This window comes from Pelmatolapia mariae, linkage group LG15, assembly GCF_036321145.2.
Source record: "Pelmatolapia mariae isolate MD_Pm_ZW linkage group LG15, Pm_UMD_F_2, whole genome shotgun sequence".
NCBI lineage: Eukaryota > Metazoa > Chordata > Actinopteri > Cichliformes > Cichlidae > Pelmatolapia > Pelmatolapia mariae.
The window spans coordinates 6,696,709-6,768,797 of NC_086240.1; the positions used below are offsets into that span (position 1 = coordinate 6,696,709).

Genomic DNA, 72,089 nt, shown 5'->3' on the forward strand with positions numbered 1-72,089 from the left:
AAAAGTTATTTTCTTAAGAAATAGGAAGACTCTGATGTGAGGACTTGAGAGATTGAATGAATCAGGAGAGTCAAGATTAAGAACGAGTGGGATGTGGCTATTTCCGAGTGACAGGTGGGTTTCTTGTTAAACAATTGGTAGCCAAAGAATTTGATCTTGTTAATTTATAAATCAATGGGCACCATTAGACTGGCTAGATTTATTCTGTTTCGTAAAAATATAACTGGAGAGAGAAATCAGCCTTGCACAGAGATTCAGTTGGACAGGTTCAAGTAGAACAGACTCATGTTTGAAAGCCACCAAAGTCACTCTAAAGTTTCAAGGTGTAAGTTGACATCTAACAGGTGAGAAACTGTACATTCAGACATAAATGGAAAAAATAACAGGGGGCAACTTAAAAACAGCTTGTCACTAAAATAACAGCAAAATATGTACTTCAGTGCACTATTAGAACATCAGTTTGAAGATTCCCATCACTTTGCTGTTGTTTCTAAACAAATACCAGTCGAATTTACCTGTTTGAGTTGATGTGAAGTACATGTTTTCCATTATAAGTTTGAATAAGGATGTTTGAAGTGCTGCGACTACAATAACCAACTATAAGTGAAAGATTTGTAGCCTATAAGCCTATTTTATGTGGGACGCTGAGTCCTCTCTGCCATTAAATGAAAGACCTTAGTTACCATTATTGAATGCACAGTAATACAATAAAGGGAGTTAGTGTAGAGATTCATGCCCACATTGTCCTAGTGCTTCATGTACATCAGCTTTGAGGCGGTTATATTTGTAAACAGAGCCTTTTCTCTCTATTTCAATCCTTCCTCGGTTTCAGCTGAGGCAAAATAAAAATCGTGTGTGGGTGTGCTCGGGGTGTGAAGGGCCTGTGAATGGTAAATGTTATTTTCAAAAGATGAGATGTGCACAATTTAGCAGTGATGCTTGGAAAGCTGATAAAAATAGAAACATTGCTTTAAAAGGATTTTACATTCTTAAGAATCCTGATTCAAATGTTTTGCTTAATAATGGTGACTGGTTGCTTTTTGGATAATGGGTTTTGGTTTTGCAAGAGCAAATTGTGGTGATTCAACAGACAAAATTTTTGCTCCAAAATGTTTCTGGGAAAAACTGGGACTTTTTACTGCCAGGACACCATATATATGAGGTTTCAGTCATGCAGTGCAATAAAATTTTCTTCTGGGGAGCCTTTAGTGTTTGCATTAATGTTACTTAGGCAAGTACCATAAATCTAAATGGTGAAGCAGATCAAATATGACCCTGTAGGGCAATAGCATGTTTGACAACAGCAAGACCATGTAACCCGCTACTTTGCAAAAGGCTGCTGAGTAAAACTCGAGGAACATGAAACTAGAGCCCAGGGTGTTCATCCAGCCTCTAAACTCCTCAGATCAAAATCCCAGTGACCGTCAGAGGGATGCACTGGAACTCAGCAGCCTACAGTTGCCCAAACCCAGAGTTTCAATTGCAAATGCACTGGTGGCCTGGATGGAGGCAACCTGTCTCCAAATAATCGCAGACTGCCTCAGGCTGACTGCAATCACTCTCAGGTAGATTAGCAACATGCTGCAATCAATCCGAGTAAGTGTGGGACATTGAGTGCAACTCATCCGCATCTCCACTCAGCTGGTTTGCAACTGGTTGCCAAGCGCCTATGTCATTTTGCAGTTAAGTGACCATACTGCAGAAACTAAATCACAATTTGTGGAGGAATTTCTATTTTAGATCCATGAAGTTCAGGCTTCACTCTGAATGCAAATAGTTAATTCGGGAAGTTTTGTTTAAATTTTGTTTGTAGATGGCAACAATTTGCCTAAAGTTTGCACTAAAGTTGCTTTGAAGGTGGCAACTGACTGAGTGGTTCCAGACCCATCTTTGACTCATCTTCAAAGGCAACAAGACTTCAAAGACTGCAGTAATTTTGAACGTGCTGCGGTCTCCAACCACTGTGACTCTAGCATATACAATTATATCGAAGTAAAAAAGTCCCTTTAAAATGCTTGCCACTGTTAAAATAATTTTCTTACTGTAATCTTAATGTAGTAAAACACACACACACACACGTGCACCCAGACTGAAATAAGGAGACGGGGATGAGAGGATATTAGTTCTGAATCTCATATCCTGTTTTATTGTTCAAATATGGCAGAACAAGATATACAACACAGTACAAACAACACACCCACTCAGTCGGACATACACGTGGAAACATGGAAAGGCAAACAGAGAAGACATATTTGTATACTTGTTCACACACGCACGCACACACACACGCGAGTCTGAGTTTCCATGATTGATACAGACAAGAATTTCTCAGGGGAACCGCTGATCAAACGTCCCACAGACAAACACATCCACGCTTTCACAGACACATGAACAGGCCAACAGGACAACTTGTGTATTAAAGGGGATTTTAAGGAGATTAAGGACCCGGTGACAACAAAAAAAAGCGAAAAGAAAATGTTCAAAGTCCACCTTAAGACAGCTACCCCCCTCCTCCTCCTCCTCCCATCCGTCTGTGTTATTGACGTTTCAGTGAGCCCACAGTGACGGGCCTTAAGTAGGTGCCACAGAGATGAGAGTGCATTTTCCAGCTCACACTTGTTCTCACCGCAGGGAAATTAAACCTCAAACAACTGAAAATCAAAGTCACTTGCTTTTTTCTTACAACGGAAATAACACATTTTCTGTCTTATGGTGGACTTTTTAAATTTTTTTAAACATTTAACTCAAGAATCCAACCCTTTAGCCTCAGGCTGATGTTTAAGAGACTTTGGCAAATCCCCGAACCTACCCCACACACGGGGTAAAAAACATCCTTCAGGAAAATGAGAATCGCACGAGTTTGTTTTAGTGACTGAAGGCCACTTTGATCTGAACAGTATAAACCTGCTCTGTAAAATCCGAAACCAGTTTTTAAAAACATAAATTACAAAAATCTTGTGCTTTGTACACCTTCGAAATACAAACTAAAATCCAGCGTCTTCATTTTTTTTGTTTTTACATTAAATCGTGTAAATCAGCTGTAAGACAAAGCAGCTAAACAGATAAAATAATCACTGTTCTAGCTGTTTCCTGCAGTAATATCTAATTTAACACTGGTGCGTACGTATTTCTGAATAACAGTGGATGGATTTCATGAGCACAATGCTATAAGGGCCTTTGTCATTAAGCTTACATTAAAAAAAAAAAGATGGAAGACAGCGAAATTAGGAGCTGTGGGGTTCTCAGCTGTGAGGAGCTATTGTGTGACTCTCAATCACTGCTTGCCTTTAACAGCTCTTCCATGTACAGTACTACAGAATCAGATGCTTCTCAGCATCAGCATACTGATACACCCCAAAACAAAAACACTGAGAATCAAACAAACGGACTCCAGCCTGTGTCACAGACTTAATAATTGACCAACGTGCGGTGTGCTGCTCTTTAAAAATGCATTTCAAAGAGAATCAAACAAAAAAAGAAAAATCACACTGATGTATTAGAGAGGAAGGTGAGTTCTGAAATAAATACTTGAGTCTAACAGTAATAACAGCTTGTCAAGGATTTAATCATGAAGGTTTTGGCATTAATGGAGATACGTTCTTGGCAACTCATAGTGTAATGTTACGCTGAAGCACATCATTTTATTTTGTAGCATCCCCAATCCACCAAAGTTAGTGTTTTTATTTATTTTTAGTGGAGGTCGATTTATAGGATTTTGCTCAAAAGCATCATTTAAGTCTATCTCAACTCCATGATTGTCTCGGTGCTGCCTCGGTAGTACACACTCTGGTAATGCAACTGTAATATATGACACTTAAAGCAAAGCTGTGGGGTGGGGGCAGGTTATGTCAGTTTCTGTACCAGACGTGAAGAAGATAAAATAAAATGCTAGAAATTTAAATAAGATCTATTTAAGTGGACTGCCAAATGCAACAGAAGCTTGCACAGATTCAAGTCCAGCATACTGACGCGTGTCTCACACTTAAGTTTGAAGAATCCAGCCAGTCACACGGCCTCTTCAGCCACAAAGATGAACAAATGATTTTCTGTCTATGAAGGCAGAAGACGTTTAAAGGATGGTGAAAGACTCTTCACCTGAAACCGTTTGAGCAAAAGGCTTTTTTTTCATTATCAGAGGGAAATAAAGGACATTTCAAGTTCATTTTAAAAGGTTAACTAAACTATACACAAAACTTAATTTTTCTTATTCTAAAAGGGCAGTTTTGCAGTGACGGGTCACAGTGAAGCATTAAATACGGATGAGTGTCTCTACAGGAGTGCTTCACATCTGTGTTCTGGGTTTGACGTGCAAATATGTACCCCTCCCCCACAGATCAGTGCAGAAGGAGGGGCGAAACTCTCGCTGTTAGATGTAGGACAGCAGAGTTGGTCAACAGGCTAAACAGGCTGGCCTGTTAGGACGGTCACCTGGCGTTAATTTCAAGCTACATTATCTATTTAACTAGCACTGTGTCGAGCTAGGTCAGGTGGGCGGGTGGCTGGCTAGCTGGGTTAGCTGGTCAGCAAAGTGGGCTGACTGGTTGGCTGGTTCAAGCTTTGTGCCCAGGTCTTACTGACTCTTCTCATGTCTAGCCAAGCCTGGCTGATGGTGTCCGGACTGCTGGTTTTTCAGTCTCTGCGCCTGGGTCGAGTGAGGTCACTTCCTGTTCACTGTGATGGCGTTGGCTGTAGTGTTCGTCTTTGTAGCAGTTTCCTCTGTATTTCCAGGGGGCTTCACTGCGGCAGCATTAGGACCGCCCCCATTCTGAAGTGTTTCCTGTTTGTACTGTTGCAAGGCGCGGTTGACGGCGTCCTCGACCAGTCGCTTGCTGACCCTCAGCAGCTCCGCCTCGTCTGGCTCAGACCGGCGACGGCCACCTGGGTAGCAAAAGCACAAGTATATGAGCACGTCATGTCCATTAACAGCGAGTTGAAAAAAGTAATCAATCAACTTTGCCAATAAAAGAGTTTGTCAGCAAGATTGTGGGGAAACAAAAACAAAGAAAATCACATAATTAATCAAAATCAACAAATCTTAGAAGATCAGTGGAATTGTGCCAAAGGAGGAAGCCATCCAGCCCTGGGCCAGATTCAGATTACATACTTTAAAATTGTAAAAAGAAAAAGGGTACTGGACATAGCAAAACATTTTACATAAATACTGCCTCAAGGTCGAGAGTCTGGTCAGTAACGACCCCTCCTTCCCTTAGTTAGCTCCAGTTGCTAGGCAAAGTGTGTACCACTTGCAGTTGCCGAGTTGCTGCTGGAGTTGGTGGCAACAATGATGCAGCACATGGGGGGCGCTAGTGAGTAAAACTTGCTTCTTACCAGTGCAACCAATATGTTTCAACACGTTGACTTTAAGTTGAAAGTCAAACGTTGCCACGTTTCTGGCTTGCATATCAATTTTGCAAGTTTGACTACTGCTGAGTAAGTTGTTGGCGAGTATTTTCAGACAAGCTGGCATCTGCCATACAATCTATGATTCAGCACTAGGTGCAGCACACTCTTTGCTACCAATTACACCTGGCAACTCCAAGCAACCTCCAGCAACCACTTGCCAACTGGTTGCGGAACACGTACGTTTCCCTAGCAACTGGATGTTGCCATAGGGTCAATGACTGATCTGTAAGCCTGCGTGACTGAGGTCTAAATTCGTTTTAGCCCATATTACGCGTAGTTTTAAAATGTAATAAAGGCAAATTTTGTATAACTGGCACCTTCAATGTTAAAGGCGACCTATTATATTTTCACACACTGTTATAATGATGGGTGCTCCTATTAAACACAATAAATATAACATTTTTAAATTATGAAGCCAGTGCACAAACATCCGAATGATGTCAGTGGTAGGAGATTTCCACAGTATTGTCATCAACCTGAATAATGCAAAGCGACGCTACACATTCAAGAATAAAAACATGGGAGTGATAACAAGGATGCCAATGAAACTCTAAACCCGATTTATACCACCATCGTCAACTGTCAGAATATAAATGCCCCCTTGCGCCTGTAAAAGGGCATGTTAGAGCAACATCAGTACTCAACAAAAAAATATTCAAACCCATCATCAAACTGCTGATTGTTCTCTGTGTTTGTGGCTCCAGCTGAGCTTCCACTTCACCATATGTGTCAGGAATTAGTCAGTTTTTCAGCTATAGTAACATTTAACTCGACGGTAAATTTGATTGCAGCACTAAGCTGCTTCCTGTGGTGTCTGAGTGCCTTTCTGATGAAAGCACGGCCCGTTTCATTCTTTTTCTAATATGCTCAAAATGAAAACAGAAAATAACCATTAATCTGACAATAATTAATTGTGTGCATTCTCCACTCATCACAGACTGAACACGGCAACAACAGATTGATGTCCCAATAGGAAAGAAGTGATCGTTGCAGAGATGATAGTCACAGAAGATGTAAACAGCTGATATTAATTTCCTTTTTGGTTTGAACACCAAAGCAAATCGTTTAAGTTTAGTTCAGCTACAGACAAAATGGCAGACAGGAGACGGCGACGCCAGTCAGAAGAATCGCCGAGATGGTCAGTCAGTCAATAATTCATGTAGAAAGAGAGCAAAGCAGGCAGGCAGGCTGTAGGATGGACAGGCAGGAGCAAGCCATTCAGAAAGAGAGTAATAGAAAAATCACCCAGCCATCCAGTCTGTCTGACGCACGCAAACACACACACAGACACGTACGCACAAACACTATATAACCGCATTAGCTTTTGATTACCAAGGCCAAGCATAAGATTCGCACACTAACCCTCTTTACCACAGAATCCCACTGGGCCCATAGGTTTGTTTCATTTGAAATCAGCGTCGTGCTCTATCATTCATTATACAGCGAGACAGAGCATACAGCAGGAGACGACGATGATAATTTTGCTGAGGTCAGAACCAGCCGAGAGTATGATGCGTAATTTATTGTCATCTGTTGTTTTCATCCGACAGAGGTGTCTCAAACCAGCCATGTGTCACATTCTGTTCTTATGTTTTTTCCCCCCGTTTGTTTTGTTGTTTTTAAATATTAACCTACAAGATGGTGAAATTAAATTAAAGCAAGTTCTGATACTGTGTTAATTGTTCAGTCATCTGCTGTTAGACTGTTACATAAGTGACAATCCACACACACAATGAGTCATTTTATATGAAAATCCTTCTGTGCAGACTACTAAATTAGCATACCCATGAATAATAAATACAACAAGGTGCCACCGACCTTGCTGTGCCCTCTGTTAATATGCAAATATCAGTGAAGTGCATCTGCTGACCTCTGTGCAGAATATAATACAGTGGCGTCAGTCACCAAAGACCGACTGTCAGCTGAAATCTATTATCCAGACCACTGGAATAAGTCACTGTCGCGAGTATATCACCTCCGCCACGGTCTGATGACACGAGCACTGTGTGACTGTGGATTTATGCTGTTTATGCCAAGCGTCCAGCCTGCTAACAGCACGCCAAACAGAAAACAGGAGTCGTCAGAACAAGCCAGCAGTCGCTTCTCACTCATCCATTTAACTTCCCCATATGCTTGAATCAGCTTTTCTATCTATTGTTTTTGAACATGTTGTTCTGTTTTAGCAACTTGAGGTTTATCGAGTTGTGATTTCTACAAAACGCTGCTGCTGCTGTTGTACTGAGATGTTATTTGATTACCTGCCTGCTTGTCTTTTTGAGTGAGTCATACCTCTGATTGATGTTTGTTTTTCTATCTACCCCTTAGTTTTAGTGACTGAATTCACTGAATATGCCTTTCTCAGTAAAACTGCAGGCACATTTCTAAGTAGCGCAGAGTGGCGCTCCTAGCACTAATGATCGCAATCATTTAAATCATGTGACGGTCACCCTGTTTAGTCTTTGCTCCACTCTTAGAACTCCCTCACAGTCAGCGCCACAAACCGTCCGCTCATTACTGATGACCGTTTTCTGATTCATGAGATAAACAGCAACTGGGCCAATACTTATTTATTTATTTTTTAAGCAGGGAGCATATTCTGCACTTTACTTAGGCAACCTCCTAGTGGGCGACAGTCTGAAGTAAAACAAACATTAAGATGTTTGCAGTCCTCTCTGCTGTCAGAAACCGTTTAGTCAACATTTAAAATGTAGTAAAACTGCAGTAAATGTAGTTAAATTAAACTGTGCCTAACAACAGTAAAGCTGTAATTTGAATCAAACTAATCTCTGCTTTCTTTATTTAATTAAACTGTTTAACAACACACTATGTGAGGTCTCCCTGTTTTTGTCACATTCTTTTCAGCCAGGTTGCAACACCCTGTTCATCTGTAGACTACTTCTGTTTTTTCTTACTCATCCCAATTCAAGTGCATAATCTTAGCTATAGTAGTTATTACAGGACAAACAAAAGTTTGAGTCAGCCAAGAGAGACCGAAAACATTAGGTGTAGATTGTACCCCATATCAGACACACACGGCATGTTTCTACTACTGTTTGGACCCGATCTGTCTCAGAGTTTTTTCCCCATCTGTGCAAGACTGTCAGTCCACTGTTAACCTCAGCTGTCAATGCCGGGTGACGTCTACTTTTATTTACTCTGGAGGAGGCCGTAAACCTTTGTGAAAGCAGTCCAGTATGGGTGAGTGAGTCAGAGAATCCTACTTCACATTGATGGCAGCCAGGCTGAGGAGAATTGTTGAGGGTATGCTGAACTGTTGAGAGTAAGCGCAGCAGTTTTTGTTGCTCTTAGCGTTTGTTAACGTCTGTTAGCTGCTGTTTGTCAGCATTAATTAAACTTTCTTTGATATGGCCTAACACATTACTGGACTCTGAGGCAGCTGATTGATTACATTCTCACATTGTATGAGAGGGTATTCAAAGTGTTTATCAGACACTTGAGCCTAACATTAGCCTACATACATAATGTTCTCCTCCACCTTTGGAGTACTACATATTTGACTGGTCTCTAGCCACATGTGTAAAACACCAATAGTTGGAAGGGAGATGTCCTTCCCAGACTCTGTATTCAAATATGGTGGATGGTTTGTTGGAAGATGCACACTTAGACTGAGTACAATATGCAACCCAATATTGATGAGTGTATTTTTAAAAAGTGCTTCTTCAACATTCTTTTCAAAAATTATATTTTTTGCTTTGAGAGAAACTGACTTGCTGGGAAAAATGAGGAGCTTTAGAAAGCACATTGCTTTCGAATAACTTTAAATTGCCCGACCCCAATGGAGACTGCTGGCTCAAACTTAATTAAGTAATGATTAATATTTATAAAGGTTGCATATAGTGCTGGCTCCAAATTAACAGTAAAAGATGTCGTTGGCGTGGCTGGATTTTTTTTAAACATTCAACAAAGACATCCATGATAAACTCTGCAGCAGTTCACATATAAAAGCTGAAAACTGTACGTTAATTGTGTTTTGTTATTGATGTTTTGTTAAATTTTATGTTGGATATTTGAGGGTTTGTATAAGAATGCATTAGAGCTGGCATATTTCAATATGTTTGGTCTAATCATCATTTTATGAATTGAGAAATAGCCCAGTCAGTGATGGTTACAGCCAGAACAAACTGGGTGAAACCTAGCCTCTCATCCAAACAGAAGAATCATATCACGGTGGGAACTGTGTAATTTACTGCACAGGATAAGACGACTACAAGAGATATTCCTCAACAGGGAAGGTTCTATATGGAACATATTTGCCTTAATTAATTGAGGCCAATATGGCTTGGGCCTCAGTCCCGCAGGCCTAGCGACAAGTCTGCGCAACTTCCAGTAGCTATGGGTGTTCCCTGACTATTTGGCAAGTGGTTGCTGTAGGTTGCTGACAGTCGCACTGAAACCTCCTTGTGACTGTGTTGGTCAACAGCAGATCAGTAAGGTGCAACTTTTACTCCGTGAAGTCTCCAATTCCCCTTTGTGTTGCACTTTTTCCAAGTTTCATTACTACTTAGCAAGTACCAGCTGGTTGCAGAATGATTTGTAGGCCTACATCACTGGGATTAGGCAGGTTTTCATTCATTGGCTGGTTCTACAGTTGAATTGCAGTTTGTACACATGCTGAACCCATTACATGTCCACTAGTCTCTAAAGGTCTCAAACCAATTTAAGTAATTTATTTGCATATAGATTTCACATAAAACACATGAAGAAGGAATGTCTGTAATAAAATATGTGTAAGTAAATATCAAAGTAAGAAAAGTAAACCTAAAATGTAAACAAGGATTATGATTTAGAGTGCAGGATGAATTATTTTAATCAAATGAGGGGGATGCAACTGAAACAAATACATAAAACCCAGCAGCACGATTAATGGACAGCCTACTTAATCACTTCCTGCCCAGATGCTCTAAATAGGACAGAGGCTGCTTCTGCTTCCACCATTTACGCTAACTTAATAAAGAGGAATGAGATTGTATGTGATTGGATTACAACAATATTAGTAAAAATACTGAGAATGATCAGAGAGACGATTTGGATACAAAAAAGCAACGAGGTGGTATCATCTTTTGTAATCAATAAATTGGAGATTATTCCGAGGCTGGAAGTAATCACACCATTAATCAGCCTGAATTTGATTGTTGTGAAGGTATATGGGAAATGATGGCTTTAGGGTAATTGCAGTTGTAGCTTGTAATCAGATGCAGATCACATTTTGAATGAACCTTCCCAACTCTGATTGTACACATATGACGGGAGGAGGACACGTACTTGAGCGTTTAGCACGGACTGGAGCCTGAACCAAATCTGCAACACAAGCACAAACATCAAATATTAAGTAAGCACAAACAAACAAAGCAGACATATTCTGGCGTCTCAGGGATTGCACACACTCTCCAAACAGCACCGTTATAAGAGCCTCTTTGTGTGTTCCACAGGGGAGATACTTTCAGTGCTAGACAGCAGTGATTTTAAACATTAGGTTTGGACCCCGGGGCTAGATGAAGCCTAAAAAGGATGCAGAAATACTGTGAAGGCAAAACTGTTAACCAAAGCCACTGAGTCATACTACCAAAATACTGCATTAGGTTGGACAGAAGGATGGAGAAGGAAAGCAGGGCACAATACCGTGGGCAAGTTTTCTTCTTGTAAAAGTGGCTTTTAAAAGAAATCTGTTGCATACCAGAAGCTTTTATTTTGAGGCTGCACTTCAGAAAATAAAACAGTGGACAAGATACGATGACATAAGAGTGAACTAAAACCCTGACTTAGCGCTTCTTGAGTTCCTTCCGTTGCAACGAACACCCAGAAAATATCGCTTTCGATGCCAACCTTACGTAAGGCGGTTTCGTCTCACTTGTCAAAGGTCCCTTCTGTGTCTGTATCTGTTAATGTGACTGCGTGTTTCTACCTGCCTATTCAATCTTGACCTGTTGAAGTGACGGCCTTTATGATGGCAATAAAGCCATCCTCTGTACCTGTTTCTCACCCACACACACTAGCAGAGAAACAGATAAGCTTTTCAAACTGCGGATAAACTGACTCCACAGCAACGAGGCTGACAGACACATGAATCTCACTCGCTCAACTTATCTCTGTCTCTCTCTCCCTCACACACACACACACACACACTCTCAGAGTTCCCACAATTTCTCAAAGCGCCAGCCCTCCTCGTATCCTCTCCTCTCGCTGCCACTCTGCTTTTACCTTCTTTAACCTCGCTCTCTCTTTATTCAAACATTTGTTCCTCTTGCTCTCCCTCCCTTTACCTTTTTTTTGCTGGCTGTGTTGTCATGGTGACAGTGATGAGAACCAGACACACACTTTTAACAGCAAAAGGAGGTTGTACCGACTTTCCATCTGCTTTTGCTGTCAAGTTTAACTCTCTATAGCCTCTAAGTATCATCTTCTCCCAAACCAGTTCGTCTTTTCTTCCTCAGCTTCGTTGCCTCTTTCTTACGTTCTACTTTCTCACTTTTTAGCCTTTTTCAAGTCTCTAAAACAGGTTTTTTGGTCTTAGACTGAAAGAAAAAAAAAGTAGAGAAAAAAAGTTGCAAGCGCTCTGCACTGAGGTCTGATCATCAAGGAGTGACCCTAATCATACGCTAATGTAATTTTTGTTCTCGTTTCTAAAACAAAGGGTTTTCTACTTCGATCCATGTAACTAATGATGTAGACATCTTTTAGTGTAACTTTATTGACTTGACTTGATTTTACCCACATCCAAACTAGAATTATTATTACATTATAACCTTGCAGTTGTGTCCCTCCCGCAATCACTCAAGGTGTAGTGAAGACTTTAAAACTCATTTTATTAGTAATTCAGTTTCTTATCCTTCCCTGAGTCACTGAATAATGGTCCAAACAAGGGGTTTTGCAAATCCTTTTGATATTACAGTAAAGCTGACCTTTGATCTTTTACAGCCACAATCTTATCAGTTCATCCTTGGTTTAGCAGATAGATGGAGATTCCTTTCAGGAATTACTGTGATGACATATTCACAAGAATGGGCTTGGCACTGTCACCATTGACAAACAAAATCTAAGACGTTTATTGCTAAGTTTATTGTTATATCTGTTGCCGAGTCCATGTGAAAAGTTGTGTAAAATGTAATTAGTTCCCTCAATGTGTTTAGGACATGTGACGAGGTACATAAAGACATATGAAATCACTGTTCTGCTACTGCTGCTGCTGGTTCAGATCCATAGAAACTCAACCAAATGCTTTCTTGCCTTATTTTTGTTTTTTAGAATATGCATTCAATCAACAGCAACAGAAATTGTCTTATTAAATAAAACACAATTCTAATCTTAACATGTGGAGTGGTTTTCAATAACTCAAAGAGGTTTTCTATTAAGTTTTCTAAATGAAAAGGTCACTCTGCCACAGTCACAGCATGTCAGTGTACTGATGTTAACATATGGTTTAAAGCATCAGAGCTGCTGGGTGTTCTTGATATGGTCTCCTTTAACTTGTTCCTCTCTGACGTGCTCCTGATGTCTCGGTCTCTAATATCTTCCAGGTCTCACAGTTGCTCCGAGAGGCAAAGGTTGAAAGGTTCTTGGTGTGCAGATGCTATGTTTAGGATTTTGACCGTACACTGTCAGCTTTGAGTCTGTACAACGTCAAGTGACAGTGTGTGTCTGCTCGAAGTCACCACTCCACTGTAATATATGTTGCCCTTTGAAGGGACCGTTAAACACCATTACTGCAAATTCTCTTACACAACCTCCCCTACTTATTCATCTTGGTTTTAACAGCCTCTTCTTCAAGAGAACCATTTGCAGGATTCTGTTGAAACCTGGCCAATTTCACTTGAAAATATCACCTCTTGGATGGATATTTTACTGAGCCCAAACCGGAAATTAAACGTACCAGATAATGGCAGCTACCGTGCACAGGAACTAGCTGTAGTATCAACAATGACCCTTAATAATCGCATTAAATTGAATCTAATTTACTGGATTGTGTTTGCTATCTAAAAATTTGCTGTCATAAATACACTCTTTTTACTTTGAATGAGCTGATCATTTTTGAAAGCTCTCGCAGGGGTTTGAGCAGAACATCAATGCAGCATATCTGCAGAAGGAGGATGAAAGGAATGGGTAAATAAAAAGGAGGAGAGGAGCGTGTTCGGGCCCTAGAGGAAGGCTTGCTGTATCATGAGTGCGTGCTTTGACCTCAGCATCCACAAACAACTGGGAAAACAGAAGAATTTGATAGTAGCCTAGTAATGTAGAAGAGACTGAATGTAAAAGCTTCTTCTTCAGTACGTGACTTTAGGAAGCAGAGGGTAACAATATCTGCGCAATAGGATGGAGCTTGAAATGAGAAAAAGCAGGGGGAAAAAAAATGAACGGTGCATGTGAGGACAAAGACGGAGCGAGAAAGCTGAGGTTGAAAAAGAAGAGGCCGGCGGGAGTTTTGTAGGCGGGGTGGGTTGGGGTACAGAGCACTGACAGTTTGCACAGAAATATACCAGAAAGTTTTCCATACTTGATTCTGACTGCAGCAGAGTGCAGCACATTTATGCCTGATTCTCAGCAGCCCATATCCTGGTATACACTTTATGAGGATGAGCTGTCCATGGATCGTTTATTATTAAGCACCAGGTTAGATTATTAGCCTCTCAAAAAGCAAACAAATGCGCTCCCTAAATACATGCTGCAAAACAAACAGGACGCAGTATTAATCCGCCAGATTAAACATTTGCTTATCTGCATTAATTCAGATCAACAGACCTGCCAGAAATAGCTTTGAAAAGAAAATTCAAAGTTTTATCACCGAGGAAAATTCTGCGGCTGTAACGTGGCCTAATTTTCCACTACTTTGTGAATCTTGCAACACAAGAAACTAATTACGTTTCTGACCATCTCTTCGCCGTGCCAGAGCAATGGGATACAGCAGGGTGTTGGTGCCCAGATGTGTGCAACTCAACCAGCGCAGTGAAGACAATTTTAATGGCTCAAATAAAATGAGGATGATGAAGAAGACACAAGGAGGGACCCACTAATCTGCTTTCATATCATTCTAAATACAAAATAATGAGATTAAAACAAAAAACAATGGTGATACATAAAGTGTGATCAGAATTTTTTTTTGTCAATTTCAAGTTTCTCTCAATAAAATTGAAAAGAGGGAAGCTTCCTGATTTGCACGCCGCTCAGCAAACTGAGCTAATGAACTAAAAATGAACACGGATGGTAGCGAGCCAAAGCCATGCTGACTGCACAATTACACACGGAAACAAAGTGGTGCGGACTCATAGATGGCACCAATAATCACCAATAATAACAACAGATTTAGTAAAGTAGGGTACAACATTTTGAAAACGTGGCAGCTTTAATACTGTAGCAGTCCAATTAATACTTGAACAAAGTACGTTTTCAATTTTTTTAGGCAGCAATGGTTCCAACAATTACCGTAGTTTTTTTTAGAAAGATGATTATCACATAATCAGTGAGAGGAAATCAGTTAAATGAACATCATGTAGGAAGAAAGGATTAATATGTGAAAGTTTGACTGAATAAGTAAATGTAAATACTGCAGCGACAAAACCAAAGTGTCCATCTTCTACTTGTGTTGAGCCATTTTATCTGGTCCAAAAATATAAATCCGACTGATGAGCTGCAAGAAATGTCAGCAGATCCAGCGAGCAATGATATCTAGCCCAAAAGACCAGCGCTGCCTTCATTGAGCCATGTGACCGACAATGAATAAAGATAACAGTTTCAGCGTTGCTTTCATTAACTTAAGAAAAAAAAAAAGTGGCACATGATCTTTTAAGATTCGGCCTGTGGGTTTGACACTGGAAGCAGACATTAAAGCTGCGGAGCCGGGCATGTGCGGCGTCTGTGAACTCAGTTTGACTGCACATCAAACAGCCCGGTCTTTTAGTGTGAATGGAAAACAAGCACGAAAAAAATAAATAAAAATCCCACTGCATTTTGATTTGATATGTTTCGGTCTTTTACTCTGGTGTGACAGAACAACACATCATAGTCTGCTTGCTCATTTCCACACCTCACCAGTAAGCAGTGATAGTAAACTGGTTTATTTTCATTACTTACACATAGAACTGTATCTAATTTGGCTTTAATGTGTGCTGGAGATCTTTATAACGGCTGGAGACAGTCTGGTCCGGTTCTAAAACAAATCGAGCTTAAACAGAGTCTGCACAAACACAGACGCTGGCTGCAATCCTGTCACAATCAAGCAGTGATGGGGAAAAGGCACTGAAGAAGTGAACATCACGTATTGATTGCACCTTAAAAAAAGCAGACAGTGGGTTGTCTTCATGTAACAAAAACTTAGTCCCCAGGCCCCCCAGGCCATGCTTTGGGCCATGTGTGGTGAAATTTAAACCCAGCTGTGACTCACTCCTTAGTATCAGGACATGAGGAAAAAGCAGACAGCACTCAGAAATGGCCTTTTCTGTTCAGTGACCAAGCTTACTTAGCTGTCATCGGCTGTCAGGTCCACTCTTATAAAAACACACTTACAGGTCATGAAAGAATGGGAATATTTCAGTGTTAGTAATACAGAGAAAGGTTTTTGAGTGCTTTGGCATTAGCAGAACTTCTGATCTGATTACTAATCCAATGTGGTTTGATCAAAGACAAACATAAAACATCTTCAATTTAGAAGAGGAAACTTTAAATGTGGGTTTTATAAATAAAAACACACAAAGTCCAGTTAATCACACAGACTGATTTTCTTTACAAAAATAAAAAGGCTGTTTGGTGTGAACCATGCAAAAAAAACCTTAAGACTGCTGACAATCTTCTTTAGAGTTGACATCTGGCTTGGATCACATAAAAAGCAAGACATGTAGTGACGAAAAGTTAGAAACAAAACCAAATAAAACCCCCGAACCCATGGGTAACACCAAAACGTGCACAGATCAACAAATTCCTAAAGTCGTGTTCATGTGTCTATCATAAGGAAAACACTGAATGGTGTTAGAGGAAGGCTGGTTCCCAAAAACCAAATCTGCAGCATATTTTAAGTTTGTGAAAGATGATTTCAGTGCTCCACAACACACTTGGAGTAGCGTTTTATGTGGACACACGAGACAAAAGTCGAACGTCTGCAGTTGAAGACAGACGTCAAAGCAGACCAACACAAACATCCTACCCCAACTGTGAGGCATGGTGGAAGGAGCATGGTGATTTTGGACTGCTTTGAAAGGTGATTGTTGCTCCTAAAGGAGATGTTACTAAATTCGAGAGTTTTCCTACTTTTTCACTTACCGAGTGTGTCTGATCAATTACAGCTGTCTGTATGGTGTTAATTCAGTCAGATTGTTTCGTCTATAAACACCTGAGTCCATCTGATGGGTAATCATTTCAGAAATCCTTTCATTTCCTGATGTTTCCATACAACAAGGACGAGTGAAATCAGAGAGGCGCCAGAATAAAAGAAGAAATCTTAGCACAGAGGAGTGGCTGGGAGAAAAGAGGTGAAATGAGCAGCGCTGTATCCATCTCTTCCCTTTCTCTGTTTCTCTTTGTTGTCAACTTGCTTCCCCTCTTCTGCACGTGGTCCCTGCTGACTTCATCAGCACATCTCACAAATACAAACACAGAGCTGGATATTTAACACTTCTGTGACGTCACAGTTGTGCAAACCCATGCGACAGGGAAAGATGTCCGATCAAGGTCATTTCTGCTCTTTTGTTACAGATCATGCAGGTGAAAAGCTAACACAGATATCCATATAGCGGCTGTGTGACTGTTGATAGCTTGTCCCAAGCATGCTGTGTGAGGAATAAAGTTTACCTTTATCAGACTGTTAGAAGAAAAGAATCTAAGATATGGGTACAAATTAACTGCACTGAAAGGACATGAGTGTTGCTCCTGTCCTTTCCATGTCAGAAAGAAAGCTGGTTTAAGTAAGTTTGAATGCGGCATGGTTGTTGGCACCAACAACAGCTGCACAACAGTTTCTGAGTATTTTAGAAACTGCTGATATTTCCCCACACAACCATCTCTAGAGTTTACAGAGTTTTTTTTTGAAAAACAGAAAGGATCCAATGAGCAGCAGGTTGTCTGGGTGAAAATGGCTTGTTGATGTCAAGAAGTCAGAGAAGAATGGCCAGATTGTGTTGCGCTGAGGCAACAGTGAAGCTGTTTGCACACTGAAAACGATGACTAGCGATCATACAAAGTGAATGACATTCCCTGACTTCAGTGGACTATGGGTGAAAAAACACTGGCAACACAGAGTGAGTGGACCTGAGATAAATTTTTCTGAACTATCAGGTGAGAGATTAAAGCGACTACCAATGAGAGCCCAGGATACTGTTGACTGACATGTGACTTCGTAGTCGAGGGTCAATACTAGTCAACTGGAGCCTGGAAACTCTGCAAGCAACCAGCTGTCAGCTTCAAACAATGCAAAACAACCTAACTGCATCTGTTTTTAATGCCGCAAATCAAATAACCACCTGTTACGACCAAGCTATAGATGAGCACACATAAATGCATAACACATTGAATGTTGAAGCAGATAAGCTACAGCAACAGAAGACCAGACTGGATGGCACTCCTGTCAATTAACAACAGGAAACTGAGGGTATAATTCACACAGGCTCACCAGAACTGGACAACAGATGATTGGAAATATGTTGCCTGATTTGAGGAGTCTTAATTTCTGCTGTAACATTTAGATACTGGCATCAGAATTGGGTGTAAACAACGTGAAATGACAGATCCATCCCACGTTGTATCAATGGCTGAGGATGGTGGATAGTGGTGGCGGTGTAATGGTGTGGGACATGGTTTCTTGTAACACTTTGAGCCGAGCATCATTTAAACACCACAGAATACCTGATTATTGTTGCTGATCAAGTCCAGGATTGGATTTCGATTACATGTGCCCCATGTAATTAATCTTTTTCACAACTCATTCTTGCACAGAGCTCCAACATCCCCAGGAAATCCACATGCTCATTAATACTCAACTAAATAACAACCGTAAGAACACATCTAGCTCTCATACAGCATTTTAATGAGTATGACAAAAAATGGCTATTATTCATAAAGTTATAGTCGTATAAAGAAATTAATTCAACTGTTTCAATTTTCTAAGTTTCACCAGCAGTGACAGCCAACACCACCGTGTGACACCCTGTCTTGTTGGTCAGTGTTTTATTCACACACAGATACACAGCAGGAACACAAGTACGCATGTGTCTTGTTGCGCTCACGAGGGGCAACTGTCACCACATCACAGGGGTAGCATCTGACCTACAGAACACACACACACACACACACACAAACCCGTTTGTTGGCTCCCTCTACTTGTCTCTGTCTTTGTCTCAATATTCCCATTTCTCTTAAAGCCCAATCCCTCCTTTCTCCCTCATTAGTTTTCATTCCCTGCGCCGCTCTTTCCTTTTCTCTATCCTTCTCTCTCCACTCAGAAGTAGGGCACAGTGGCTCGACTGTTTATAGCAATGCAGCTGCAAGCGGGGGAAAGAGCAACGAGACACATCGGGGAGAAAACAGAGAGAAGGAGGGGAGAGCACACTCAGCCCAGTTTAATATTTCTTCCCTTACGAAAAAAGAAAACACACACACACACACACACACACACACACACCCCTTCTGCAGACGAGCTATTTCAGCTGGTGTCAAAGTCTGTCTTTATGACCTCATGATCAGCACGATCAAGATCTCATGTAAGGCCTGCACACACAAACATACCCTTAACTGACCATAAATCAGTGGACGATTTTATTACTTTGTATCTCTGTTTAATTATTAATCTAACTGACAGGTCGTAGAAGGCATCATCTACCTTCTACGTAAGCGTAGCCTCACACAGAGACTAGTTTTTCTATTAGTATCTACATTAGATCAATTTCAATTTACCGACTTTCATTTCATTACTGGGACGAGACAAACAAGTAACAAATCCAATTTTACCTCCCGAAGAGTAAAGAGAAACCCTTACACTGACTGAAACCCTCCCTTAACTAGAGTAAATCTATATGTGGCAGCATGTGTGCATTCAGTTTAAGACAAGAAATGTATTGACTTTTAACACTACTCTTTGATGTAGCGTTAAATGTTGTGACATGCTATGACCCTCCACAACAGATTGTGTGTGTGCTTTGATAATATTGGAGGAAGAGAGTAATAATTTAAATTTTTGTCCTATGACATGCAGCAGCACCAAAAACTACGCTGCACATTCATGCAAAACCCAAATTAACTAACAATACAGCTGCTGCAGAACAATGAGAGGGAAGGCTGCAATCAAACCACAAACTGCTCCCATAATTATCCTCTGGAGCTCATTTAATTTCATGTAAGCTGATGAAGAGCAGCCTCTTTTTGTTGCTGTCACTTAGTGGAAAATTTGTCCCCTGACTTTAACTATTTATTCATTTGAATTTTCCTTTAACCGACCGCAGATATTGTGCAACGACCCCGTGCATTAGATAACAGTGGTGCTCGAAAAACAAAAAAACATCTTCCAGAAGACACGTTAACTGGCTAATCCATGGCACATGACGATTAAACGAATGCAGAATGATAACCCAAGAGGCATTTATAAGTTATTTTAGAGCCGCCCCTCCCTCCACTCGAAAAGCGTTTTGCTTATTGTTCCCCTCAGTCGGATATTTGACCTTCACTGCGCAGCGTGACTTGCAGAGCTTGACTGTGAGATGAGCGTTTTCGTATTTGTCTGCTAAAAGGTCGAAACTTTCTTTGTGCCCAACTTGAATCTGAGTTTTAAGACGTGCACATATGACAATGACATTGTGGCAAAGCAACAAATCGGAGTCAATTATGCCCAAAATTGTAGCTCGGCCAGCTGACACACTGACCACAGACCGAGAGTTTCAGTGACACAGCGGGCATCGAGTTTAAAACAATCAAATAAAAACCATAGAATAATGAAATATTTTAGAACAGCTGTGAAGGGGGATGAGTAGATCTAACTTCAAGGAGCATTATTGAAAAAGTGCGTCAGTGTGACAGGATCTTTAGCTTACAGTCCATTATGTTAAAGCAAAGCAGCAAAAGTTAATAAAAGAACATACTCAGAGGTATTATAATTTATACGATTAAATAAGAAATATAAACTTATAGGCAAGCACAAAAGCAAAAAGCTCCTTTGCTTATTTATTTAATAACTTTATTTTTATGAAAGACCATTGCTATGTAATATAATAGAGGTGGAGTAGTAAATAGTAGTCACAGTTTAGCCCCGTTTTGTTTGGCTCGTGTGCAAAATAATGCACATGCACAAGAAATTAAGGATCTGCTTATCAGAAGCAGCAACACCGAAAACAAACAACCAAACAAACAATAAAAAACACTAATGCAAAGCCACAGAGCAGCTTTCTACAGACACGTTTTGCACTCCCTATTCACAAAGTGTTTCATCTGAAGCTGTCACTGCTTTGTGGCTCTGCTCGGCCACTGATTAATTACACACTGACGACACAGAATTACACAGCTGAAATAGGACCACTCGTCTGCAAACGCTCAAACATACACAACACTAATCTGCACACAAATGCTGTGACATGGTGCTGCTCTCTCACAGACACTCCTTGTCCATGTGTAGGTCACACACTGACATGTATGTAGCTGTGCGCACACACTCAGCTGACACAAAGCACTGCGCGCACACACATATACGATGTGCAGTATCTTCCTACACTGCACACATGCAGTCTTTTCCAAAAAAGCAGCACCGCTGAGTATCAATCCAATTGGTTTCTCCAACAACACACACCCACGCATGGAGACAGGAGCAGGAGGCACTTACTGATTTTCTCCTCGGCTTGGGAGAAAGGGAAGCAGCACAGTTGACCCATGGCGCCTCCTTCCCTCTCCTCCTGTTCCCCTCGCCCTGCTGTTACCCCTCTTTTTCCTCAGCCCCTTGTTCTAAGCCTGACGGATGGAGGGAGAGCCCCGGTCCTCCTCCCGTCTTGTCCTCTGTGTCACTTGTTCTCCTCCCCTCTCAAAGGGCAGACAAACCCAGTGAGGATGAAAGCAACCAAACAAGAAAACCCCCCAAAAAACCCTCCCTCTCCGTCCGTGCAGCCCAAAGAAGACAGAGAAAGACAGCAGACGCTGGAAAAAAATGAACGAGTGATTCCTTGCTCTTGCTCTACTTTGCACTAACACAGGGAGGAGGGGTGTGTGTATCAGAGAGAGGGAGAGAGATAGGGAAAGAGGGAGGAGAGAGAAAGAGAAGAGAATGGGAGAGCTGGACGGTGCATGTGTAGGAGACAAAAAGACAGAACAAATAAAGAGTGATTTTGGTTTGAAGTGAGCAAAGCAGGGGAGGGGCGTGCATGAGCAAGATAAAGAGTGCATGTGTGTGAAACTAGATGAGCACAGAGGAGGAGGGCTGCATGTATGAGCAGGCTTCAGTGAGAGGACATTGGAGAAACACACTGAGCAAGCCTTCGGATGTGGAAAAGGGAGCAGTGCGTATGAGGAGACGGCGGACATCGCTCTGTGTTTGTGTGTGTGTGTGTGTGTGTGTGTGTGGAGGGGTCGGGTGCCTACAAGCTCCGCCTCCTCTCGTCACTGTAGCTTGAATAATGATTGTTGAACAGCCGGCAGCTGCAGCCTGCTACTGGGTTTATCTGTGTAATTTATGAGGTCTGGAATGGCATCAGGAGGTGGTGAAATAAAGAGGATAACATACATTACAGATAAAAAAAAAAAAAAAATGTAAAAATTCTGGACTCAAGTGTGGATTATGACTAAAACAATAGTCAGGGCTAAACACCGACGTCCCAAGATGAGGGTCAAGGAAAGGCACATAAGGAGATTATCATCAGCTTCCTATATATATCCACTCTCTTATTGTGAAGGTTGCAGTCATTCAGATGTAATGACTAGTAATTCAGTGTGGCATTTACATCCTGGATCTCAATGAGCCTGACTGGGGGGGCTGAGCTGGTTCAGATTTTTATTTTTTTATGTTAATGTCTTCTTTTTAAACATCTTTACAGCAAGTTAGTTGGCAATAAGTGATTTTCAAATGCTAAACAAAAAATGGTTTGGAAAAAGCTTGTCATGGTTTCTCATTTTTTGCAGGTAAATATTTGCTTTATTTTGTTTGTTGTCTGGCGTCAGTTGTCTTAATTTTTTTCTTATTATTTGTAAAATCAGGTAAATGGGCTCTAGACGACATAGACTACTCCTTATTATTAGAGATGCAATCGATCATTATCCAACCTGGATATAAAATTAGTTGGAAATAAGCATGTCAATTACTGGAAATACAGTTAGCAGATAGGGCTGGGCCATACTGGCAGGCATGTCTGACAGCGAGAGCAGTGTTAGCTTTCCATAATGAGTCAGTACCTAAAAACTTCAAGAAAATCCAACAAAGCACAGTTCTTTGTAAACGATGCAGGAAAACTGATCCTGCTAACAGTGGAAACAACAAACGTTTCACCATTTGAGGTTAAAGCACATCACCGAGTACAGCCAGACCGAATCCACATGAGGAAGACTAGGGCTAGACCCAAGACACAAAATATTTTCCAATTTTATATTTTATTACACAATACTGTGTAGTTCCTGAAGAGTTACAAGAATAATCTACATTTCTGTTAAACTGCTGTGTCAGGCAGTCAAAATTTCAAAGGAAACCACTTCTTAGGCTACTTTTGTGCTCACATGTAGGGCTGGGTTTCTAGAATCGATTCGATTCCAATTCACAAAGTCGTGATTCGATTCAATTCAATTCAATTCGATTTGAATCTGGGAAATTTTGCCTAAGACAGTCAGAAATATTATAATTCTGATCATTTATCAGTACTGACACTTGTGAGACTTCATCAGAGGTGTAAGCATCACAGCAGATGCCTTTGTATCAAAGTAACTGAGGATAAAACACCAAAAAACATGAAGGAGATTTTCCTGGCCTGGCTTTTTATAGCAGATAACCTTAAAATATTCTGCAGTAGAACAAAAACGGAAGAAAACATGACTCAGCATATGAACATTACCTGATGCTGCTGAAGTGAAGCAGAGCAAAGTTACAGAGGTTTTATTAGAGACGCTGCTAAGCATTTTGCAATTTGTCATAATTTTAAAAAGTTTGAATTTCTGCTGTTCAATGCTGAAGAAATGTAAACTAACTTAGGTAGTGTTTCATCATTGACAGTAACTCATTAACTGACGTGTACTATTGATATATCTTTTTCTATTTCTTTCATATGCCAGCATTTCCGTGCTGTTATGGTTAAGACTTTTGGCATTTCAGACACTTATGAATATTTATATTCCTTATAAATGGCAAAAACATCATTTTTACATTACTATGTATATATTTCCTGTTTCCTCTGTACTGAGAAATGTATTGAACTGAGGTGCATACAGATTTATGTGTCGTGACATCTGTTAGGAGTGATAAGTGAAAAGTCTCGTCTGTGAATTGATTGGTTTCTTGTGCTTATCTTTAACGAGTACATCTCTTGGTCTTGGCTTAATCCAGCTCGATGATGTCAGCAGGTTTTTCAATATTTATAAAAAGAAAGCTGCTCGACAGCGATGATGTAATGTGCATTATGGTGCCTAAAAATGCAGATGTTCCTGCTCCTCTCTCAGGTAAGCGTGAGGTCCTACATTCAAAGGCACTGACCTCAAGGACGGATCGCAGATGGAGCTCGGTGTAACAGGCATTGCAACTATTCCAGCAAAGGAAAGAAAATGTTTTGCTTCATCCATCTGTGAAAATGGATTATGATAATGGCCAACAGAGTCAAAACAGACCATCAGATTGTGGCTGTTTTAATGAAGTTGTTCTCAGGGCGCAAAACACAAAATATGGACGCGCATGATCCCTGTAACACTTTCTCTGTGGAAACTCACACCTAAATCAAAACGGTGGGCTGCTGAAGAAATTATATCCACGTATGTATATCCCACTTTCTAGCTCTGCATGCCAACATGCAATCTGCAAAAAATAGAGAAGGATCAATTTTACACGAGGATGGTGATGAGAACTGAGCCTCCAGGTATAAGGCAGAGCCCAAACAGCTGTAACCAAGGTAAGATTACAACCAGGAGCATGAGTATCACGCTGCATGATCTGTGCTGTGTGCCAGTACGTGTGTTATGTATCTTTTAAGCCTTGCCAACACAATCCTTGCTCACCACCAGCTTCACCTGCCAGATTTTCCTCTCTACAACTTCACCCTATACTCCAAAATGAAATTAAAGTTAAAGAGTTGGTTTTTTGAAATAAGGAAACAGATTCAGCGTGCACTGCAGACCCAGAAACCATCCAGAGGTGTACAAGGAGTCTATTTTCAGGGGTACATCAGACAAATTTAAATAAGGTGAGTGAGGAGCCTCGTTCTCCCTAAACTTAAGGTCTCAACTGGATGGGTCAAACACCAATACCTCCCCTTGCATGTTTTGAAGTTGCAATACCACTCTGTGGTTAGTTAGTAAGTGTTTGAAGTCACGTGTGCATCTTCCATGGAAACTACAGGTGACCATGAAAATCTATAAACATTTTTCTCCAGCAACCGGAGGATGCCAGGGCCTCACCAACTGCTCTGTCGGTCTGCACGGCTGTGGCTTCCATATTCATCAATATGGGGAAAAAAAAAACAACAAAAGCAAAGTCAAATTACAGGCAAACAAATGTTAAGCTAAAATTTCTAGCCATCTTGTTGGAAGCACTTTGCTGCTACGCAGACGACTGTGTGAAACAATGAGGATTCAGGAAGGAAAGTGATTACACACACGACTTATAAAAACATAAGGGTGCATTCAAGTGTCCTCAACAACTCCCTTTAGAAGCTCTGCGGATTGGCCCTTGAGCAATAAATTACTCTCCACCAGTTCCAGGGACGCGCTTTTCTAGCTGCAAGTGTGCATGTGGGTCTGCTTAAAAGCACACCTCTACCCTCCAGCATTAATGGTGGATTACACACAAGGGCTAAGGGTAAGGGGAGATGTGTTAAAGGAAACACACACACGTACATATATATAAACCATGTGCATTGTTGAGCTTTATAAGCTGAGCTCAGCTGCGTCAGTAGACAGTGGAGCCCTTTCTCTAACGGAAGAATTCAGCTCACAGCTGCCACGTTTCACACAAACACACTCACAGCTGTGAGGAGGTGTTCTCATTGATTTGCCTTGATTTCTATTGAGTATCAGTTACACCATAACAATACAGTATGTGTACACGCAACGCTTGGTATTGATTTTGGGCTTTTTAATGTCAGATGTTCAGGGTTAGCTACAGGGTCAGTTATACAAACAAAAAGCGATGTGAGGATGTTTTATCCCAGAAGAACACATTTATTCTCCGCATGTTAAACCATAAAAACAGTTGGGGAAAAATTAACACAGTAGTAATTGGTGGCATTTTAAGTACTCTTCCATTTAAGCCTCACAGTGCACACACAGCGATAGCTAAAAAGAAAAGAAAAGACACAGTGTGGACTTTGTTTAGCTGATCTAAACTCATGGTGCCTCAGCACTTTGTCACAAGACGGGTTATGCACACAAAGCAAACAAGACAACTGCATACTTTAGATAACCGAGCTCTATTGAGAGCCTGTTGTTATCAATGCTATCTGATTATCTATACACGTGCCCACAGTTATGTAAGACTGTAACACACCTGGCATTTCAATAAAATCAACCAATACTTATTTATGTAGCATTACTATAAATATTTGGTCACATAATTTGTCATTTCAAATACGTAAATCAAACCAACACCTCTCCATCTATGCTCCATCTATTCACTATGAACAAACTGAAAGTTATCTTATTGCTGCTAAGGTAAACTAAAGCTACAGGAAGGTAAATTATAAATCATCTTTGATAATGTTCACTGCAAAGAAGATGAGATCTATTCAGCACAGAGGTGCAGATTTACAGATTACTGCTCTCCTGTGGCGGTCGCCACGAGGTAGGATTTTTACCATAAAAACTCAAAGTACTTATCAACCTAAAAAGGAAAAAAGATTACTCATCTGCATTGCACATTTCAGCCAAGACTGAACACAAAACCAAATGGGCTTTTTAGTGGATAATGTGGTCTTTCCACAGTACCGACAGATGAGGTTTTTCTAATTGTCTGTTTTATTTAGACAGAAAACACCACATAAATTCACTTTACTTTGGCTGCTATACTGTAGCCTGTTTGCTCGTCTAAAGTAGCACATCCCTCTCCCACACACGGGCCTTGTTATGATGTTCAATTGTTTGTTGTGTTGAATCAATTTGGCGAAACTAATGTAAAGTAGCATTTTCACGTGCTCGCTCCATCAGCGTTCACTCACACTCCAATAAACAAACTGTCCATTGAGCTGGGATCTGTATTTACTCATTCACAGGCTGGTGGAGCTTTTTTCACTCAATCATACAATACTACTATGTGAAACCCTCAGGCTGTTTGCAAATGTCATTTTGGTAATGTTTTTTTTCCTAAAGTAACATGTAGTAACATGATTTTGGCAATTGGATATGCACCAGAAAGACATAAATTATGGTAATAACATCTAGGTAAGTAACAAAATTCTCTTTTTTATTTTAATCTTGAATATTTCACAAGTACACATGCAGATGGAGAGATCAGCAACCTGGTGTTGTTGGATTGAATCGAACATCATGTCCCAGAGGTGTTCTATTGCATTTAGGTCAGGTGAGCAATCAGTGGTATCAATTCCTTCATCCTCCAGGAACTACCTGCATATTCTTGCCAAATAAAGCTGGACATTGTAGAGCACCAAGATGAAGCCAGGACTGACTGCACCAGCGTAGAGTCTGACAGAAGGCCCAAGGATTTCATCCTGACACCTAATGGCAGTCAAGGTGCTGTTGCCTAGGCTGTGGAGGTCTGTGCATTCCTCCATGGATATGCTTCACCAGACCATCACTGACCCACCACCAAACCGGTCATGCTGAACGATGTTACAGTCTCCAGACCCTTTTTCGTCTGTCACATGTGCTCAGCGTGAACCTCCTCTCATCTGTGAAAAGCACAGGACGCCAGTGGTCGACCTGCCAGGTCTGGTATTCTGTGGCAAACGGGCTCAACAGAGCCAGGCAGTGAGCATGAGGCTCACTAGAGGACATTCAGACATCAGTCCACCTTCATGAAGTCTGTTTCTGATTGTCTGGTCAGAGAGATTCCCACCAGTGTCCTGCTGGAGATCATTTTGTAGTTCTAGCAGTGCTCATCCTGTTCCTCCTTGCACAAAGGAGCAGATACTGGTCCTGTTGATGGGTTAAGAACTTTTCACAGCCTTGTCCAGTTCTCCTCGACTACCAGTAGTGACACTGACCCTAGCCAAATGCAAAACAGGTGAAAAACAGTCAGAAAAGATGAGAAAGGAAAAAAATTATCAGTGGCCTCCACCTGTAAAACCATTCCTGTTCCTGTTTCTCCAACTTGATTAAGTAGATTTGTATCTGAGACATTTAATTGACTTGATGCTAAACTCTGATTAAAAAGCATTCTTTAAAATTTTTTTTGAAAGCCACTACCCAGTTGTCCATCTTTTGCCAGTCCCTCTTGTCATTGCAGTGTCTCCTTAGCTCGACCGAGCGTCCTCCACCTCGCCTTTTAAATCAAGCTTCAATTCGGTTGTCTGTTTAATGTCATCTTCACTCACACCTCCAATTTTCTCTCACCATCTGTCTGGCCAACCTATCTGCCCTTTCCATCCGCACGATCTATTTAATTCTACTGATTGTGCAAGCCCGTTCCTCTCTCCTCCGCCTTTCCATTCTCTTCCCACACTCATTTATCGTCCTCGATTAATCTCACTTATTTCTTGCTCTCTCCTTTTCAATCTCTTTCTGCTGTGCTTCCATCCTCCCATCTATTCGGCTGGATTATTTGCTCCTTTCTCCTTCTTTATTCTCATCTCCTTTATCTTGCTCCAACACACCTGCTATCCTCTTAGCGTTCACTACTGCAAATTGTCAGGTGCTTATAGTTTGCTGCGCTCCCTACAGATTCAGATGTCGACCTGAGATAACATACCTGTGTGCCGCGCATAAGCTTTACCGTTCTTTTTTAACATCTGAAAAATTCCTGGCAGGGCCTGCTTGATGCTGGAGCCTTGTTATCTGGTATAATGTGTAATTCCAGGATCATACTACATGATATTTTTTTTCTTTCAAGATGTCAGATACAGCAGTGAGAGTCAAGAAACTGCTACTTTGCCATGAGACAAGACTAGACCCTAATTATTCATACGACAGCTTGGCATTTTCATAGTGTGCATGAAGGACAAAGGTGATAGTGAAGGGGGTGTTAATCATGACAGCACTGTCAACGTCCGCGCTCTTCCTCGTCAACATATTCTCATGGTATTCGTCAGGACTACGACACACTGCAGAATTTGTCAGACTAGATGAGAAAATGATGTTGTTCCCAGATGATGGACAGTTGTCTTATAGTTTACTTCTAGTAGTAACACAGCATGCAATAAAACAAGCATCTGTTTTACTGTTCTGCGATCATTGGACTAATATTGTGTAATCTGTGTACAATGCCTGATTTAAATCGGGCTGAACTCCCCTTCAAGGTCACTCTCAGTAGTCCCTATGGTTCAGCTTCAGCATTGCTCGTTCGCTGCCTTTAAACTTCCTCTTTGATTAATAGTCGTTTTTCTCCAGTGTGTCAAACTGGTGATCCTTTAACTGGATTTTTATTTCAGGGGAACTTGAAGAGAGGTAAATCTGGCGAGTCGATGGTATTCTTTTAGGTTCTCACTGCAAGGTTTACATGCTTCAAGACATTTTCATCCTAGAGAACAAATTCACAGGGCACAACTTAAATTGTGGCACAACTTGGTGTCGCTGGATTGACTGCGATTGAACTGTGGACTTCAACTGTAACATGCTGGGTCAAAGCCAGAGACCCACTTTGCCACACAAAAATCAGGTCAGCTTGAAGGAGAAGTTTCACACCAATAGTTCGTTTACTCTGGTCCGAATCAGTTGATACGTTTGGAAACTTGTAGCTTTTCCCCGTGACTTGATTTCTTTTCACAGAGAAAAATCCAAGTGACCTCCACGCGAACCTAAAGGCGTCACTACAAACAATGTGTGAATGTTCAATCGGCTTATTGGCCCGATGTGTCTGAGGCGGGACCAACAAAATAAATAGAGGAAGAAGATGCTAAGTTCTGTACTATTGAAGAAGTATACTGTGTATACTTGAATCAGCGGTTCCCAAACTTTTTTTGCTAGGCCCCCCTTTGTTTTACAAGAAAAATGTTCGCCCCCCCAGGCGCGCGCGCGTGCATGCACAAACACATCCTCCAACCACACACACCCATATTTTGCTCCATTGCAGTTTATTTCACACCTCAAACATTTAGTAAACAATTAAGCAAATACAGGTAATCTGCAATAAATTACAGGTAGTAAGAAAGTAAACTACTAACTCTTTTACGCTACGTCCACACCTACACGGGTATTTTTGAAAACGCAGCTGTTTCTATGTGTTTGGACCTTTCGTCCACACGTAAACGGCGTTTTGAATCACCGAAAACGGAGAAAACTCCTTTTTTGCGTTTCCGTGTGGACGAGGAATACAGAGTTCGTCACACAACGTCAAAGGTATGTGCCTTTTTTCACATCACGCTGTGCGCCACGTTATTGTTTACATGAGATGAATTGCAGAATGGCAGAGATTAACAGTATTTTGTCTCTATGACTATCTTCAGGTTTTACACGCTTACATATACACACGCAGTTACTGTCCCTCCATTGAGAAAGGCAGAGGCGTCACGGTGTAATTATTTTACGTGCAGTTGTTTTTTTCCTGTGTAATAATATTCAACATTGCTATCAATACATTTTTCAAAAAAAATGCCTCTCTGTGCAAAATGGGTTTAAAAACATAAACAGCTGTGGGATACTGTTTGTCCGTGATTTGAACCGGGGAACAAATCGTGGCAGGATCAGCCTGATGTTATTTGTATCCCACTGTAACTTTACTGTATAAAGAGCTAACATCTGCAAAATGTCAGGAGTAGTTAGTCATTACAACAAGTGTTTGTGAACTAAAAATCAAGAATGTGGGATACTGTTTGTCCGTGATTTGAAGAGCCCAGCCCGTGCTCCCGACGCAGGGAAAAGCAATTCTGCAGGGGAGACCTACCTTGGCACTTGTGCAGGTGAAACCAAAGGGAAGATATGCTTCACCATATTTTCTAGTCTTTGGCTTAGAATGAAGTTGGTTTGGAAACATATTCAGCTATGCTTCATCTCCTGCTTTGCATTTGCGTGGGCGCCCCGTGCTAGCAGTGTCCAAGTGTGGTTTTTTTTTCCCTTTTCATATCGTGCCCCCCTGCAATGGCTCTGCGCCCCCCCTAGGGGGCGGGCCCCACACTTTGGGAAGCTCTGACTTAAATTATAGTGTACTATAGACCCTTGCCACATCCCAGAATACACAGCACACATGGCTACGGAAAGTTTTTCTTAGCTCAGTCTTGCAACAAACCCCTGGTAGCTGTTTCAGATTAAGGTTGGATCGCCTTTATACCATAAACGGACGGCTCTGGAGTTGATGTGGAACCACATCGAGACCCATTGGAGTACGTGGTCTTGGTGCTGTTCTTTTGGTCAGCACCTGAGTGTTCACATCTGCTCAAATGAACCAGAGCTCAATTTGAAAGGGACTAAAAACTGCAGGTGTGAAAGGATCCTAAAGTGTGCTCTAGAAATGTTCATGCAAGTAGTTATAAAAAGATTTCCAGGTTGCGATTTAAAAGTGGCTCTGAAAGCAGTGAAAGGTGCACAAGAAGAAAAAAAACTTGAATCATAAATGCCCAAGACATTTATGATTACATGAAAATTGTTTACATTTTTATTTTTGTACAATTATGTTTTCCTCCCTTGTAAGCACATCCAGAGTATAAATTATGCTGGTCACACTAAAATTGGCAATACCTCTGTTTTATGAGATGGCGCTATAAAGCACTAAATCGAAGGCCTTACACAGATGCTCCAGTATAACAGACACTCATATCTTCCCTTCTTACAAGGAATTACAGAGGAGGAGGAGTGTACAGGAAGAGAGGTAGTCTATATTAAATTAAATCAATTATTAGAAACAGAGCCAGGCGGATGTGCCAATATTACCACACGGGAAGCTTTAAGCATTAACAGTGAGAGCCTTTAGTATAATTAAGGCTCGTTTGTTTTTACTGTTTTATTTCCCTAGCGCACCCATAATTGTTGTGCTTCCAGCCGAAAGAGGACACTGATCACTGCCTTTAAAGCAGTAGCGACAGCCATAAAAACACATCTTGTAACAAAAGATGAGAAAGAAGGGGAGAAAATCTAAATTATCTGCTGAATGCCAACAAACAATGAACCATTACCGAAGTAATTCCAAATTTTTACAAGCATTTTTCCATGGTCCCTGCACTCGAATGTTTGGCATGTGTCTTTCAACAAATGCAAGGTAGATAAGATTCAGCGGACCTACCCGTCCTTGTGGCTTCTACAAACCAGAGGAGTAAAACAAATAAATAATTAATAATCCATCCAATAAAACCATCAATTATGTCCCCATTTTATTTTTTATTTTTTTACAAAACTTTTAAATGTTTAAAACATCAGCGGCCCCTGAATGCCGTTAAACTCTTTACAGCTCAATTTTCATCCTTTAAATATTGTAAACCCCTGATTCAATATTTCTCCAGAGAGAAATTAGCCCACTTACACTCAAATTAACAAAACTGCGTCATCAGTCTGTGTAGCTGCTGAGTGGAAAACGAGCACTGCAAAAGAGTTACTTCATAGAAGAAAAAAAAACATGCCTGTACAGAAGTGAGTAACCTTATCTTAACAAAATACCAAAGGGTCAGAGAGCAACAAAGCACCTTCTTGAGTCCATGTGCACGCAGTCCCACAGTGCTGCTGAGCACTTCTAGTCTGTGCGTGCCTGTTAATAAGCATTTACACCCATTTATTTGGGTGTCTGTACATAAAGCTGTAGGTGTGAATACTGTAAATACCAAAAGGTCCCGAGTTGACCTAGACCTATTATTCTACCTCCACAGACACAGACTGGAAATAATACACTGGCCATCTCCTATGTAAGGCTGCTTTTATTATAGGCTCGATTTCCCTTGGCTGTAACTACATACTAATGGGAAACTGTTCTACTGCTAGGGGGGGATTAAAAAAAATCAGGATAAGTATAACAGTTTAAATGTTCCAGGCACATTTTGTAGTGACATCACGAGTGATGAGGACACTTTTCAACACACGCACACAGACTTCTTTAATTGTTTTGACTCCATGGCTTAAATTTATGTCACATTCCAACAGGCCAGCGAGTGGAAAGAGAACGAGAAGAGACTCAAGTGTTTTTTGGCGTCTTCGTGCTGAACTTTTACCACCTGTCCAAACAAAAGTGCACAAACAGCTTTTCCATTTATTCTCTGGCCGCCACAGAACAAAATAAGTCAGATAAACATGTCTGATTTTTGTAAAATCAGACCGTTTGTTTTATATTACATCTGCAACACAACCTCTACATAGTATTTTTTAACTATTTCCTATATTGATTGATGAAATTATTTTTTTCATGTGCAGGTGAGTTAAAAGCAAATAACATAGTTTTTCTTATTTTTAACTATGTGGCGTGAGCCTCACTGTTTGCACTTCACTTTGCTGTATATGTTAGGCACTATCGGCTTCTTTGGCAACACTGCAAACACAAACCAGTTGCTCCTTGTTGCATGAAATCCCTGCTTGCTTCAGGACCTGTACTATTAAACTGTAACCGCCACGCCAAACTGATCTCTACCGAAAACATAAAAGTATACAACTTAAGAACATTACAACAGGCAACAAAAATCCCCCCCTTCACCCTTTGTTCTTGCACTCTGTACAGTCTTGCTTCCTCAACCATAAAAAGATGCCCTTTTAGATTACATTCAATGAGCTCTGTAGTGGATTATGTTGTAGTGTGGATTATGGGATTAAGATATACACATACAGAGTCTGACCACTGTGCCCCACCAGAAAAAACCCCAGAATGAGAGCCTGAATAATTCTGGATTTTATGTTTTTTACCAATCAATTTATAACTTGAATGTGTTAGGGTTTTTCTGGATTTTTAGTTGATATTCTGTCTTTCCATTAAAATTAAACCGAGACTGTTCATCTCTTTGTAAATGAGCAAACTTTCAAATTCAGCAAGGGATCAAATAATCATTTCCCCTGCTGTATGTATTAGTCAGATGCTTCGCTGACCCTCGACATGATCCCGTGAGAAACATGGATGTAGAGGAGAACAAGCCCGACCAGTTCATCGGACGCTATAATCAAAGCAATAGACACCAAACTACTGCTATCACCTGCAACACATTATGATATTTTATGCAATATTTTGTAAGCAACTCAAGTACGAGGCCTTAATGAAAACAGTATGCGATAAAGCTCCACTTTAAATTAGCCACGCTATTAGCGATTTCCCATTTGAAATACGGTTGAAGTGCCAAGTCTATTCCCGCTGCATCGTCGTCTCCGTTGAGCCATAAGACAGCAGCAGGTGTGCTGGCTGAATAATTGCTCTCCTACAGAGAGAGTGATGACACACGCTGCTCATCATGTGTTCTTGGCTGTGGAGATTTCAAGTGTTCATGCGGATGCCGGTCACTCTTAAACCACAGGTATTTGGGAAGATGAATAGTTTGTTTTTCTTAACTGCTTCAATTCTGCCATTGTTGTGCACTGGTATAACTAGATCCATCATACACAACATTTCTGCTCTTAATGCTGCTGTTGTAGCATGGCTGGCAGCACAATGAAAAAAAAAGTATCGGTTTGTTGGTGTGTTTGAGTAGTTTGTGGGAAAATGAAGAAACTCTGTTTCTAAACATAAAAAACCACAGTGTGCTTTGGAGGGCATCCATCCATCCTGGTTTGCTACAGAATAAAATCAAACACTATCGATGGCTCAGAGGAGAGGACTTTTGCGGTACAGACTCTCATATTGCTCTCAGTGTTGCAACAAGTAGCCCAGTTATAGCAATCTAAAAATATGCTCAGGTTTCTGTCTCGTGTTGGTGAAGCTGTGATTATGGTCAGCATTGTTCTGTCTGCACGTAAGATTCCAATTAGTGAATTCTGAGTCATAAAGTGGGTTTTCCTCCATGAGTTAGGGTGTTTAGTTAGGTGACGACGTTAACAGCTGTCACAAATATAGAACACGTTAAAAAGAATACTGACAGACACCAGTGCTACCCCTCAGCCCCCTGATAGCTTCACCTATGGTATCAATTTGAAAATCCTAGGTGACTTCCTTCTTCAGTTATCGCATTTACAACATTTTCAGAAAACCTCAGAACTTGTTCTTGACATCGAGGTAAGTGAAATTCAAGCTTGTCAGAGATTTTTAGTAGATGCACCTATGGCATCAATTTGAAAACCCTACGTTCCCTTGTTCTTAAGTTATTGTGTTCACAAAGTTGGGTTCCAAAACCCAGAGAAGGCCGAGCATGGTGGTCAGCATTTGGCGTCTTGGTCGCAATTTACTCCTCCCTCACCTCCATCAGCACTGGCTTTAACTTTATGTGGCTTTTACAGTTTGTGTACTAAGTGTTTAGTGTTGTGTATTACTCCTGATGGACTAAAAGTAGTTTAGGGGAGAAGCTTGAATCCGCCAGCCTGCTCTGAGGTTGGTTCATGGTCTTCTTCTGCGTGTTTTAGCCGGGGCTCCCATCTCTTTTTGTTGCAGTTGTTTGTAGGTCACTATTTTCATTATTAAAGGCTTGTTAAATGGCGGCAGTGAGACCGCGAGACTTTGCACAGTACAAAACATCACTACAGCTTCAGCTGAGTTATTGTAGTTCTTAGTTTGTACGAGGACGATTTTGTTTTTCTCTTAAAGTTTACATAGTCTCGGTTTAAAGCTTACGTAACCTCTAAGCTTGAGGGACTCATCCACTTAAATCCTGCCTTTCCTAGCACTTTGCTCACACACAGCGAGCAGTATCACATCATATTTAAACTCTCCTCACTGTAACATTCAGTGCACAGGCTGCATGGTAACATCAGAGCAACGGATGCAATATTTTCCCCCCATTTTCATACATTTTAAATAAGCGCTGTTTTGGAAAAACACTTGACAAAAAACACAAGCTTTTTGATGATGTGAAGTGTGAGGTAAACACCCCCCTCCCCTCGACCGTTTCTCACTCCCACACACACACACACACACACACACACACACAGTCGCTCTTTGTCTCTCACAGACAGCCCAGTGATCCACAAAACATTGTGACAGCCTAGTTACACTGACAGCTCTCTCACTCACACACACACACTCACGCATACACAGCAATTACCGCAGATACTTGACAGCGAGACTTAGGAAGCGCTTGTGTGTGTGAGACTGAGGTATACACAACTCCTGTTAACTCCATGGTAACTAAGGGTAGGACAAATTTTGGTGTGACAACATATCGGAGTGCTTTTTCTTGTGAAAGCTTTCTGCAAAATACCCTAACTAAAGTTTATGCCACTTTTCAGAGCCAAACTTTATTTCAGACTCATGAGTGAGATTGAGTCATAAAAATATATAAATATTTCTACTGAAGTAAATATTGTAAAGGAAAGGGTTACTGGTAACAACATTATGAATATAATAATTATGGAGCTGCTTTAAAGCCAAGGGAAATGAGATATTCAGTGGATCCTTTCATCTGAAAGACGAAGATGAAATTCACCATGAATCCTCCTTCAGTACTTCAGACCTGTTTTACTTGATGGCATCTGGTTCGGACCCCAAATTTTGATGCTTTTATCTGCTTTTTAATGACTGTTTAGGTTTTCTGCTAAACTTAAAACATGAATGTAACTTCTGGGTGAAACCAAGGCAGAAGGGGGTGATTTGCGTGGTTGCAAAAAGACTTCTGTACCTATAGAAGTCGGGAAAACGGCTTCTGTAACCACTTTCCTGATGAGTTAATGGGCTCAGTCACTCATTTCGGGTTAGTCGGATCATTTTTTAAGATTTTGTCAATTCTGGTAATACTGTGTTAAGAAAGGATTATTTCGGGTTTGCCCAATCACAAAATAAGAACTTGTGACTGACAAGTTGTTAGCCAAAGAGCATGCGGTTTCACACTCAGACCTGCCTCTTCTCATCGCATCAGGTTTTCGTGAAAACATCTAAAAGTTTCAAAACAGGACACCAAGGTGGTTTATGTTCTTACCCAGCACTCAAACCATATTTTATACTGCAAGCTGCATCCAGCATTTGCTAATTTAATCAACTCAATGTCATTTGAAAAGAGGGTCATCAGTCATTAAATTCAGCACCTCATTCATCTTTTCCTCCAGCTTTCTTGGGGTACCTTTCACATTTACTCACAGATATTATGAAGCATCACAGGTGACCCGTCACGTAGGGCGTTAAATACTGTGATACCATTGGTGTGGCTCCTCGGTGAATCCTACTCATAATAGAAAAACATGTGGCCAATGCACAGAAACAAGTCACCCAGTGTTTCCATCCCACTGTGAAACTAACTGAATATTTATTTTGTTTTTTAATTATCACACAAGCTGTTTCTACATTTTAAGAGGGGCTCTGAAAAGAAGCTTCCTTTCACTAAATCTGGCATTTTAAAAAAGTTTGTTTGTTGCCCTGGGGCGTTTGGATCATCAGAAAAGTGATTTTCATTGAACCAGAGACCACATTAATTAGGTCAGCAGAGTTTCTCAAGTTAAAACTTCTTTGTTGGCAGATTGAAACACTAATCAGTCACAGCTTAAAACTACATGATGGATGTTTTATGAAAAGCACCATAAATGACCCTGAGAGAAGCATTTGTGCTTCTAATCTAAGTACAGCATGTTGCTTTGTTGGTATTTCAGAGCCGAGGGGCACATTTTCATTTTGTTTCTAAAAGCAGATTAAATGATTACAATAATTTAACATCTTTTTTTTGCATTTTTTAATAACAAAATGTCTCCAATCTCATCTCATCATGTGAGGACTATCGGTCTATTGTTTTTCAATGACAGATGACAAGAAGTGGCCGCTCACAAACTAATCACGGCAATTTGTTTTATCCCCAGACAGACGAAACTGATGGAAGTAATCCTTTAAAAGACACGTTTTCCTCTAAACACAATTCCCTGTCGGCTCCCGGTAGCTGCTAGACAAGAAGAGCACAAACGTACTGACAGTCTGGCAGCATCCCAAGTCGACAGTGCCGTCTCAAATCATGTCTGGCTACAGAGTAATAAACAGCACGACATCAATGACAAAGGAGCTGAACGGGCACAAGAACTATTCTACTCGATTCACATCAAACCGAACTAAAAGCATGAGCCATTTCCCTTCATGTTTTGCACACTGACATTTTTACATGTTCCACTCACTGTAATGAAACTGTTTAACTTTTTAAAGCAGAAACCTTCCAGTACTTCTTACATTTAGAGGAAATTTGAGTCATTATTCTCTACCGCCGCCAAGTTTTCAAAGACCCGGCAGGCGTTAATACACAGCTGGGTGGTAATGGCTAAAATGGAAATTAGCTCTCTTGTGTAACACTGCTGTGTTTGATTAGACCACTGTGCGTCTCTTTTAAGTTCTGCTAAGTACTTGAAGTTTGATGGTGTTACACAAATCCCCTTAGAATAAAAAAGAAAACTCCTGATCAAACCACCACCAACAACAGCAAGTAGCAAGAAAATGAAAAAAACTCCAGTCATATTGGCAGATAAAATCAGCAAAACCGACAAATCCTCATTCTAATGAATAACAAAACTGAGCTCCAGTTCACTTCTCCCACAGAAAACCAAATTACAAAAATATTAAGCCAAACTGCTGTGAGCACATTTTACCCACAGCTATGAAAACCAAATTGTTGAGACTCTCATGTGAGCTGACAGCGCCCTCTGGTGGTTCAATTTTGCCTCTGACACAACAAAACAAGCATCAAAAATAACTGTGTGAGTTTGTGCGTTTACTAACCGAGCTGTAGTGACGTTTCAGTGTGGTAATATCCATCTTGCTGCTTCTTCTTCAACATAGAACAAAGATCCACCCGCTCAACCGTCTGATCTCCAAAAAATCTGTGGTGATGAAACGAAAAACAGTCACAATGACAGAAGATAAAGACGCAGCGAGCACTGAGGCCTCCAGCAGATAATAAAGGCAGATGTCAGTCATATAGCCGCTTGATGGCAAAGAGCAGCGGGGGTGACAGCCAAATTTAAGCCTTTTTCACACGCAGCAGGTGGGAGAGAGAGGATGAGCACTCGTAAGCTGGGAATTCAAAGGATTATTACCTGCACTATTCTCATGCTGGAGTGATCAGATGTCAAATGTATTTTGCACCAGGGAGATGGCTTTAAATACAAAAACTGAGTCAAAACATTACGAGATGCCATAATGTTCAAGCACCGTGTCATCTATAGCAGCTGTGTGAGTCTTACAACGGCCCCACTGCACAAGAAGTCCAAACCTTATAATGTGCTGTGCAGATTATGAATTTTTCATTGTATGAGAAACAAAGTACCTACTTGTCAGTGTAGTTGGAGTAAAGGGCTGGGTCCACACGCTTTATACCCTGAGAGAGACAAAGGAGAAATGAAGTCGTATTAGTCACAGGTTGCGATAAACAAAGTGAAATTTGTGCACGCACGCACACACACACTGACAGGAAGAAGACAAGTACGCCGCCCGGCAGGCACCAGGAAGGATAAGGTAAGATAAAGTGTCAGAGGGAACGAGATAGATGCTATAATTCTTCTTCCCTCATCATCTGCCCTCAACCATCTTTCATATCTTCTTTATTTATCTCCTCTCTCTTCTTGGTGTTTGGCCCTTAGCCTTTACAGTAGACATCACGAACTCTAAAGTGATATAAATTCAATTTTCTTCTTAGTTATTAATTCTAATGCCCATTATCAGTTTCTGCTGGAGCCACAATGTGACATTTACCTACGGCTGAAACATTTTAACAGCTGCTGAGGGGAAGGGGAGGGAGAAACAACAGTGCAGATGGTGTAGTTAAAGGCAGCTTTTTATTAAAAACAACGCAAACCTGAGATCGGAGTTTTGAAGCTCTGGACAGCTTCATAATGGTGAGGTGGGGTTCAAACCCTCGGCAGTCTCCTTGCAGAAGCCCCTGCTCCTCAAAACGACTCCGCAACAACTCTGTAACAGACATGCACACACTTATTTTTAATATAAACCTCCCAGTGGGTCATTCAATTAAATACTGAAAATAAGCACATTAAAAAATTCAGCACATTTTCACAGCAAACCAAAACAAGCACATTTAATAAACTAAAAGGAAGGATGATAACTGATATAATGATACACATGCATAAATACAGAGAACATGACGTGGATTCAAATGCACAATAACGTGACTCCATTTCTTCCGCTCAAGCATCTCGACTCCCTATTATAGATTTTTTTTTACTGCTGTAACAGAGCACACAAATGGAGCGGCCACAGATGGCTGAGAATGTGTGTCAGATGATGGGGAAAAAAAGCTTTTAGCCAAAATATCATTTAGCTACTGAGATAAAGATAGATAAGTGAACAAAGGCGTAAACACACAGACAAGCCTGCAAGGACAAATATACAGACAAACAGTGTTTAGAGTCAGACTACAGAGGTATTTTTAGATGAGGAGCTCTACAGGGAGAGAAAGGTTAGTATATAATCAATACCAGTGGTGGAAAGTACAGACAAGATGACGAGAGGGCCTGACTTCCTGTCTTATATTTCCTTTGCTTGTAGCACTTCCCATAAGGAATTTTGATTTGTAAATCTTCTGTCCCTACAGAGTAATTTTCTGTAAAAACAACAACCGGAGCCGTTCTTTATGAATGCTGCTTGTTAAACTTCCAACTTTTCTAAATGCTTCATAAGCAGGGCTTTAAAAGAAGCTTCAATCTACGTTAAAACTTTAATGTTTCAACACAAAACTTTGTTTGCGGTACTAATGTTACTACTAATGAGGAAAGCCTTACAAACTCAGAGATTCACAGGGGGTGGGGGGCCATTAAAATATTCCATTCATCCCATAAAATGTAACTCTATACCTTTAACTTGTTTAATATGCAAAGATCTATGACTTTCATATCAGCCCTTTTGCATTATCCTTCCACTTGCCTGCAACTCGTCCCCCAGAGTCCTCCACACTCTCAAATTTTCCAGCTTGTTTTGATAACCAGATGAGAAAAGCCCTGTTCATTAATGTCTTAACCAGGAGGTCCTGGAACAGGTCCTGGTGCTGCTGTGTGTGTGTGTGTGTGTGTGTGTGTGTGTGTGTGTGTGTGTGTGTGTGTGTGTGTGTGTGTGTGTGTGTGTGTGTGTGTGTGTGCGCGCGCGTTGGGGGGGGGGGGGGGGGGGGGGGGGGGAGTCACACAACTATTCATTAAGCAAAATTCAATACAGCCGTCCAAGCAAAGCTTTTACATACATTAACAGTAGTGCAGTAAAAGCTTCCCAGCCAAAGAAACATCAGCATTTCCTTTGAACCTTAATTGTCACTTTCTCTCCTCTGTCTGCGTTTCTGTTTCGCCCGGAGGAGCACAGGAGACGTACACGACGAAGCAGAGAGCGGAGGAAAGAGTGAAACACCAGCACGGACATAACATCATCCAAACAGCATCGCAACAGTGATTCTGCAATACGTGGCACGTTGCTTTGACAGATCATGGCATCCATGCAACCAAAAGATAAAAAAAACCTGCATAAAAGGTGTGAAATATGAATTTATTCCCTACATTTTGGTCTCAGCTTGCATCAATACCATTTAATTTCAATGCAAGTGTTATCAGCTCTCCATTTAGCATTCCCCACTGTCCGTAATTTAGTATTACCTGGTACTGTTCTCTGCTTCAAACAGCTTCAAGTTTCACTAAGAAGACTGATATCTGGTGCCAGCTTACTGATAATTGTATCATAACAGGATGTGACACTATATACTCACATCAGCATTTCATCCCACTTCTTTTAAGTTAGATAAACCTTGTCCCAAATCACTGGTTCTGGCAAGTTAGCCCCAGCTAATTACAGCCATGCCCAAAACCCATCGCTGTCTGATTTAGTGTTTTTGAGACTTAGATAAAATAAATTCCCACTCAAACTCTCAGATCAAGAGTAATAATATGTAGAAACTTTGCCTTTGTAGCTCTGTCTAAAACAAAACGGCTTCTGTATTGATGAATTACACTAAACCCTGACACTGAATTCTTTCTGGGATTTGCCTCTGCTTGGCCATAGCATGTAGCACATTTTTGGCTCTCAGCAGGAAATTTCAGCATGAGCAGCTACAAATCCCACAAAAACAGTAATGCTGCCCAAACACTATATGTTCGCTTTAATATAGAACATCTCACAGAGGTAGAAACAATCGAAAAACCTTATGTATCATACACACATTAATTACAGCATACTTCCAATTTAACTGTTAAGGCGGCAAATGGAAAGTATTAAGTGAAGGTCACCTCATTTACTGTGTATTATACGCGTGCGTGCGCGCGCGTGTGTGTGTGTGTGTGTGTTTTAGTGGTGCAAGAGCATTGGCGTGGGAATCCTCTTAGAAATGGCTTAATGTTGTTGCCGGAGGCACAACACAAAAACAAACACGCAAAAGATTCTGAAGGCACCCACACACGTGGATTTAGGCACAAGAAGAAAAATGTAGGAACAGAAATGTTGACATGTACACACACACACACACACACACACACACACACACACACACACACACACACACAGACACACACACACACTGATAACAGAAAAGGAAAAACACCAAAAATTCCATTTTATTTAATCAGATTGACTAAATTACAGATGAGGACGTGTTCACACTGAAAAACAAATCAAAATGTGGAAGTCTCTGCACTACATAGAGTATGACTTTAATCATTTCTACAGGTTTGTACGATGTCTAACTTTGACCCGGAGGTTCTTACCAAACTGGTTGCCATTCATTTTTAGAATTCCGCTATTCTCGTCTTACCAGGTTCTCTGTTGTCTCTGAGACAAACGTCAGGCTTAGACTTTCCATGACTTCTGAATGAGAGACTTGTGAGTCAAAACATCTTAAAGAATGTGCCCTTCATTCTCTTGAAGTTGTCTAATCATTGATATCCATAAGAAAGGCTCCACCACAGCAAGCATCCACCTGCATTAAGGTGTTTTAAGCTTCGTAGTGTCTCGAGAAGGAGATAAAACCCTCCAACTGTGCATACTTTTAATTGATCTGATATGTAGCAACGTAAGCAGACATTATTAGCTACTAGCAGCTGATTCCAACTTCAGACATCCCTCCAGAGTGCACACCAAGCCAAGTACAATATCACATTAGCATTGAATTTCACCCTCTACTAAAGCGTGAAAAGCAATTAGAATAAAAATGTCACTCAGTGCTTTCAAACCTAAACACCAAAGAGACAGAGAGAGGAAGGATGACCACAAGAGCAAGAAGCTAAATGTTTGCCACTGACCTGCCAAGCTGTCCAGTGTGTGTCTGTGTTGTCCGGAGGCCAGTCCGACAAACACCACCTCCTTCCTGAAATGACTTATCCCTGAGAAGGGCAAGACCAGATCCCTCCCACCCAGCAACTCAGCCAGTGACGGCTCAACCTGAGCCAGCACCGCTGCCGCCCTAAAAGGAAATATACACATGAATATGCACAACACACAAACACGCACACACATTCATGACTTAATCCCCTCTCTCGCTCCCTTCCTGTCATATTACATAATAGGAGAATCTAGTGATTACTAATAACACCATCTTCTTCTTGATGGGATTAAGCATCACTTCATCACATAACGCAGCTCCGATGTCCCCGAGTGTCACGGAGTTAGCTCACAAAAACACAGACTGCCTTTATATTTCCATCAGCCTCTAAAGCTATGCGAGCACAACAATTTTAAACTCAAATCTTTATTTTTCTACTGATGTGTTTGGGACAGATATGTGCTGACAGAGTAAAAAATAACCGAAAATGATCATTAAAAGAAAGTTTAAGATGAAAATGATGTAATGAAATACATTCCAGGGGTGTTTGTTCACTTTAATTGATACATAAAAGAGGTGATTTTCAATTTAAGCTGACTAATACAAGGCTTACTCTAAAACATGCAAACCGCTCCAAAAAAATGTACAGCCGACTGTTGCGGAAGTGCTGAGAGGAAAAGATAAGACACAAGCCGCACTTAATGTGACATGTTGGTAATTAGTCACTGCCAACACTGCATCCGTGTCTTTAGTCCATACATTTACTTTCACAACAGGATTTTGCCGAGCTATCAGATTCAGCTGATGTTGTGATAATGTGCAGCTTTAAAGAGGCTAAATGGGATTCAATGAGAAAATTTGATTCTGACAGTAAACTAGTTTGAGAGCACTCTGTTTGATTGAAGTTCGGCATTTTAGGATTACTGTGCATTTTATCCTCAGAGAACAATAAAGAAAATGGAGAAACCGGAACAAAAGAGATGTTGTTTTAGTCAACCTACATCCCAAGACACGACACCCGCTGTCACTGAGTACACCGCTGCTACATGCATGTGTGCATGTTTGGCAAAAAAAAAGCTGCTGAGGATTCTCCGCATGGAGGAGGAGGAGCGACCCAACACAGTAATCTGGGGGATACAATGATCTCAGTGAGGGGCAGAAATTTGTTTTGGTAAAACAGTTTTTTGTTGCATAGCTTTGGTCATTTTATTTGCTGCCCCTCTCTGAGCCTAGGTCTGCTGGAGGTTCGTTCCTGTTAAAAGGGAGTTTTTCCTTCCCACTGTCACCTAGTGCTTCCTCATGGAGGGTTGTGCAATACCGAAGGGTTTCTTTCTGACATTTTAGGGATTTTACCTTACAATATAAAGCACCATGAGGTGACTGTGGTTGTAATTTGGCACTAAGTATACCTGAGTTGAACTGAATTGAATCTGAGTCTTCTTAGGTACAATAATAAGCCTCAGACCAGCCCTGTAATGTAGCATCCAATGTGTGTTATTTTAAAAAAAAAGCTCTGAAGGAATAGATCAAAGAGCTGCAAGGATGTGTGTGTGAATGTGGCTCGCAGTGCTGGAGTGATCAATAAGACCAGAAAAGTGGAATATAAAAAGCAAACCACAACACTGTGAGCACTTAGATGATCATTTTCAGGCTTACAGAGAGAAGCTCTGCTGTAACTAATAGCATTAACAATAGCCGTCTTTTTACTGTTACTACTCAAGGCCATTTTTAATGCTATGAGTAACAACTGAGTTCAAAGTGGCTGCTGTAAAAAACATTTTGTTGTGGGATCAACAGAAGACTTTTGTGACAGAAGTCATTTTATTATGTTGCAGTAAGAAAAGGATAGGTATCTAAATGATAATTAACTTCTTCAGTTTGAGGGCTACTGTTATTCAGAGCAAAGTTTACTTCCTGTTGTAACTACTAAAACGTAATTTATTGCTGTCCTGAACAATATAATGTCTGCTTTTTACTGTTAGTGTGCTATAGCATGACCAAAATATGACATGCACTTACATTCTACAATGTAGTTATAGTTAGTTAAAGAAGCAAAGGTCATTTCAGACAATTTGGGTGTCATAGTATTCATATGAACTTCTGTGTGTGTGTGTGTGTGTGTGTGTGTGTGTGTGTGTGTGTGTGTGTGTGTGTGTGTGTGTGTGTGTGATGTGGATGTCAGCATGCGCACCAACTCACAGGTCTACTTGCTCCTGATTGGCAAGATGAGTGACTAAAAGCGTGATGTGAAGAGTTGGGACAGGGATCATAGCTTTGGCCAGTCGGGGGTCCTGCTGGAGCACGGCCTCTTGGAACTCACTCACAGCTGAACTTATCTGTCAGTGGACAGAGAGCAGAAGTCAGTTAAAAGCCACGTCCTTAAACTGTCATTTCATATTGACTGTATGAAAGACGAAATTAAACTGACAGCTATCAGCCTGAGAGAAACTCGAGGTCTGTTAAAGAACACCTGCCAAGGCCCAGGTGAGGTTCGTAGTGTTGGTTACCATAGTAAATGTCCCTTGATTTCCTTCACTTTCCTGTTAACAAACTCAGAGCTTTCAGTAAACCCACTTTCTGGAGGAGACCCTTTTTTTCTAAACACACAGCTTTTTATAGATGAAGAAAGGAAAGATGCTTGTGGGGGGGTTCTTTCTATTTTGTGGTTCTATGGAGACACAATGTGCATAAACTCCACCTGCTCCAGCTTCTTACCTGAGTGTTAGTGATGGGGATGGAGACAAAGTAATTGGGTCGCTGGCTCTCTTTCTTTTTCTTCTTCTTGTCCCCGTCTTCCTCACTGTCCACTCGGCCCTCGCTGTCTCCTCGCTTTCTCTTTCTCTTTTTCTTAGTTGACTCTTGGCTGGGGACTACGGACAACAGAAAAATGAAAGTTGCAATTAAAAATATCAATTAAAAGGTCCCAAATCGTGAAAACACATCCTATTTTGTTATGTAGTTCTAATAGAGTTGGAGGTGTAAAATATAAGCTATGAAAATATGAAGTTGCTTCTGATTCCGTTCCTCTAGCACCAACACCAGTACATAAAAACTGGACATCATGCTAAGGATTTGCATAAAAATAAATATAATACTGGATCAGGACATTGAAAACAGACCACTTATTAGCCATAAGGTGCCCGCTTGACTTGTCATCAAGGCTTCTTAATAGTGGGGAAAAATGCTGCTAATTCAAGTAATTATAAAACATTAGGAACATACATAGTGCTTTCCATGTTGTTGGGCTGGCCAAAGCAAATGGGAGCTCTGACAATAAGTTTTCAGAAGTATCAGATGACTTCAGCGTTTTCTTCATCAGTTTCTTCCTCTCCCTCCTCAACTTCCTTCTAGTCTTCTTCTCACTTGATCCTGAAGGAGCTGTCAAAAAAACAAACAAGTTTAGCATACTGTATATACATGAACCGAATATACAAATGAAAAAAAGAACAGACATGCAGTCACAGGCATGGAGTGTTACCCACAGACTCGACACGGCTCATGAAATAGTGTGCTAGAAACAGCACCACAACCCAGAATTATGATACCCAAAATCTGAAAATCTGAGAATCATACAACAGGTATTGGTACTGAGTACTAAGTTTCTGGCACTGTAACATCTTTACAGTGTGCTTAAGTTGCTTAAGTGCAGAATGTCAGCATAGAAAATCCTGTTCGAGTAGTACAAGTAGTCATCTAAATTGCATCTGGACTTTGACTCAGGCAGAACCGCATTATAAAACGTGTTAAGCCATAAGCTTAAGAGTTTCTGGCAAAAACTTAAAGTTATGTTTGGTCACCTCATAAAATTTTAAAAAGCAGTTATGAAACCTTTTTCATTTAAATTCAATCATGCAAGGACACGTGGCAGGCGTGTTTACTAGTCTGTTGTTTTCCACGCTCACATTTGATAAATATTGCTTTGCTAAATAAAACACAGATTTCAAATTATGTGGTACCAGGAAGCCTACAAAAAAAATCTATTCCCCAATTAAACTAAAGATTATCAGATTTGTATGAAAGTCTCAACCAGTTTGTAAAACTTACTGGACACTGAGGCAGCTTCAGTATCTGCAGGACTTTCCTGGACCTCCATGCCGACTGTCCCTGTGTGGCCTGAAGTCATCACCACCTCTCTCAGCTCCTTGTGCTCTTCTCCGACCTCCTTTCCTGCCAGATTTTCATCACCACCATCACCCTCATCATCCTCATCTGATGCAACTGCCGTTGTGTCTCTTCCGTAGGAGATGCTGGCTGGTTGCATATCACACACGGTGAGAAGATGATGATAGGACGGTGCTGTCACCTAAAACAGAGTGACGTGTATCACTTCCAGGTTACACTTTCTGCAGCCAGCTTGATTTTTCTCTACATTACCTGAAATCTGAACCGCTGTGCAGGCGGCTTGAGGCGAAGAGCTCTGGCTTGTTGGCAATGACTGACAGATACTGAATGCTGACTCCAAAGCAGCACTTCATTAACAGCACATATCCTCTGTAAACACGCGCTTTGTGAACGCTTAGACCTGAGGCTCAATATCACACGGCTGAAGATCATAACACACAAGTCTGTTCAATTTTAGATATAAACTTTTAGATTTTTAAACAGAGAAATATGTGAAGTAGGCATCACAGAGAACAACATTGCAACTACCACAAAAAAACCCAAAAAACCCCACAAGTCTGCAGCTTCTTATGAAACTCAAAAGACTGGCTTTACCTCCGTTTACAACACCTGTTGAAATATATCAGAGCCATGCTGCAGAACATCTGCTGAGCTACACAACTGTTAGCTAACTCTCTCTAACGGTGCTGTGCTACTGTTTATCAAACTAAACGAAATACGCGCACATTTTTCTTACTTTTCTTTATATCGAGCTGATGCAAAAAGCACGCAGGTGGTAGTGTTTGTATCAAAACTGGTAAGGTACATAACACAAAATAATATTCATGCAAACGCGCTAACTAGCAGGACCTACCGGAAGCATTCATTTGTAAACAATATCAAACTTCCGGTCTAGAAAAAAAAAACATTTTCAAAATAAAAGTACAGACACTGAAGACACAATCATATTCATCTGTCCGGCTTTGTTTAACTTCATATTTACGTGTTTTTTCCACCTTAATTTCCCCTTTCATGAATGCCTTTCTGCAGAAGCTCTACGCCCCAGGGGGCCTCAAAACACAGTTTAAGAACCACAGTGCTAATCTAAAGAATTAATAAGACGTCATTTATGTTACATTTATTTGGCGTTGCTAGCAAATCAAAGGACCGGATTAAACGTAATTATTTCGTAGAATACTAGAATACAGCGCAGTTTATGTTAGTTCATTTTTATTTAGATGACAACTTTTACACCAGCCATAAAGCAAAACAATAAAATAAAATAAATAAAGCAAAAAAAAAAAAAGTTTGTCACACACACAATTTTTCATTTTCTACGAATATAATGTATACGTGTATAAAGTGGGCTTATCATTGAATATGTGGTCTTTGCATTCTTTAGTCCTTCTTAGTGTGAATAAAAGTGTCATGGCCAGGCGGATCAGCTGCACGCTGATCAGCACTCTCTATCTGTTTCTCTCTCTCTTCCTCTCTCTCTCCTCTTCTCTCTCGCCGGGGCGGAACTCACTGTGGGTTCACGCCCTCGGCCCACGCCCTCGGGAGATGAGACACCTGAGTCTCATTAAGACGATCAGCATTTAAGCCAGGAGGTGACTGCTGTTCATCGCTGGATCGTTGTCTACCACGCGTTAGTGAAGTCAAGCTACAGTTAGTCAAGTTAAGAGTGTTTTCCTTTGTGCGTCGTGTTTAACCCTGTCTCCCTCTCTACAGAGCTCCCTGGATTTTCCCCCCGTGTGATTCCCGAGTGGCAGTGTTGGAGTGAGAACCTGTGATCGTGTGTGTGTGGATGATCCGAAGAACGCGTGCTTTTCCCCTGGACTTCCCTGGAGACCCCTTCCCTCACACAGCTGTATATAGCACTCCCCCCCGCACCTTCTTGTATATACACCTGGTGAATTGTAAATAAATCTTTCTTGTGAGCATCTGAGCCCGGAGTCCTGCGCTTGAGTCCTCCTCCAAACCGTAACAAAAAGTCAAGAATATAGAAAATAACAGCAGAAATATTAGCTGAACTAGGTTAAATTATACTGTAAATACACTGGTGTTTTGAGGACCCCTCAATTTTTTTTTTTAAAAAAAAGGAAGAAAAAGAAGACAACAGATGTTGTATTTACTTTTTTATTCACAATTTTAAACATTGGCTTGATTTTTTTTTCCTGAAAGATGAAAATAACTTGCAGATTTACATAGCAACCATGAAACTAATCACAATACATTTGACTTTGATAGAAATGCATTGATTATTTATCTTGATGATCAAAAGAATTACTGTGTCACTGTGTACATATAGCTGTAGCTGTCACGTTTGTTTTTTAGAGATAAATATCAATTCGTACAGTTGAACTTAGTTTTATGACTATCTACACCCATATACTGTGTCTCTGACATCTTTTTTGACACTTCATGATCACACCTGTTGAATCTGCAACTACCCTTACAGCTAAAATTTCCTAAAGTACTAAAATAAAGGTCACAAAGACAATTCTGTGCTGCCGTTTTGTTTCACAATCCACAAAATAATTATTTTTGCCTCTCCAAAACCATAAAAGCTTCCCTTCCTACTCAAATGTACAGAGCAATCTACACTACTCAAGTGATATAGTGCAACAAAAAGTGGATTACAAAAAAGTAATGCATGGGACATATTTACATGTTTATTGACCACACACAATGAATTGGTCGGGTCGTAAACACTGCATAATTGAGTGGAATGTTAAAAAATCTTTTGCAATGAAGCAGAAATACTTAGTATCTTTTTTAATTTTGCTCTAGCTTGTGAAATCTAATATTTCTTAGTTGCATTAAACAGGTGCTGACTGGTTGATGCAGAAAGGCACATTTAAGAAATAGTATTTCATGTTAAAAGCACTGACAAAGATGAAATTGCATTTCCTGTCTTGAATTGATTATTTTAGTGTTGCTGTTGATACAAGTCATTAAAGTTTCTGACTTTACACTATCATTACTTACACCAAGGTTTTTGAGTACCAAACTACCAATTTTATAGCCACTACTACTTTCAGCAGCCACATTCTGTGCTTTTCCACTTGGATCTTTAATTGTCTGGATATCTGCATGCTCCAGTAATGCATCTCGAATTTCAGAAATGGCACTGTTATTTTGCTGACACTGCAACAATCCATGGTAGAAAATATGGAATGGTAACACAACATTAGAAACATTATTCTGTATTTTCATTAAAGTTATATGTTTGGGTTCACGTGTGTGATGCATCAAAACCAGAATAACAGGCTGAGAACCTACAGAAAGCAAAAAAAGAGGAGATGGTTTATGAAAACATAACAGTGGAAAAGTATTAAAAGAAATTTGAATGGCCACAGATTTTCTTATACTGTAAAAACATTAGACAATATTCATGCTATTTGTGATGCTTTTAAAAGCTCATCATTATTATGAGTTACTTTCAGGTTGTGTTCTCAACCCCAAAAATGTCTCACTGAATGCATCTGCAATTTTTGAATGGATGACTACTAAACTAAGAAATGATTTCCTTTGTTTCATGTGCTGTCAGGATATTTTAAAGGTGAGGAACCGTTAGTATTAACACAGTACTTAAAATTTGAGCTGTTGTTCTTTCCACCTCTCACCGAACAGCATGGACTGTGTTCTCCGCTCATTAAGCTGTTTAATATTAGTAATATTATTTTAATTGTTTTTAAATGTTAAAAACTTTTCCATTATTTTTTAGTACTTCTTCTTGTCCACTAGATTAGAATAAAACTCAAACAACAATGGTACTGCATGTGTAGCCTGTGTTTGCTCACTCTGTCCTCAGAGCCAGTTTCACCAACTGTTGAATTCGTACTTCACTCTCTTTGCATGTCTGCAGAGAGAGATAAAGAGAAAGCTATCTTGAAGCCAGAAGCAGCGGCATGTTTTTCTTTGTCTATATAGCTCATGTCTCAGTCTTACTTAGTGGTCTCATTTACAGCCATCAAAATTATATCTAATCTGCTTTATTCCAAATAAGTAAGTAATGATTACGTTTGAATAAATAAAAGAGCAATGAGTGGGGAAACATGTATCTGACCATGTAAAAAAATGAAGATGCCATAAATGTGTAACTGCAGAGCACTTTCTGACCCAAGAAGTGTATCACACAGAGAAGGAGATTATTAAATATGTTTTTTTTAAGAAAGTATGGTTAATGGTATTAGATTTGAACCTATTGTCAAAAATACTGCAAAGTGCAAGACCACTTGCAGGTGTGGATTTCTGATTTAGAGGCTGGTGACTGCTGTCTGTACATCCTGCAGATGACACAAGGAGATGCAGTTTCTAAAAGCGTGCGTCTTTAAAGCAAATCAAATTGACATAAACTCAGCGTTTCTGCTCAAATCTTAAATTCCTCTTGAACTTAACTTCAAAAATTCTTGCAGAGCAAAGTCTGCAATTATGCGACCTGCCTTCATTTAAAGCCAATCTCAGAGAACATTCAAAGGACACCGTCGGGCCAACTGAGAAACTTAAAACATGAAGATCACCTCCAGAACACGGTCCCTCAGTATAGGCTGTGTCCTCTCACCACTGTTGTTCTCCCTCTACACCAATGACTGCACCTCCGAGAACTTGGCTGTTCGGCTGCAACTCCTGATTTTTGCAGATGATGTGGTGGATCATAAATTTGATTAGTTTTGAAGTTGTACATCTCTGTTCCTTACATTTCATGTCATGCCTTTATTAATGTTTTATTTGTTGCTTTGACTGTTTTTCGAATAGAATATACAGTGGGAATATAGAGGGAGATAAGCAGTGAAAGTTTTGTCTGGGTTGATTGTGCGTTGATCCATTGGTAATGCCTCAGGGCTCCAGTAGGTGTGTTCGCGCGCCTCCTTCACTCAATACAGACAAGTGAGAGTGAGAGCTGCGTGTCTGTGCCATTCTTTCACCTCTCCTCACTATTTCCCCTGTTTAAGGTAACTGTCATGCACAAATCTGTATAAATGTGTGTTACTGTTGATTATTACGTTATCATTGTTCATTGTAGCGAAAGATGTGAATTGCGGACTATTTTGGCTGAGAAGTTCAAGTTAATCTCTGTTGCTGTGTATGCTAGTTTTCGCTAGTACTCCGCCATATTGTGTGAAGATTTTTCTGTTACTGTCTATATAGGTTTTTGTCTAATGTTACAGTTAATGTTGTCTAAAGTATTTTCATAAACTCAATACAGACAAGTGAGAGTGAGAGCTGCGTGTCCGTGCCGTTCTTTCACCTCTCCTCACTATTTCCCCTGTTTAAGGGCACAACATTTGGAGGCACCGCTGGGATGATTGATTTGAGGACCATCCCTGACCTGTAAGAGAAATCCTCTCGTTGATCATCCCCCCCAGACGACCCAGGTATCAGAAAGGAGCAAAGCAAGGCAGCAGAGGCATCGCTAGACCTACGTTGGTGTCTGTATCCTGAAGTGAAAAAGTGGCCACTAGGGGGCAGTAAAAGCCAACTAAGTCTGAACATTTCTCAGCTGACTGCTTGTGCTAACTCGTCTGACAACATGGAGTCTGAATTAGAAAAGCTAGAGCTGGAGATTAAAGGAACACTGTATCAACTGACCTTAGAGCAGCTGATTAAATTATGTGATGTACTTCAAATCTCCGGACCAGGAAAAGAGTTTGTGATTAATAAAACGCGCAGTCAGCTAGTCTCACATTTAGTTAAGCACCTTGAACGCACAGAGCTGGCTACCCGAGAGGACGAAGGTATGTCAGAACTTCTTAATGTCCAGGACATTATAAGTGACATACAAATGGATAAAAAACAAAGTGTGAATGAAACAGTGGATCCAGCTGTTCAGGACCAGGAAAGCAGCCAGGAGGAGATAGAGACATTAAGACTGCTCTTACAACAAAAAGAGGGTGAAATGCATGACTTGATGAGGAATAGCATGAATCCTGCCTTAAGTCCTCGCACCCCAGTGAGAAACATTGTTCCAACAGCACCAAACAGTTCCATGTGGCGCAAAGATTTTAAGATATCAGGCCAAATAGGAGAGCCGGGGCAAAAAGACAGGCTGACATTTTCTAGTCTGGCCAGACAAATTGAAAGCGGGATCAATAGAGGCTACCCAGAATCAGAAATCACTGATGCTGTAATTCGTGCTATCACGCCAGGCTTGCAGCTAAGGAGTTATCTTGAAGGAAAAGAAAACCTCACATTACCTGCCCTTAGAAGAATCCTCAGGTCTCATTACCAGGAGAAAGGTGCCACAGAGTTATACAAACAACTTACCTCTGAGGTTCAGAGTAGTAAAGAGACACCCCAAAATTTCTTGATCAGGACAATGGACTTGAGACAGAAAATCCTGTTTGCTTCTCAGGAGGTTGAGTCCAGTCTAAAGTATGACCCAGCACTAGTCCAGAGCCTTTTCATGCATACTGTCCTGACTGGTCTTCAGAATGACAATATTAAAAGTGACCTGCAACCTTACCTCCTGCAGACAAATACTTCAGATGAGTTGTTGCTTGAAAAGGTAAATATTGCAGTCGCAAATGAAAAAGAAAGACAGGACAAAAAGAAACACGCCGCTCCATCACGAGTAACAGCTGTAAATACTGTCCAGTCTAATGATTCCCCAGTGGGAAAGAGAAGCACAGCCCAAGAGAAACCAGCTCCTCTACCCCCTGATCTTCTAACAGAAATAAAAGAAATGCGTGCTGACATGGTGCTGCTGAAAGACTTGAGGGCTGAAGTTTCCCAAATCAGAGAAACCATTCAAAAGACAACCCCAGCACCTCAGCAGCCTTTCCCCATTAAGGCTGAACAAAACTGCATGCCATTTTACCACCAGCACTCTCCTGCAGCAGCACAGGAATACCACTCAGCACATGGACCTGGGCATGTGCATGGGACAGCACAGTTTCAACAAAGATTTGCACCACAGCGATATTATCCCTCACCACGTCACCGTCCCAGATGTTTTGCATGTGTGCAGGCAGGTGAGGAATATTGTCAGCATTGCTTTAGGTGTGGGAGTCGTGAGCATTTCCGTGCAGGTTGTAAAGCGCCTAGACTGACCAAATCAGATAAAGGGAGCCCTTTAAACTAAGGGAGGTTGCTCCCACGGGACATGGGGCAACCGACAGCATTGAAAAGTCCCAATATTGTGCTAACTGTGAGGGAAAGGAAGAGAGTATGAAGTTAAAATGTTGTTCTGTCTGTAAAATAACATCGTACTGCTCAAAAGACTGTCAAGAGACACACTGGTCTGTGCACAAAAGATACTGTAAGCCATATACATGTTCATCTATTAAGAAACAGGAAACACAGTCAAGTTGCAAACCAAAGTGTAGGAAAAGCAGTAATTCAGTGAAGACGCCTACTGTAAAAGAGCTTGTAGGAGAGAAATGTCTCATTCAGTGCTTTCTGCACAACCAAAGAATCCAGGCACTTTGGGACACAGGTTCACAAATTTGTGCTGTAGATGCGGCCTGGAAACAGACCCATTTGCCTGATGTCCAACTAAGAGATATGGCAGAACTAGTAGACCCACTTGAACCACTGCAACTTGAAGCTGCCAATGGGACGGAAATACCATATATTGGTTGGCTCGAGGTAAGCTTCAGACTTACTGCTAATGATGAAGATCTGCTAATACCTGTGTTAGTATTAAAAGGCAACCAACAGTCATGCCCCATAATTGGCTTCAATGTGATTTCACACCTAGTTGCAAACAGAGTACAGGATCAGACAAACAATAAGAATAAAGAGAAACTCATGAAAACAGTAAAAGTAGCTTTTCCTCACCTCAGAAAGAGTAGGGCAAGAGCTTTTGTTAATGCAGTGACGGTGGGACAGCCATGTGAGCACAGTGTAAGAACAACAAATGAGAGAGTTGAAGTGCCTAAACACAGCTCCATCCAAATCGAGTGTCGAGTGCAAGCCCCACCTTTCAAAGAAGATAGAACTCTGATCTTCGAGCCTCATGAGAACCCACAGTGGCCTGAAGGACTCGAGTTCTGTGATACCCTTGTTTTAGTAAAGACTGGTATGACACCAAAAATTATCATTAGTGTACAAAATCCCACTAGCCATGACATCACACTGTCAAGTAGGACTGTTATTGGAACTGTGCAGTCTGTTGCATCAATATATCCTGCTAATGTATTCAAAACTGACTGCCTTCCTGCTGCATCAGTCTGTCCCATCCAGGCTAAGAGCTCAGGTGAGAACACACCTAAAAGTGAACAATGGGACCCACCTGTCGACTTGACTCACCTGAATGACCACCAGAGACAAGCTGTTAGTCAGATGTTAAGAGAAGAATCAGATTCATTCTCTAAATCTGATGATGACATAGGCTGTGTTGAAAACTTGCAAATGAACATTTCATTGAAAGATAATGAGCCAGTCACACGGACTTATCTCTCTGTACCAAAACCCTTGTATCAGGAAATGAAAAACTACCTACAGGACCTAATAGCTCAGGGGTGGGTGGAAAAATCAAACTCATCTTACTCCTCTCCGGTAGTCTGTGTGAGGAAAAAAGACGGTACACTGCGCTTGTGTATTGACTACCGAGAGCTGAATAGGAAGACTCACCCAGACCGCCACCCCATCCCCAGAGTACAAGACATCATGGACAACTTAGGTGGCAACACTCTCTTTTCTCTACTGGACCAGGGTAAAGCATACCACCAGGGGTTCATGGGCAAAGACAGTAAACACCTAACAGCTTTTGTGACCCCCTGGGGCCTGTATGAGTGGGTCAGAATCCCATTTGGACTGATGAATGCTCCGGCAGCATTTCAACGCTGCATGGAGGAGTGCTTAGAAGGGTTAAGGGATGAAATATGTGTGCCTTACCTCGATGATGTCCTTGTCTTTAGCAGAACGTTTGAGGATCATGTTGAGGACGTCAGGAAAGTGCTGCGCCGACTCAGGGAGTACGGAATCAAACTCAAACCAAGGAAGTGTGACCTGTTTAGGACAGAAGTGAGGTACCTTGGCAGGATTGTGTCAGCAGAGGGAAGCAGGATAGACCCCGCAGACACCGCTGCTGTAACAGCTTTGAAAAACAAACGGCCAGGTACTGTTGGTGAACTAAGAGCAATGTTGGGCCTACTAAGTTATTACAGACAATACATCAAGGATTTTGCCAGAATTGCAAATCCTCTGTATGACTTGCTCAAGGGACCTGCAGATGCTGAGACCCAGCGAAACACAAGATTAAAGTGGCAAACAAAGCGAAACAGGTGTAGTGTCCCTTCGAGTACACCTATTGAGTGGACTGACATGCACCAGTTAGCACTAGAGCAGTTGATAGACTGTCTAACTCAGCCCCCTGTTCTAGGCTTTCCAGAATTTTCACAGCCATTTACCCTCCACACTGATGCGTCAAACCAGGGATTAGGTGCCGTGTTGTACCAAAAGCAGAATGGAAAGCTTCGTGTGATCGCTTATGGTTCCCGCACTTTAACTGCAGCTGAGAAGAATTACCATCTGCATTCAGGCAAGTTAGAGTTTCTTGCTCTCAAGTGGGCTGTCACAGAAAAATTCCGTGATTACCTATATTATGCACCATTCTTCACCGTGTACACCGACAATAATCCACTTACCTATGTACTGTCCACTGCCAAATTGAATGCAACAGGGTGTCGATGGGTAGCAGAACTGGCAGATTTCCACTTCACAATTAAATATCGCCCTGGTAAAGAAAATGTGGATGCAGACAGCCTCTCAAGGATGCCAGTAGACATGGAAACGTTTATGAATGAATGCACAGAGGAAATGGCATATGATGTAATTGGAGCAACCACACAGGCGGTGGAAAGGCAGGATGACTCCAGTGTGTCATGGTCCATGGGTGTCTCAGTCAGGTGTTCAGCCATGGCCACAGATGTTTCCATCATTCCACTGACAAAAGGCCAGATCAAACAGGACCAGAGAAGTGATCCGACTATTGGACCTGTAATTCAGTGTAAACTAACACAGGAAAAACCATCACGTTCAGAACTAAGACAGCTCAGCCCACAGGTCATATGTCTCCTGAGGGAGTGGGAGAAATTGGAGATGGATGAGAATGGGATCTTGCACAGAAAAACAGCAAACAGAAAACAGTTGGTCACACCAGAAATACACAAAAGTACTGTACTAAAGGAGCTACATGATGAAATGGGCCATCAAGGTGTAGAGAGAACATTGTCACTGATACGGGACCGGTTTTACTGGCCCTATATGCAACGGGAAGTAGAGGATTATGTGACCAGAAGGTGTGTTTGTATAAAACAGAAGAAGCCGTGTCATGAGAGCAGAGCACCACTGACTAATATTGTCACTACTCAGCCATTTGAACTTGTCTCAATTGATTTCCTGCACCTTGACAAGTGCAAAGGGGGTTATGAATACATCCTTGTAGTCATTGACCATTTCACACGCTTCGCCCAAGCGTATGCCACAACGTCCAAATCAGGTAAAACGGCTGCAGACAAAATCTTTAATGACTATGCTTTAAGATTTGGCTTTCCAGCACGAATACATCATGATCAAGGTGCTGAATTTGAAAATCATCTGTTTGCACAACTGAAAAACTACTGTGGAGTTGCTGGGTCCCGGACTACTCCTTACCATCCCCAAGGGAATGGACAAGTGGAGCGGTTTAATAGGACACTACTCCAGATGCTGAAAACACTCTCGGAGAGTCAGAAAACTAACTGGAAGGACTCGCTTAACAAACTGATTTATGCCTACAATTGTACCCGCAGCGAGGTAACTGGATTTTCCCCTTTTTACTTGTTATATGGACGCTCCCCACGATTGCCAATCGACATGCTGTTCAGCTTGACCTCAGAACAAGGAGATGGCAATCATCATGACTACATGGTAAAATGGAAACAAGGCATGGAAGAAGCATATGAGATCACCAGAGAAAACGCTCATAAAGCAGCTGTAAGAAGTAAAAGACATTATGACAGCAAGGTGAAGAGCTCAGTATTACAGCCAGGTGATCGTGTTTTAATGAGGAACATGACACCTCGAGGAGGTCCAGGCAAGCTGAGGAACCACTGGGAGGATGTGGTTCACACAGTCGTTCGTCAGGTCAGCAGAGATATCCCAGTTTATGAACTCAGACCTGAGAAAGCAAAAGGGAGATCAAGGATATTGCATCGCAATCTCCTTCTGCCATGTGACCATCTGCCTGTTGAAACTGAAGTGCAACCACGAACAAGGAAAAGAGCTGTGGAGACAAGTGAGGAAGTGGAACAAGCTGAGGAAGAGGATGACGATGATGAGTACTATCCAGTGTCATCTCAGCAGCCATTTGAGCCACTTTACCCTCCGACACTGACTCCTATGAGCACTGATAAACCAGCCAAACACCTTCAAACAGTGGAAAACATGTCATCTGAGCCAGAGAATGAACATGAAGTACTGAACCAATGTGAACAACTACCTGACCAACAGGAAAATTATGTTGAGGAACCATCAGTGGAGGAACCCGTTCCTGTACCTGTTCCAGACAAACACAGCAGGACCAGTGAACAAGAGTATCATCGACCGAGTAGAGAGCGCAAGCCACCAAAGATCTTCACATATGATCGGCTTGGTTCCCCAGCTTGTTATAATCTGAGAACACCATCACATCATACACACTTCATGGTTCCACAGACTGTTCAGGCATACTGCCACTGATAACTGTATGGACTTGAGTGAAAAGAAACATTGTGATCACACACGAAACACATTACTGAACAGAGACAATGTACTTACACTCCACACACCACAAGTAAATGGACTGTTTAACACAGAATTCACATTCAAAGTGACTTTTGGACATTGAACTGATTCATATGGAGCTTGCAGCTTAACACACACATCCAAAGCACACCACATGGCCACAGCCGCTTATATCACTTTCATGGACCTTTGTCAAAAGAGAGAGTGACTGCTTTGACAAGCTGCACTGAAAGGACTTTGTTTACAAGCCAGCAGCAGACTGTGTTAATGTAACTGCATGGACACTGTAATTCATACAGACTGTATAAGAACACTGAAAGACTTTGGGTAATAACCCACACTAAAGAATGTATGAAAAGAGTTCCAGCTTGTGAAACTATTTTTGTAGAGTACATATAAGGTACAAGAAACAGTTATAGTATGCAATGATTTATTGTATGTGGGTTTGGTGATACTAATGGTCATAACTCCACTTTGTGCTAAATGTTAAACATTTGGATGTTGAGGACAACATCTATTCTGAGGGGGAGTATGTGGTGGATCATAAATTTGATTAGTTTTGAAGTTGTACATCTCTGTTCCTTACATTTCATGTCATGCCTTTATTAATGTTTTATTTGTTGCTTTGACTGTTTTTCGAATAGAATATACAGTGGGAATATAGAGGGAGATAAGCAGTGAAAGTTTTGTCTGGGTTGATTGTGCGTTGATCCATTGGTAATGCCTCAGGGCTCCAGTAGGTGTGTTCGCGCGCCTCCTTCACTCAATACAGACAAGTGAGAGTGAGAGCTGCGTGTCTGTGCCATTCTTTCACCTCTCCTCACTATTTCCCCTGTTTAAGGTAACTGTCATGCACAAATCTGTATAAATGTGTGTTACTGTTGATTATTACGTTATCATTGTTCATTGTAGCGAAAGATGTGAATTGCGGACTATTTTGGCTGAGAAGTTCAAGTTAATCTCTGTTGCTGTGTATGCTAGTTTTCGCTAGTACTCCGCCATATTGTGTGAAGATTTTTCTGTTACTGTCTATATAGGTTTTTGTCTAATGTTACAGTTAATGTTGTCTAAAGTATTTTCATAAACTCAATACAGACAAGTGAGAGTGAGAGCTGCGTGTCCGTGCCGTTCTTTCACCTCTCCTCACTATTTCCCCTGTTTAAGGGCACAACAATGACACCACCATCACTGGCCTCATTCAGGATGGTGATACGTCTGCATATCGACAGGAAGTTGAGCGGCTGGTACTCTGGTGCAATCAGCACTACCTGGAGGTGAACACACTTAAGACTGTAGAGATGACACTGGACTTCAGGAGACAACCCTCAATACTGCTCCCTCTCACCATATCAGACAGGCCAGTGTCTACTGTGGAGATCTTCAAGTTCCTGGGTACCACCATCTCCCAGGACCTGAAGTGGGAGACTAACATCTCCTCCATCCGCAAAAAGACCCAGCAGAGGATGTACTTCCTGAGACAACTGGGGAAGTACAGTCTTCCACAAGAGCTGCTGATCCAGTTCTACACTGCAGTCATTGAGTCTGTCCTGTGCTATTCCATCACAGTTTGGTATGGAGCAGACACTAAACTGGACAGGTGCAGACTGCAGCGGACTGTACGGGTAGTGGAAAAGATTATCGGCGACCCCTGCCCTCCATCCAGGACTTGTAATGGGCAGGGAAAATCATTAGGCAAGGCAAGGCTGACGGACGTGGGTTACTGACCTGGTAGCCTGGCTGCCCCTGGGTGGGTCCGAGACGGGCGTGAGGTTCTGGGGGCGCTCCGTCTCTGGGCTGGGGCCCTGGCTGGGCCTCGGGGGCTCGGGTCCTGGTTGGTGTGTTGCCGGGGCTGTGGGCGGGTGGGTGTTTGGGGGCCCAGCCCTGGCGCAGGGTGCCGCCAGTACATCGAGCCACCTGGGGGGCTTTTCAACTGGTGGGCTAGGTTGTTACATCTTGCAGGAGCTCTCCTCTCTTCAGGAACTCACTCTGCAGGAGGGGGAGATACAGGAGAGGTGGAGGAAGATCTCAGCCTGGGCGTCTATTGTCTAGTGTAGTCTGGAAGATGAGTGGATGACGGGGTGGGTGCAGTTTTCCATCAGGGTGTACACCTCTCAATTTTAAATACACGTAGACATTGAGGGCTATCAGGAGGGGCTATGCGCTTACCTGCTGCTCTCTGGCAGGTAGCCATGCCCTCCTGGGTTTTAAAGGCACCTTAGAACAGCGGTCCCCAACCTTTTTTGCGCCACGGACCGGTTTATGCCCGACAATATTTTCACGGACCGGCCTTTAAGGTGTCGCAGATAAATACAACAAAATAAAACTAGTACCGAAAAAAGAAGATTTATTCATAACACACCTGAAAAGACCCAGGAAAAAAACGATAAAAAACGATAACAAAATAACGCTGAAAACCGATAAAAACCCTGAAAACCATACATTTCACACCCGAGCCACAACTCTCGCGGCCCGGTACCAAATGACTCACGGACCGGTACCGGTCCGAGGCCCGGGGACCGCTGCCTTAGAACACACATGCATCAACACTACATATGAGCGGGCAGAGGGAGGTTTGGAGTCTTCACACACCCCCGTTCTCTGCGGCCTGCTGGAGCGGGGGGGCTAGGAGGAGAAGTTGGCCGTCCGACTGGGGTCTGGAATGTGGGGCCTCCCTGCTGCTGCAGAGTCGGGGCAGTCTGCTTCTCCCCACCCCAGGGAAAAGGGTAACACCACCTGGGTCTGGTTGCAGTTTCCCCCTCCAGGGGCAAGGGTACCTAGACCCGGGGCTTAGAGTACGCTTGGGGAGTGTGATTGTGTGTACAGTGTCTCTCTATGTCTGTCTCCACGTTGGGTGAGTGTTGAGTAATTGCATATGAGAGCATGAGGGTGGGAATGGATGTTTGTATCTGTGTGTGCCTGTATGTCTGTGTCCATATGTCAGGTCGGGTATCAGACGCCACCTCTCTAGGGACATCTCAGGTCCTCCAAGGTATGGAGGCCTATCTCCCCCCACCACTTCACCTGCCAGTGGCAGACGCCCTCAGACATCGGTGCGTTGGTGGTTCTTTGTGTCTGGGGATGGGCGTCCAGGTACTGTAGGAATGTTTAGCTTATTTTAGAGTTTAGGAATGTGTTAGATAGGATATAGAATTGTGAGACACTGACACTGCCCTGGATATAAATAAAGGCCTGACTGTGTCATGAACTTAGGAGACCCTCCCCCAGTTGAACTGTGAAAGTAAGACAAAGAGGAGTTAATGCTGAGTGGAAATTCCCCAGAGGATACCTGGGTGGGGGTCTCAACATAACTGTGGTCTGGAAGGGAGATGGACTTTTATGACCGGCAGGTAGTCACGTACGCAGACACACACACACACACACAGTACTTAAACTGTTACACTCACACTCACTCACGTGCACTCACATAGACACGTGGGTACGCGCACACACAGGCACTCACGTGCTCGTGCATACACACAGCTAGAGTTTGCAACACACCATGGGGGTTTTATGATGCGGTCGCCTCTATAAAGCTGGCTGTAACTAACAAAGGGGTGAAGATTTTTGCAGAGGGACACCGGCCTCGTCTTCCCTTCTAGAAGAATGTATGCTTAAATAAAGATGAATAAAGTTTTTGTAAAAATGACTACTGGGTCCGGTGCCATCTCTGGAGGCCCGAGGAATAAAAAAGAACCGGGGTAAAACTGATTTCCCAACAGTACACACCGGCTCACTCCTTGGTGGCTGCTTATCGGGGCCTGGAGCCTGGGGCTCGCTCGGGCCACTTCGGGGGTGGGGTGCCCTCGGCCTCTCGGCCTGGGGCTCGGTCACTCTGGCACAGCTGGCTGCCGGCGGAGCTCACAAGCACGTCACTGCAACCCCCCCTGGCTTCTGCTCCGCGGCTGCTGAGTGACCCCTCATCTGGGACTCTCCTCGGCTCTTTCTGGGATAGTGGCGCGGCTGCCCCTCTGTTGGTCTTCCTTGGTCTCTTGTGTTCTGGGGGCCTCTGGATGTCTGGAGTTTTGATCTCCTCCATACCTGCTTCATGCCCTGGAGGACTGGGCTGTGGCTCCCCACACCCTCTAGCAGATCATTACATGAAGGAACCCTTTAAAAACAAGCGCGTTCATGCTCACAGGTGTACACACGGGTGCTCACACACACAAACGACACCCTTTTTGGCTCCTACCTCAAAGCACACTGTGCGCTGTCGATCTTACGTGCTGCACAATAATGTTTAATATTTAGTATTTACTGTTATATTCCCATATATCATCGTGATGTTGTTTATTCTATTGCTCTCGTTTTCTTCTGCTTGTTTTCTTTTTTCTTTCTCAACAGGTGATCCAGGTGATCGATATATGTATTTTTTGTCTGCTTATTTTGTTGGTTTTTGTTTTTTGCCCTTTATCCCCGTCCCTCTTCCCCGCTGTTTTTCTTTCCCTCTTTCTTTCTCCCTTTTGTTTTCCTCATTCAAGTCTGTCCCGTATCTAGCAAGTGAAAATAAAAAATAAAATAAACAATAAAAGGTGAATCAAATAGACCATTACGGCAAGGCTAGGATGGTCCATTTGGTAAAGTAAATCCGTTGGGCATCTTTCTTCGCCTTTAGACAATAATTCTGATGGCAAAAGAGCCAAACGGGACAGGCAACAAAAAAAAAAGGAAAAAAAAGGCAAGGCAAGTTTATTTATATAGCACAATTCAACAACAAGGTGATTCAAAGTGCTTTACAGAGACATACAAAAACAAATAAAAAGCATGATTTAAAATTGATATAAAAAAACAGTAGATAAAATCAGTAGTTAAAATTTTAGTTTTGAAATTTAAGCTTAAGAGTGTGGATTTGGTGTTTTATTCAAATGCAGCTGAGAATAGGTGAGTCTTCAACCTGGATTTAAATAAACTGAGTGTTTCAGCTGATCTGAGGCTTTCTGGGAGTTTGTTCCAGATATAAGGAGCATAAAAGCTGAATGCAGCTTCTCCGTGTCTGGTTCTGACTCTGGGAACTGATAAAAAAAACCAGATCCAGATGACCTGAGGGATCTGGAAGGTTCATACTGGGTCAGGAGGTCACTGATGTATTTTGGTCCTAAACCATTCAGAGCTTTATAGACCAGCATCAGAACTTTAAAGTCTATCCTCTGACGGACAGGCAGCCAGTGTAAAGACCTCAGAGCTGGACTGATGTGGTCCACTTTTTTGGTCTTAGTGAGGACTCGAGCAGCAGAGTTCTGAATGAGCTGTAGTTGTCTGACTGATTTTTTAGGTAGACCTGTAAAGATGCTGTTACAGTAATCAAGCCTGCTAAAGATGAATGCATGGACTAGTTTTTCCAGGTCCTGTTGAGACATGAGATCTTTTATCCTTGATATATTCTTGAGGTGATAGTAAGCTAATTTTGTTATTGTCTTAATGTGTTTTTCTAAGTTTAGGTCTGCATCCATCACTACACCCAAATTTCTCGCCTGGTTTGTGGTTTTTAGCTGTATAGATTGATGTTCTCTGGTGACCTGTAATCGTTTTTCTTTGGCACCAAATACTATTACTTCAGTTTTGTTTTTGTTTAGCTGGGGAAAATTGTGGCACAACCAGTCATTAATTTCCTCAATGCATTTACCAAGAGCCTGTACAGGGCCTCGGTCTTCTGGTGACATTGTGATATATATTTGTGTGTCATCTGCGTAGCTATGATAGTTTATTTTGTTGTTCTTTATAATCTGTGCCAGTGGGAGCATGTAAATGTTAAACAGAAGGGGTCCCAAGATGGAACCTTGGGGAACTCCACATGTGATACTTGTCTGCTCAGATGTGAAGTTACCTATCAATACAAAGTATTTCCTGTTTTCTAAGTATGTTTTGAACCAGTTTAGTACAGTTCCTGAAAGACCTGCCCAGTTCTCCAGTCGTTTGAGTAATATGTTGTGGTCAACTGTATCAAATGCTGCACTGAGATCCAGTAAAACTAAGACTGACATTTTTCCACTGTCTGTAGGTCTTGGGGCCGTTTTGTGGCTTTTTGGTTTTTCATTTCCAAGCCATTTGCACTGTGTTGCATGGAATATAGCCAAATTCTCTAAAAAAAAGTTTGGTATAATTTTATTTCAAAATTCAAGTCTGACTTCCTTAAATTAGCTTCAGTGGCTAAGCTACAAATAAACTTACACTATTGGTCCTAGTGGTCGATTTGTGCCCCATTGAAACCCATTATAAACGCTATTTTTCATTCCACGATCATTAGAACTAATTGTACTCGCATCCTCCAAGCTTTGGTGACATTTTGGAGTCCGGGCCTTAAAATTGTAATTTTTTTATTTGTCCACCAGGTGGCGCCCTTTTTTCATTTTTTGGCTATAGTCCAAAGTAAGGCCAATAATTCAGGTTTGGAGCGCCACTTTCTGCTTTAAAAACTGGGGAAAAAAGAGTGGTATTGTGTGTCACTATCGATTACCTTTATATTTTTTAAAATATAAAGGTCTTTATGCCAAAAAAAGAAAAAAAAAGACACAAACACACTTTTTTTTTCAAATTTATTCAAAAGCTTTAGAAAGTATTTTCTCTCAGACGGCCACACTGCAATACAATCAAATTAAATATAAAAGCATGGACCAAAAGCAAATTACATTTTATTTTTGCCTTTAAATGTATTATTTAAATGTAGATCCAGTTGAATGACCTGAATGACCCGGAAGTGCATTGATGGGAAGCTAACAAACTGCTTTGTAAAAACACGGCATGAGCAGAAAATGGAGCTTCTGTCATCTCACACGGTCAATCGATCATGTAGAGACACCAATTATCTGCAAATTGTGAGCGAAGGGGAGACCGATGGGAAGAGCCACAGGATGATTTTAACAAATTCACGGCCGATCACGAGGTTCCGGAAGCTCCGGAAGAGAGCTGACTCAGCGTGCGTAAATGCGCACAGTGAACGCTCCGCTTATGCTTTCTGAGGCACGAAAAATTGTGATGTTTTGTTTGAAAAAGTGAAAAAATAAGAAAAAAACATTACCATTGCGTTTGGTGGTTAGAACAAAAATGTATGTTTTTAAATGTTTTTAAATTAAAACGCGGGAGTTTGACGTCACGACGACGTATTTCCGGTATAGGCTTGTTTACGGCTCCATGCGAATCCTGGTGCAATCGCTATGATTTTGTCGTATAAAATCGTCTAGTTTTAGAGTAAATGACAAGAGATCACTTCTGAACGTCGGTGATACGGTTGCATATCTAATGTTGGACACTTTTAAACCCGACCGACCATGACCGCCTGCACGACCGCGTCCATGGAGCTAACTCCGGTGAGTGAAAAGCGATCGGCTCTTTGTTTTCATATATTTCAGTGCGTTGTGCTTGTAGTAGTCTGCATGTGACAAAAAAGAAGAACGAATCTTTCTTGCTATCGTGCTATGTGACCTGCCGTGCCAAATTAAATGTTGGAAAATTTTTTCCACGATTTGGGGATTATGCGCATCTTCATGGCACAAAGACACAACGTGTTTGTGTCCTTATAGTTAGTATCCTTACATTCTGTTTTGAGGGCTACAACAGAATATTATTTGTTTTCATGTGGTATCGGACGTGTTGTTATGAGGACACCGAAACTGTCAAAAACGCTGCAGCTACTGGGACCGGGGACTGCCCGGGCGCCGCTCAGAAGCGAGCGGGGCTGCTCCAGACAGACCCGCGGGAGAGGCAGACTCCTCCCCGGGGTCTGCCTCTCCCGCGGTCTGCCTTGGCCGGCTGCTCGGGCGGGACCATTTTCTGCCCTTAGGGCTTTTAGAGGGTGTATTTTTTTTAAATCAACAGAAAATTATTTATTTGTTTTCACGTGGTATCGGACGTGTGTTTTGGGGACAAGGAGACCCAACCACGATGCCCCGCTGCTGCTCGAGACAGACCCGGGAGAGGCTGACTTCTCCCGGGGTGCAAGCAGCAGGGTGCTCGGGCGGGACCATTTTCTGCTCCTGCAAAAAAAATAAAAGGGGATCAAAATGAATGTTGGTGCCAATCTTTGATCCATCTAAAGGCCTAATTATAATAACAAACGAATATTACTTCAGATGTTTTTTTTTGAAAATATTTAATTTTTAATTTTTGGGGGGCTAAAAAAACAGGGCGCTCATGTAATTAAACTGGGATTTAAAGGGTTAAAACAACGAAAATATAATTAAAACTTTATATGAATATTTCAGGGAGAAGTAGTTGTAAAAGTCTGACCAATTTAAAGTGGAAAAAAATATGAATAAATAATCATTTTATAGCACTTTTTGGGGCGTGGCCGTTTTGTGCCCTTAGGACCGATAGTGTGTGCATTTTTTGAAATGGGCTCCTGCAAAAAAAATAAAAGGGGATCAAAATGAATGTTGGTGCCAATCTTTGATCCATCTAAAGGCCTAATTATAATAACAAACGAATATTACTTCAGATGTTTTTTTTTGAAAATATTTAATTTTTAATTATTTGGGGGCTAAAAAAACAGGGCGCTCATGTAATTAAACTGGGATTTAAAGGGTTAAAACAACGAAAATATAATTAAAACTTTATATGAATATTTCAGGGAGAAGTAGTTGTAAAAGTCTGACCAATTTAAAGTGGAAAAAAATATGAATAAATAATCATTTTATAGCACTTTTTGGGGCGTGGCCGTTTTGTGCCCTTAGGACCGATAGTGTGTGCATTTTTTGAAATGGGCTCCTGCAAAAAAAATAAAAGGGGATCAAAATGAATGTTGGTGCCAATCTTTGATCCATCTAAAGGCCTAATTATAATAACAAACGAATATTACTTCAGATGTTTTTTTTTGAAAATATTTAATTTTTAATTATTTGGGGGCTAAAAAAACAGGGCGCTCATGTAATTAAACTGGGATTTAAAGGGTTAAAACAACGAAAATATAATTAAAACTTTATATGAATATTTCAGGGAGAAGTAGTTGTAAAAGTCTGACCAATTTAAAGTGGAAAAAAATATGAATAAATAATCATTTTATAGCACTTTTTGGGGCGTGGCCGTTTTGTGCCCTTAAGACCAATAGTGTGTGCATTTTTTTCAGACCTACCAAGGGTTAAACACTTTGGTCAGAGCGGTTTCAGTGCTGTGGTTCTGTCTAAAACCTGACTGGAAGGCATCATAGCAGTTATTCTGTTTTAAGAAGTAATTGAGCTGTTGAGAAACTGCTTTTTCAATGATCTTACTTAAAAATGGGAGATTTGAGATCGGCCTGTAGTTGTTCATTTGTGTCTTGTCAAGATTGTCCTTTTTCAGTATAGGTTTTATTACAGCAGTTTTTAGTGGTTCTGGAAACACACCTGATATTAAAGAAAAGTTTACGATCTGTAACAGGTCTGACTCCAAAGTCTTTGAGACCTTTTTGAAAAAACTTGTTGGCAGGACATCTAAACAGCAAGAGGAGGACAGTTGACCTAAGATGTCCTCCAGGTCTTTGCTGTTAATAGGGTGAAACTGTTTGATGGTGTTTAAACAGTTTTTCGGTGGACACAGTACATGTCCTGGATCTGCTGTTGATGTACCAATTGCTTGTCTAATCTTTTGGATTTTTTCTGTGAAGAATTTGGCAAAGTCATTGCAGGCCATGGTCGAATGAAGTTCAGCTGCCACTGACACAGGAGGGTTTGTTAGCCTGTCAACTGTAGAAAATAAGACCCGAGCATTATGACTGTTTTTGGTGATGATGTCAGAGAAGTAGGACCTCCTTGCACTCCTCAGTTGTAAATTATAAATGTGAAGTTTCTCTTTATAGATGTCATAATGAACCTGGAGGTTTGTTTTTCTCCATCTGCGCTCAGCTTTCCTACACTCTCTTTTTTCATTTTTCACCAGTGTGGAGTTTCTCCATGGAGACTTTTTTCTTCCAGAGATAACCTTCACCTTAATGGGAGCAATAGTGTCCATTACATTTAACATTTTAGCATTGAAGCTAGTGACGAGCTCATTAACTGAACCTCTGGACAGGTCAGGTGTTAAGGGGAAGACCTGGTTAAAGATCTCACTACTGTTTTCAGTTATACACCGTTTTGTGATCACTGCTGTTGATATATTTATGTGGGCTGAAATTTTACTTTCAAAGAAAACACAGTAATGATCAGACAGGCCCACATCAGACACAGTAACCTTTGAAATGCTCAGGCCCTTGGAGATCAGTAGGTCAAGAGTGTGTCCTCTATTATGTGTGGCCTCTGTTACATGCTGAGTCAGCCCAAAGTTGCCCAGAGTGTTACTCGGGTCTTTAGTCCCTTTGTCCTGAGGGTTGTCCACATGGATGTTAAAATCCCCAACAATAATTACACAGTCGAAATCAACACAGATCACAGACAGCAGTTCACTGAGATCATTAAAGAAGTCTGTGCAGTATTTGGGAGGCCTGTAAACATTAAGAAACACAACTTTGGATGGGGCCTTCAGCTGTAAAGCCACATATTCAAAAGACTGAAAACTTCCAGGAGATAGCTGCTTACATTGAAATGATTCATTAAATAAGACAGCGACCCCTCCTCCTCTCCTGCTCACCCTGGCCTCACTGATAAAACTGTAGTTAGGAGGGGTCGTCTCGATGAGAACAGCTCCACTGTTACTTGGGGCCAACCAGGTTTCAGTTAGAAACATAAAATCAAGGCTGTGCTCAGTGATTAAATCATTAATTAAAAATGTTTTCCCAGCTAAAGATCTAACGTTTAATAAAGCCAACTTAAGTGTTTTAGAGGTATTATTTGCCCCCTCGTGTTTGGGAGCAGTCTGTGGCACACAAGGTATGTTTACTATATTTAAAGATCTTTTAGAGTGCAGCTCTCTGTGTTTTGACCAGGCCACATGTCTCCTTCTGTCACCTAAAAGTACAGAAATTTTAAAACCTTCTAGTAAACAGGGTCCCAGCTTCTCCTGGGAAAAGTCACCACTGTCATAATCCTCGCAGCCTGGACCCTCCACACATCACACATCAGACTGCGGAGACAGAGCATGAAGGTGGTAAGGAGGAACTAAGGGGGGCGAGGCTGGGCAATGTAACTTCGATTGCCTTGTTGAGGGCTGGGCTCGATGGTGAACCTTTGGCTGCTCTGGTGGGGGGTTTATGGGGGACAAAAAAGGGATTGGGCCGGGGGGTAGATCTGAGCCAGAGCTCATTCTGCTAGAACTGCTAATAAGCTACTTAATACACTGTATACAGTAGGCATTTCAGTGAGCCTTTAAAGTATTAGATAAAAGAATAAGTTAATGAGAACATTTAAATTATTCTGCTTTGTTATGATATATTGGCCTTTGGGGGGAAACATAGAACTAAAAAAGCACAGATATTATGATCACTTATGTATCATTTGGTTTTCTATTTATAAAATCTTTTCCATTTCCATCTATGATCTTTTTAAAATGTTTGTATCTATATAGTTTATGAATGCTTGTCAAGTGTGGGCTTTGCATTACAGTCTTAATCTACTTTCAGGTGTTTTTGTACAGAATATAGAAACTAAAGACAGAAATATTAGCTGAGCCAGTGCAGTTCCATAGAACAGGCTGTAGTGGATTATCATTACACTGGTGTTTTGACATGTTCAGGACTCCCCCCTCCAAAAAAAAGATAAAACAGGAGCACAATAAAGTTGTATTCACACAGTATATCAGCATTTTAAATTTTAAACAAACATTTTAAACAAATTTCCCACGTGTGAAACTAATAAAGGTTATCTTATCTTAAACTCTGACTGTGGTTTTTGGTTTTTTTTTCAGATAAAGTGCTGACTGGTGTACAACCACACAAAAACTACGGTAATATGTCATGTCTTGTTTTCACATGACATTAACTCTTTTAGACTTGAACTGATGATAAACACACAGACAGTACAGATGGAGACAAATCAAGATAAACTGTACTTGTTTTTTTACTGTTTCTTCTATTTAAAGCTGAAGCTGACACAAGCTATTATAGTTTCTTTTACTTGTAGTTGCAGGCATTATACTTTCATTGTTTCATTTTTTAAATGTAAATGGGAAACTGAACCTGTTCCAAGTATCTCCACTTGTACTTTCAGTTATGTCAACACCGTATTTCAGTAATTCTGTTTGTATCTTAAAGATGGCATCATTATTTTCCTGACATGGCAGCAATCCATGGAGCTTCTCATGGTAGAAAACATGAACACACAAAACAACCTTCCAAGAATCCTTCCATGTTTTCACTGAGGGTACAGGTTTGGCTTCATATGCGTGATGCATCACAACCAGTATGACAGGTTTATCACCTGCAGTAAAGAAAACAAAAAAAACCCAGCTGATTAAGTATAACTAATAATGAGGTGTCCTCACAAACAACATAAGATTAAGGATCATAGAGCCTCATATTTTCGTTAACCACATAAATATTAGCCGTCATTCATGTGGATTTATCAGTTTGACTTTAAATTCATCATTAGGTACTTTAAGTTCATATTCTCAACCCCCAAAATGTAAATCATTAAAAGTTTGACTGAGCATTTTTCTGTAAAACATGGATGACCAATTAAATTCTTTTTCTTACCTGTGATTTTGGCCGTGGCTGCCTCAACATCTGTCCCCATACGTGAAACAACAGGACAGAAGACAATGATGACCTCACCTTCCTCCTGACTGAGCAACTTCAAAACTTTATTCCCGCTTGAAGTCGTTAATCTGTCCAGTAGCTGCTTATGGGCATCAAAGGTTACTCCGCTGACGACCATCTTGAACGTCACTGTGGTTTTAAAAATAATTGAACAAGATAACAACACAGTAGAGTGAAATTAGACTATCTGGAATACAGTGAAAAAAGAGCATCATTCAGTGAGTGGAAAGAATTTATTAAAATAGCATAAAACAACCCCCCCAAACTCTTTTTGAAAATTACTAAAGTGAAAAAGACACCTTTCTGAGTCTTTTTATATAAATTCTTCAATTGAACAGATTCATATTTTTAAGCATTTTGGGTCACCCTAATGTAAAATAAATATGTTATAAAATGCTAGAAAACAATATATGCACTTGGGAAATTACACATTTTACAATATGCAACTAAAATTAAATAAGTGGTTCATGGCTAATTTTAAGAATTTATTCTTCAATACAATTCTTTGAGTTTTAAAAGCATTCATTTATAGAGGAGAAGTAAAACATAAAGATTCTACCCTAGAGTAATCTAGAGTTAGATTTGAGATTTTTTTCAACACATAATAAGTGAATACTGAATTCTATTCCAACTGGAGTTGTAAACCTTAACACCAAGTGACACAGCCTTATAATTAAGGAGTGCAGAGGTAAATTTACCTTGTCTTTTCTGTGGCTGGACATGAGTGGAAACAGAGCGCCTAGAAAGACGCCGGCTCC

General features: G+C 41.2%; 2 protein-coding genes across 4 annotated transcripts in view; both read right to left on the bottom strand.

The window, feature by feature from the left end:
- Positions 1-2,119: 2,119 nt before the first annotated feature.
- On the bottom strand, positions 2,120-47,897 carry LOC134642925 (A-kinase anchor protein 7-like). 3 transcript variants are annotated; one of them, XM_063495017.1, is made up of 11 exons: positions 47,298-47,897; positions 46,968-47,226; positions 46,146-46,301; positions 45,639-45,793; positions 45,123-45,259; positions 42,904-43,064; positions 39,474-39,586; positions 38,950-38,996; positions 38,399-38,499; positions 10,687-10,722; positions 2,120-4,878 (listed from the first exon to the last, which is right to left on the bottom strand). In XM_063495017.1, exons 1-11 carry the CDS (start codon positions 47,475-47,477, stop codon positions 4,658-4,660), a joined length of 1,566 nt encoding a protein of 521 aa, XP_063351087.1. In that variant the 5' UTR covers positions 47,478-47,897; the 3' UTR covers positions 2,120-4,657. The 3 variants fall into 3 exon arrangements, with proteins under 3 accessions (XP_063351087.1, XP_063351088.1, XP_063351089.1); XM_063495018.1 differs by lacking the exon at positions 10,687-10,722; XM_063495019.1 differs by lacking the exons at positions 2,120-4,878; positions 10,687-10,722 and adding an exon at positions 25,638-27,720.
- A 21,799-nt stretch (positions 47,898-69,696) lies between these two features.
- The window catches only part of LOC134643539 (uncharacterized), a 19,377-nt gene continuing 16,984 nt past the window's right edge, over positions 69,697-72,089 (bottom strand). The window contains exons 19-22 of the mRNA XM_065472012.1: positions 72,030-72,089; positions 71,269-71,460; positions 70,753-70,993; positions 69,697-69,814 (exon numbers count right to left, since the gene is read on the bottom strand). The exon at positions 72,030-72,089 is cut by the window's right edge and continues 12 nt beyond it. Of these exons, the coding sequence (XP_065328084.1) occupies positions 69,697-69,814; positions 70,753-70,993; positions 71,269-71,460; positions 72,030-72,089 (611 nt within the window). The remainder of the gene's footprint in view (positions 69,815-70,752; positions 70,994-71,268; positions 71,461-72,029) is intronic.

What these genes read in the sequence shown, in the direction of transcription:
- LOC134642925 (XM_063495017.1), bottom strand. Translation starts at nt 47,477, where the DNA reads ATGATCTTCAGCCGTGTGATATTGAGCCTCAGGTCTAAGCGTTCACAA. An exon ending in TGAAGCTGCCTCAGTGTCCA is followed by an intron (nt 46,302 to 46,967) that starts GTAAGTTTTACA and finishes TTTTTTTGACAG; the next exon opens with CTCCTTCAGGATCAAGTGAG. An exon ending in TCCCCATCACTAACACTCAG is followed by an intron (nt 45,260 to 45,638) that starts GTAAGAAGCTGG and finishes GTCCACTGACAG; the next exon opens with ATAAGTTCAGCTGTGAGTGA.